Source organism: Canis lupus, chromosome 7, assembly GCF_003254725.2.
Source record: "Canis lupus dingo isolate Sandy chromosome 7, ASM325472v2, whole genome shotgun sequence".
In the NCBI taxonomy this organism is placed as follows: Eukaryota; Metazoa; Chordata; class Mammalia; order Carnivora; family Canidae; genus Canis; species Canis lupus.
Window position 1 is genome coordinate 2,445,994 of NC_064249.1, and position 58,948 is coordinate 2,504,941.

Sequence of the window (58,948 nt, forward strand, 5' to 3'; positions counted from 1 at the left end):
TTTCCCTGCCAGGCACTTCATTGTCACTCCGGTTCACTTGAACTGGTTTCATTATTTTTTACGCCCTTACGAAATGCTCTCAGCAATAACTGCAACAGTAAAAGGAGAAGAAAGGAAGTATTTGTGTAATATTAAGAGAGAGGCGTGGTGGGGACAAAGCATCTTGCATTATTCCCTGCTGCAATGGGAAGAAAAAGACTGAGTCAAGGGCATTTCTTACATTCCTCATGTATCTAGAGCTACACACCTACCACGTGAAGGTCACAGAGGACGGACACAGTGAGGTCATGGTGCGGGGCCGACTTCCTCCTCTCAACCTCCTCGGCCTCTCTCTATTCTCTTCAGATGGCTTAGTGTTAGTGCTTGGAGAATTGGGGAATAGGCTAGAAGGTGGCCGAAGGCGCATGTGGTTCCAGGTAGATGGAACTGAAGTTCCCTGGCACTCTGAACAATTTTGCAGGCTATAGTTTGGTGGAAGCATAGTAGTCGTAACGTAACAAGAATTAGCAAGAGAAATTATTTATCTTTGTTTCTGAATTCATACTTAATATTGTCATTGTTCTCATTACGGTGTTACGAGGCTGTCACTACCCGCCCCCCCACCCCAGGGTGCCAAGAACACAAAGATAAAGAGCACGCCACCTCATCCAGGTGTCCATGGATCCGTGTCCTTGGGTGGAATTCAGGGCCTTTGTGAACTTGAATAGAGAAAAGATCACATTTTCAGTCACCTCCTTCAGAGAGAGATGGTGATGGAAAGCCACAGCAGGATTAGCCACACCTGTGAAGCACACGCGTTTCCACAGTACATATCCCATCACAGCTGTTGGCGGCTCCCTTGAAATAGTGCGTCACCCTACCACTACTTCGGGATGAGCTGGTGATTTGGCCGACGGCTGCGTATGGCCCCTTCATACATCAGTAAGAAGGCCCGTGTGTTCTTTTATTTTTAACTTTAACTTTATTTTTAATTTTTTTCAGAGATTTTATTTACTTATTCATGAGAGAAACACAGAGAGGCAGAGACATAAGGATGAAGCAGGCTCCCTGCAGGGATCCCGATGTGGGACTCGATCCGGGGACCCCAGGGTCATGCCCTGGGGCGAAGGCAGATGCTCAACCACTGAGTCACCCAGACGTCCCGAATTTTTATTTATTTTTTTTAAAGATTTTATTTATTGATTTGACAGAGGGAGAGCACAAGCAGGGGGAGCAGCAGAGGGAGCTGAGCTCGGAGCCGGCCGTGGGGCTCGATCCCGCGACCCGGGCACCCCAGGGCACATGCATTCTAACAGCAGAGACATTCTGCTCCTTGGGCGACCGCAGGTCATAATACGGATTACTGCACATGCCTGTGCGTTTTGCCGGGTTCTGAGAAGGCCTCACGGGGCTGCCGCAAGTGGCCAAGGCCCCCAAATGGTAAAGAACCCCTCTAGATGCGCACCTTGGGGGGCCGGGGGCACTTAGAAGCCTAAACAGGTAAAACTCAGCACGAGATGGCGCGTGGCGGTTAGAGATCCACCCGGACCCACAGGAACCCAAGCAGGGGAGCCCCTCCGCCCCCGAGACTCCTGCCAGCCTCTGGTCCGAGCCTGGAGAGCAGGAGAGAGAAGCTGAGGCCCCGGGCAGGGGGACGCAGGGGATGCAGGGGGCACGGGGGATGCAGGGTGCACAGGGGGTGCAGGGTGCACAGGGGATGCAGGGGGCACAGGGGATGCAGGGGGCACAGGGGGCACTGGGGGTGCAGGGGGCACAGGGGATGCAGGGGGCACAGGGGGTGCAGGGGGCACAGAGGGGCCCTGCACAGGGGGTGCAGGGGGCACAGGGGGTGCAGGGGGCACAGGGGATGCAGGGTGCACAGGGGATGCAGGGTGCACAGGGGGTGTAGGGGGCACAGGGGGTGCAGGGGGCACAGAGGGGTACAGGGGGTGCAGGGGGCACAGGGGATGCAGGGTGCACAGGGGGTGCAGGGGGCACAGGGGATGCAGGGGGCACAGGGGATGCAGGCCCAAGGCCACTGGGCCTGGGGGGGGCGCCAAGGGCCCGCTTGCTGGGCCGAGGCCGGGACTGGCGAGGGGGTCCTAAACTCACTCTTTAGAGCCATTTAATTTATGGGTTCAGGGTGGACGGGGCTCGAGCTCCTTGAGCCCAGCCGTGGAGTGCACCCTGCGTGGCAGATGCACCGACGTTCGCACCTCACTTACCGTGAGCGCAGATGCGGGGTGAGTTTGACACGCGCAGACCCGTGGAAATGCCACCGTCACAGTGAACGTCTCTGTCTCCCCTTCCCCTAAAGTGTCCTGGGCTCCCCCCACCCCGGGTGCTCCAGCGCCCCGCCGATCCCCTGCAGGTAGAGGCATTTGCTCTTCTAGGAAGAGAGTCCTACAGTGTCCTCCTTTGGGTCCAGCCTCTTTTATTCAGCAGAAGGCTCTCCTTGAGAGGCATCCACGCCCCCACACACCAGTAGTCCATGCCTTTTTACTGCCGAGTGGTGTTTATCATAAAAGCGTGAAAAGGGGGGAAAAGGGGGAACCCAAGCCTTGTTTTCATAATACAGAGTTTAAAGAGGGAGCGAGATTTCTAAGGCTTATCAAATGGGAATACGGGTTAAAAATTGAGAAATGCTGCTCTGGAGTGTGGTCAGAGTGCATTCCAGCCCAGGATTCTTCTTACCGTCGATGTTAAACTTGAGCACATTTGGAAATATTTTAGACCTGAAAGCAAGCTTCGGGACATCAAAACCGAGCACCACGGCTGGGCGGCCCTTTGCAACCACAGGCTTTCTGATGAAAAGATTTGTGGAGCCCGCCTAATGAAGTGTTCAGAAAGCATTCTGTGTGTCATCTGTTTTCCTGACGTCCTCCTCATTGGGTAGATAAGGGACAAGAACTATTTTCCCGTGTTGCATAAATAGGAAATGAGGTATAGTGAGTTTGAGAGAATTATTACTCGAAATAGAAGTGAGTCAGGGGCAGATTGAGGACTGCTCACGACCTCGCCTGATCCCCTAATCCGAGCCTTGCTGGCAGGCTGGGCCCTAGGTTTTAAAGAAAATACAACGTTTTCACTTTCACTTTTGTTCTTGTGTGGGTTGTGATCGAATCTTTACATTGGAGGAGTGAAGGGGGTGTTTTTCTCTCTCTTTTTTTTTTCTTTCTTTTTGAGACTTTTCCCCTTTCTGCGTGGTAGATGCCAACCTCTGTGTTGACTCCATTCAGTTGGATTCCACAACCAGGTGCCTGTTTTGTGCAAGGCTCCTTCCCAGGCACCCAGGAGGCATCACGCTGGAGAAGCCCTGGAGGTGCCTCTAGAGCCCGTAGGATGAAAGGACCAAGTGAGAGTTGAATGGCCTTTCTTACCGTCTTTTGGCTCATGGAAAATTTGAGAATCTGGTGAAAGTTCTGAGTCCTCTCTCTCTCTGTCTTTAAAAAAAAAAATGCATGTATGTGCACACACACACACACACACACACACAGAGTTTTGCAATGATTTTACAGTGTTTGGAGATTCCCCAGCCCCCATCCCCAAGCTTGTTGGTAGAATGACCTTAGGGTGAGTATTTTGGGCATGAAATGGAATAGTAATGCCTTGAAGGAAGCACAAAACTGTAGTCACGGACTAGAAAGAGAGATTAGAGATTAGATCCAGGTGGGTCAGAGGGGCGGAGGGGGGTGCTGGTGGGATAGGTATGTTTTGATAGACAGGCCTGTCTAGTTAGAGGTCAGGTATTAGTCTCCAGGAGGCAGTTCCAGCAGAGGGAAAAGGCCAAGAAAGGGAAGGAAGAAAAGGAAGGAAAAAAAAAAAAAGAAAGGGAAGGAAGGTAGGAAGTAGGAAAACTCAAACAATCCAACCAGCTGAGTTTGGCAGGAGGAAGATTACATGATGAAGACGACTCAGAATCATTAGAAACAATCAAAGGTAGAGGTCATGTTTTGAGTGACATTGGAAACAAGGTGAGTTTTCTCTTGCTCCTCTTCCCCTCAGTAAAATATCTCTTTTTTTTTAAGATTCTATTTATCTTTTTTTTTTTAAGATTTTTAAAATTTATTTATTCATGAGAGACACAGGGGAGAGAGAGAGAGAGAGAGAGAGAGAGAGAGAGAGAGGCAGAGACGCAGGCAGAGGGAGACGCAGGCTTCATGCAGGGAGCCCGACATGGGACTCGATCCCGGGTCTCCAGGATCACGCCCTGGGCTGAAGGCAGTGCTAAACCGCTGACCCCCCAGGGGCCCCCCAGTAAAATATCTAATTTTTTTTTAGGCATAGTTTTTGGGGTGTCAATAACACACTCTCGCTATAATGAATTAAGGAATAACAAAAATCAAATTCTCGTATAATCTTATTTTTAATTTTTTTTAAATTCTCATATAATCTGATCTCTAGTCATAGTTGGTATGTTTCGTTCTAGTTTATGAACGTCCTCACTTGTCGTCCCTGCCCCAACTCAGACCCACCACCCTTGTTATAAAATAGGTCCTATAAATTTACCAGAGTTATAAAAACTCTGTTTATGTTTATTTAAATCACAATAAACATTTTATACAAATATTGTTCTTAATTTTTTTTAAAAATTTATTTATTTATTTGAGAGAAAGAGCAAGTGAGAGAGAGAGAGGGCAGGAGCGAAGGTTCAGAGGGAGAAGCGGGGTCCCGGCTGAGCAGGGAGCGGGACAGGGCTTCATCCTGGGACCCCGGGGTCATGACCTGAGCCAAAGGCAGAGACGCTTCTCTGACTGAGCCATCCAGGTGCCCCATATTGTTCTTAATTTCTAAAAAATATTATTATTTCCTTAGGCTAGATACACAGTGGAGGAATGATCGGTCAGTGCGTACGACCTTCTTTGGAAGACGGTAGGCTTATATCACCCAGAGGCTTTCCGAATGGTACCTGCCTGTTATCTTTTTTTCTTCCGTTCATTTTTTTTTCTTTTAGTATCCTTTGCTCTTTAGCCTGTTTCTTAAACTCTGGAGCTCCCCCGATCCCCACCCCTCATGGGCCTTTTCTCCCTGAACAGTCCCTGCTTGGTACGCATTCACGACAGGCACATGTTGAATGTCCATGATGCACAAAGCATTGTGTTTAGTATTATGACACGTAGTTTTCACCATAACCCTGTCACGTAGTGATTAATATCTTCAATTTTCAGACATGGAAACCAGAAAGGAGAGCTTTCCCAAGGGCAGAGCCCCAGAGGCTCCTGGGGAAGCTCTGTGTCCATCCCCTTAAGTCTGCCCCTTTAGCTTTCGTGTCTCTACTGAGCTCCCCAGCAGCACACTCCTGGTGGACGTTTCCATTTGGGGTTCCCATGGAGGCCCCGGACTCGGTATGCCAAAGCACAGCTTCCAGGGCACCTGGGGGGCTCAGTCAGCTGAGCCCCTGGCTCTTGGATTGGGCTCAGGTCACAATCTCAGGGTCCTGGGATGGAGCCCCATGTCGGGCTCCCGGCCCAGCGGGGAGTCTGCTTCTCCCTCTGCCTCTCCCTCTGCTTCTAGCTCCATTCATGCTTGCTCGCTCGCTCTCTCTCTTAAATTTTTAAAATGTGGAGGCTTAAAAACAAAAACGAAAACTTTTTTTAAAAAAGCTCAGCTTCCAACTCTTATCTTGGAACTAGCTCGTCTACTGCACTTAGTGAGTCCCTAATCTACCCTTGACAGCTATCTCCTGCCCCAACCACCCCAGCCCGAGTCTATGCACGAATTCAGTGTCCACCACTGTAGCCCATCACGCGGAGACCACGACTCCAAGACCTTTGGTGCTTGACCTCGGTCTCCCTGTCTCCAGTGGACATCGCTGCCACCATTCCTGCTCCTGGCAAGTCGAGCAAATTTTTCATGTCGTCTCTCCACCCTAAAAACTTTCAGTGGCTCCCCTTCCCCTTCCAAATGAAATTGGAAAGTCTTAGCCTGACCCCTGCACTCGCCGGCCGCCATCCCCTCCTCCCTTCCCTCCAGCTCCACTCTTGTCTGCCTGGTTCTCAATTTTGTGCTTCAGCTCCCAATCCCGGGAACCACCTGAAGTTATAACGAATGGGATCCGGGTTCCCTCCTCTCTCCTGGACCCTACGAACTCCCAGCACCCACTTCAGTTGATCGCTCAGGATCTGGCTTCCAGGGTAGCACCCAGAGGCCTTGGATCCCTCCTCTTTCCCCACCTCCGGCAGGCCTGACTCCTACACAGAGATTATCAGATTTTATTTTCATCCTCTGATTACTATTGGGTTTTTCCATTTCCTTGACTAAAAATTTAGGGAGCAGAGCCTGAGTTATTTCATCATCTTCATATTCCCATCGACTCCGTAGACGCTCAGTAAATGTTTGCTAAATGAGCTGTGGTGTTTCCCCCCCCAAGCCTCAGTGAGCTTCCTGGGCTTCCAGGAGCTGTTTCGTTTGTCATGCAGGGCAAAGAGAATTGAGACTCTGAAGATTTGACTTTATAAGAACGTCCCACAAAAGTCCCTTAACACAAGATGCCTGGGTGGCTCAGTGGTTGAGCATCTATCCTTGGCTCAGGGCATGATCCCGGGGGATTGAGTCCCCCATCGGGCTTCCTGCAGGGGAGCTTCTCCCCTGTGCACTCTGTATAACACTAATATCAAGTGTGTGTGTCTTCTCCCTCTGTGTCTGTGTCTCTCATGAATAAATAAATAAAATCTTTAAAAAAATGTCCCCAAATGTCTAATGAATTCATTAGACGGTAGTGCTTTGGACCATACAACTATTGGCTGTTTTGGTCAGACAGCTTTTGCTAGTAAAGCTTCCCCATCCCCAATTTAGTGGCTTAAAACACTATATGGCATAAAACAACCATATGTTTAGTTCGTGATTCTGTGGTCAGGCGATTCTGGTCTGGGGAGCTCAGCTGATTTCTTCTGGGCTTGCCGCTTGTCTAGAGTCAGCCGATGGGTTAGATGGTGGCCAAGCAACCAGGAAGGCCTTGCTGATACGTCTGGCAGTTGGCCAGAGGACCTTGGTGTGCCTCCAGGTTTCTTCTCTAGCAGACTAGCTCAGGCTCATCCACACGGTGGTGTTAGGGCCCCAAATACAGCAAGAGAGTTAAGCCTCATTGGGGAAGGAAAGTCACTGCCTGCATCACGTTTTTTCCATAGGTCACAGGACCAACTAGGACACAAGGGTTGGGGAAATAGATTTTACCTTTTGGTGGGAAATGCCATATCACACTGGAAGGCTCTGGACGAAGCGGGGAGAATTTGTGGTCATTTTTGCAAACCCCTCCCTGGTCATTGAATATATGTAAATTCCACAGTAACGGATAGATACTAAGCACTGGATAAAAATCTGGATGTGTGGATAAATTGTTGGCCATACACATAATTTATACTATACTTACTTTGCAAATAGGGTCAAAGTATATCTAGGAAAAATTGAGTTCCAGTTCATCTTATTTTTGGGTACTTGATATTAGTGTTATACAGAGCGCAAGTATTGCAGAGCTATTAATAAAATGTCAACATCAATACCTCAAATGCATTTTTGGAAAAGAGAGTTATTGAAGAATATTGAATTCATTGTAGAATTGAATTAATTAGAGATGATGGCCAAATGCCTGATATTATTGGACTAGTGCCTGGTATGGATAAAAAGCTACGGAAGAGTTTGGTTTGCATTCTAAAAATATCTTGTGCATGAAGCCACTCCATATCTTTATGCCTCATTGTCATCTCCATGCAGAAAATCTACCTACTAGAATTATTTTATATTTCTGAAGTTGTTTTCTTTTTTGGTCAGGTTATAATTCTAGCTGCCTGTGGCACCCGGGTGGTTCAGTGGTTGAGCATCTCCCTCCAGCTCAGGCCGTGACCGTGGGGTCCTGGATCAAGTCCCACACCGGGCTCCTTACAGGGAGTCTGCTTCTCCCTCTGCCTGTGTCTCTGCCCCTCACTGTGTCCCTCATGAATAAATAAATAAAATCTAAAAAAAACAAAAAACAAAAAACCAACAATTCTAGCTGCCTAACATGATTATAGGCATGCCTCGTTTTATTGTCCTTTGCTTGGTTGTGTTTTGCAGATACTGTTTTTTTTACAAATTCAGGGTTCAAAACTTCAGTGGGGGAAGTAACTGCAGATGTGAAAATTAGCAAGAGAACTGGAATTAGAAGTGAAGCCAGAAGACATGACCAAATTGTTGCGATGCCATGATAAAGCTTGAACGGATGAGGAGTTGTTTCTTAAGAATGAGCAAAGAAAGTAGTTTTTTGAGATGGAATCAACTCCCGGTGAAGATGCTGTGAAGATTGTTGAAACGACAACACAGGATTTAGGATTTGCGTGAACTTAGTTGATAAAACAGCGACAGGGTTTGAGAGGATGGACTCCAATTTTGAAAGAAGTTTTACTGTGGGTGAAATGCAATCAAACAGCATCACGTGCTACGCAGAGAAATCATTCCTGAAAGGAGGAAAGAGTCTATCGATGTGCAACTTTATTGTTGCCTTATCGTGAGGTTGCCACAGTCACCCCACCTTCAGCAATGCCCACCCACGTCAGCCAGCAGCCATCCACACGGAGGCAAGACCCTCCATCAGCACAAAGGTATGACTCTCCAAAAGTCCAGCTGATGGTTATGTTAAGTGAAGTATTTTTTAATTAAGGTCATACATTTTTTTAGACGTAATGCTATTGCATATCTTATAGACCACTACATAGCGTACACACAGCTTTCGTATACACTGGAAAACAAAAAATATATATTTGACTCACTTTTATGTACAATATTTGCGTTGTTTTTATTGCTCTAGAACCAAATTGCAATATCTCTGAGGGATGCCTGTATTTTGCACATGAGCAAGCTAGATCTGGGCTAAAAAACAGTGGCAGAAATAAGGAGTAAGGTGAATGGGGCCGATTTATTCTTGCATGCAAGCGCCCACCCAACCCTGCGAACACGGACGGAGCACTACTTATTCATCAGTCATTGTAAAAGGAAGAGAATCAAACAAAATTCCCTGCCTTCAGGAGTTCAAAGTTGATGTTCGGGAGAGAGAGCCATAAGTACAGTTTCAGAGACACGTGCCAATAAAATCGTACATATTATGCAACGGAACCTAGGTTTTCAACTTTTTATTTATTTATTTTTTGGTCTCAGGAGTATAGTTTAGTGATTCATCACTTACATATAACACCAAAAACACTGGTTCTTTTTTTTTTTTTAAGATTTTATTTATTTATTCATGAGAGACAGAGAAAGAGAGAGAGAGAAAAAAAAAAACAGAGACACAGGCAGAGGGAGAAGCAGGCTCCATGCAGGGACCCCGATGTGGGACTTGATCCTGGGTCTCCAGGATCATACCCTGGGCTGAAGGTGGCCCTAAACTGCTGAGCCCCCCGGGGCTGCCCAACACTGGTTCTTTTTTTTTTTTTTTTTTTAAGATTTTTATTTATTTATTCATGAGAGACAGAGAGAGAGGCAGAGAGAGAGGCAGAGACATAGGCAGAGGGAGGGACTCGATCCTGGGACTCCAGGATCACACCCTGAGTCAAAGGCAGATGCTCAACCGCTGAGCCACCCAGGCGTCCCCCAACACTGGTTCTTAATATAGGAATGACAAAGCTAGCAAGCAACTCCAGAATTTTTATCAAGGACATCTAGCCAGGTATTATTCCTGAAGATTTTTTAAAAATATTTTATTTATTTATTTATTTATTTATTTATTTATTTATTTATTTATTTATTTATTTATTTATTTATTTAGGAGGGAGAGTGTGAGAGCTAGTGGGGGGAGCAGTGGGAGAGGGACTAGAAGTCTTCACTCTGAGCATGGAGCCTGACACGGGACTTAATCCCATGACCCTGTAGATCATGACCTGAGCCAAACCAGGAGTTGTGCACTTAACCAACTAAGCCACCTGGTGCCCCTACTCCTGAAGATTTTATTAATTTGGTCTTAGTGGGGCCATGGCATTTGCATTTTTGAAAACGCACGAGTGCTCTGGTTGGAGAGACTCATACTTAAGAAAAATGTTTTGTAAAACGTTAGTGTACAGTTTAGGTGTGATAATGTGTTTTAATTACGTTTGGAGGGAAAGAGTGGCCACATCTATTACTTCTTAGAATAGACCAGTGTCATCAGTGATTGGACCTCATTATTACAAGGTGATGCATACTCCAGAAAATGTGTAAAATGTACAATCGTGCAAAAAGAAGAAAAAAAGAAACTAGTGATATAACCCTCCCACCCAGGGACAACCACTATTAACATTTTCAAGAAGATTGTTTCAATTTTTTCCTGAAAACCTGCTACAAATGACCATACTTTTATGAACTGTGTTTTTCATTAACCTTTTCTTAAAAATTTATCTTTTTATATTTATTTTATTTTTCATTTTTTTAAAAAGATTTTTTATTTATTCATTCATGATAGACATAGAGAGAGAGAGAGAGAGGGCAGAGACACAGGCAGAGGGAAAAGCAGGCTCCACGCCGGAAGCCTGACGCGGAACTCGATCCTGGGACTCCAGGATTGTGCCCTGGGCCAAAGGCAGGTGCTAAACTGCGGAGCTACCCAGGGATCCCAGAAATTTATCTTTTAAAAAAATATTTATTAAGTTAAATAATCTCTACACCCAACATGGGTCTCGAACTTAAAACCCCAAGATCAAGAGTCGCACTCTCTTCCGACTGAGCCAGCCAGGTGCTGCTGCTTTTCTTATTTAATATATATATTGTGATCGTATTTTCCAAGCTGTTAACTAATCTTTTATGGTAGTTTAAGCAGGTCAATAGTATCTGTTGTACATACTTTACATTATTTCACTAGTTTCTCATTCTTGGTGCTGGGGATTGGCAGATGAGTAAGACACAGATATTGTCTTTTAGGAGTTCATGGTCTAGTAGAATCAGTCAGCTTATCTTGGCAAATCCAGATCAGCAGAATGTCCCTCAGTTTGGCTCTGTTCCCTTATAAGTAGACTCAGTTCATACATTTCTGTTGGGAAACTGGGCAGGTGAGCTTGGGGCCTCAGTACATCACTTCAGATGACGTCGGTGGAAGGCCTGGTCGCTTGGTTCGGAAGCATTTCATCGGGTTTCTTTACTGCAAAGGTACCTGTCCCCTTTGTGATTAATAAGTAATCTGTTGGAGGACACACAGGGTCTGTGCGAATGGCCTTTCCACCCACGGTTTTCTCCTGAGTCCATTGCGTCAGTGGTGGCTGCAGCATGGTGCCTTCCCGTCGGTCATTGTTAGGTCTACACTTACCTGCTGGTGGGCTGCGACTTCATTTACTCCAGCAAAGAGAATTCAGGAATTATCCGAACCTGCAAAATGTCACCTTATTTGGAGAAAGGGTCTTTGCCGATACAGTTTAAGTTAAGGATCTTGAGATGAGGAGATTATTCAGGTGGGCCCTAAATTTAGTGACAAGTGCCTTTGGCGGAGGGACATGGGAGGCTGGAGAGCAGAGCACACAGACCAGGAGGCAAATGTGTCCCCCGAGGCGGGGACTGGACTGAAGCTCTCACTGGGCAAGAAATGCCAAGGGATGCTGACAGCCCTGGAGTCGGAGGAGGCAGGAGCGGTTCTCTCCTGAAGCTTCTGTAGAAAGTACTGCCAGCCGACACCCTGATTCGGGGCTTCCGGCCTCCAAAACTATGATAGACTAAGTTTCTGGTTTTTAAGCCACTTGATTTGTGGCCTTGTGTCATGGCAGCTACAGGAAACTAGCACAGAGATAAAAAGGGTTGTCTTTGCCTCCCTGACGCGGTCTATCTCATTGCCCTGTTCATTTCCTCTGCACTGAGCACCTAACCTGAATGATCTTGTTTATTATTTGCATCTCTTGCTTAGGACATGTGCTTCCCAAGGGCAGGGATTTTGCTCGTTTCCCATCCTTGCTGCATCCTCAGCAGCACTTGGTATCGTCTCTGGCCAACGGTAGACACTCGAGGCGTATTTTGTCATCTCCCTACTTCCTCATCCACTTGGCTCCTATATTACCTAAAGCCAGGGTTTGTCAAAGTAGCTCAAGGGTCCAATCCAGCTGTTGCCTGGTTTTATAGGATTTCTGAACTAAGAATGATGTTTATATTTTTGAATGCAACCACTTTTTAAAAAATATTTTATTTATTTATGCATGAGAGACACACACAGAGAGAGAGAGAGAGAGAGAGAGAGGCAGAGACACAGGCAGAGGGAGAAGCAGGCTCCATGCAGGGAGCCCGACGCCGGGTCCCCAGGACCATGGCCTGGGCCGAAGGCAGGCGCTCAGCCATTGAGCCCCCCAGGTAGTCCCTATATTTTTGAATGGGTGAAAAATCAAAAGGAGAATACTTTGTGACGTGCAGAGTATATGCACTTCAGATTTCCGTGTATGAATATAAAGTCTTACTGGAACATGGTCACATCCACCCATTTACATATGATCTACGGCTGCTTCCAAACTAGGTGGTTTGGAGCCCCTGTAGACGGTAAAGCTTCACATCTCTTCTCCGTGGCCCCGCACAGGGCAAGTGTGCTCAACCCTGCCCCACAGGATGACCAGAAATCGCTCGGATACTGATAGGCTCTCAGCCTCGTGGCCCCCAATTATCCGTGAGCATCTCTAACCCTCTTTCATTCCAGCACATTTTTTTAAAAGATTTTTTTTTTTTTATATCCATTCCTGAGAGACACAGAGAGAGGCAGAGACCCAGGCAGGGGGAGAAGCAGGCTCCCTGCGGGGAGCCCCATGCGGGACTCGATCCTGGGACCCCGGGGTCATGGCCTGGGCCCAAGGCTCAGCTGCTGGGCCCCCGGCGTCCGGCTTTCTCCAACAGCTATTAACTGAGCAGGCCCTTCTGCCACCAGGTGAGGTGGGGTCCCCCGAGGTGCTGGAGGGGTGCCCGGAGCGCAGCAGGGGTGTGGCCCAGCGGCGGTGGGTGCACGGATGGCTGTTGCTCCCTCAGCTCTGCAAGCGGCTCTCCGTGCAGGTGGCAGGTGGCAGGTGGCAGGTGGCGGCTGTCACAGGGGCACAGGCAGGCGGGAGGCCTGGACGGGCCCGTCCCCATCGCAGTCGCTGGGCCCTCTCGGCCAGACCCGCCTGTGGCTTGGCGCAGCCCCGGAGCTCGGGGTCCGCCCTGGCTTCCCCTGTCCTCGAGGTGTGAAGCGCCCCCAGTGTGTCCCCAGGGCCCCCTCCATGGAGCGGGGAGCTGCCCAGTGGGGGGCCCGTGGGAGCCAGGTAGCCCCATCAGTGTCGGGAAAGGGCCCCGAGCTCGCCCGAGCGCTGTTGGTTTTAACCTTGGAGATGCCGGTGCCGGCCCTGTCGTCCCAGTTCACAGATGACATCGGGGCTTGGGAGCCGCAGTGGCACCCCAGGCCTTCTCTGCCGGCCCGGGACAGGCTGCTGGCTCACGCGGCCGGGGGGACCGCGGGGCCCTCCCTCCTCTGCAGCCGCACCTGGGGGCTCCGTGGGGTCGGCCTGCTCGGCCTCCGCCGAGGGACCGGGACCCTCCCTCACACCAGAAGGCGGACAAGGACACCAAGGCTGGCCAAACGGGCTTTCCGCCGCTGTGGGGGCAGCAGCCTCTGCAAAGTCCCGCCGCCTTGGTGAACCGGGGCTCTTGCCCCAAGCCACGGCCGTCCGGGCCCCGCGGGCCCTGCCTGTAGCAGGACTGGCCAGACCAGCTAGGCCGACGCGTCTGTGGAATGTTAACCAGGTGACCCGGAGAAGGAGCCAGGAAGCTCCGGGGCACGGGTTAAAGGAGGGGGGATCGCTGGGGGATTCAGGGGTTCACACCTGCCTTGGGCCCAGGTCATGACCCCAGGGTCCCGGGATGGAGCCCCCTGTTGGGCTCCCTGCAGGGAGCCTGCTTCTCCCTCTGCCTGGGTCTCTGCCTCTCTCTATCTCTCTCTATGTCTATCATGAATAAATAAATAAAATCTTAAAAAAAAAAAAAAAGGAAGGAGAGCAGGGAACTGATGGCAGCTCTGTGACTCCAGGGGCGGAGAGTGGCCGGGCACAACTGGCCGTGGGCCGCAAGCAAGGGACCACCGGGTGCCACAGGGGCTCCGGGGAACTCGCTTGGGTCACGATCCCTTAGGCCTTGTCTTTTCTCCTTCCAGTTTAGTTTAAACCATCTCAAGACTTCGGCGACCACGGAAGAGTCTGAGTCTCTTGTCCCTTTACTGTCCCTTTACTGCTGCTTCTAAACCAGGAAGGAAAACAGATGATACCATGTATCCCAAGGCTGGCAGCTTTGTTCGGGGTGTTGGGATTCCTAAGACAGGCTCCCCGGGGCTCGGCAAGTGAGCATCTGCCTTGGGCCCAGGCCGTGACCCCGGGGTCCTGGGATTGAGTCCCGCGTCGGGCTCCCTGCATGGAGCCTGCTTCTCCCTCTGCCTGTGTCTCTGCTTCTCTCTCTGTGTCTCTCAGGAATAAATAAATAAACTCTTAAAAAAAAAACAGACATTCATAAGACAAAATTAGATTAAATGGTTTTTGAGAGCCTTACAGTTATCCAACAGCGATATCTCAGTTAAAATTAATATTAACCATTCTCAGGCGTTAATATTTTTTTACATATTTCAGTTTGCCCAAAATTTCATGTATTTCCTAGACACCGAGCATGACCTCGGAATAGAAAACGTGCTTAGTTTCAAATGCCATATGCCATACACATCTGTGTGACTGAGACGTAGGATTCGGAGCCTTCGGGGTCTGGTAAAGTCAATGTGGAAATATGTGGCATTTTCTTGTCGTTTTCAGGAAATAAGGTGTCATTGTTAGGATAGTTTCCTGTCATAAAAAAAGAATTCTGTGATTTGGTTTTAAAATAGCAGCCTTAGATGTTGTTTTTGACTCAGAAATCTATAGGAAATCTAAAATTGAATGTTTGTGTGTATGTGCGTGTGTCAGAGAATTTTCCATCTCTTCCACAGGCAAGAAGCGAGATGTTTCTATCCCAGGTCATGCACAATTGTCACGACGTAAGTATTTACAGTGCTCACATATGAAGGCGACTGACATTGAAAGCGGGGAAAGCTCTGGGGTCATTTTGGCGATGGGCTGGGTGCACAGAGAGCCATCCCCCCCTCCCTGCCCTCTTCCCACCCTCCGCGTCTCCAGAGCAGGTCACCCGGCTGCCCGACTGGCCTATGGTTGTCCTCTGTGGCTGTCAGATCGGTTTGGTTTTGGTCTTTTCTTTTTTTTTTTTTTTACCTGAAGCTTTGGCCTGGAGCTCTTTACAAGCTTCCACTTAAAAAGTGAGCTGGAAAAAAAATAAATAAATAATAAAAAGTGAGCTGGCCCATTTTCTGGCTGGGTGGAACAATGACTTATTTTTATGAGCACAACGTAGTTTGTCCTTAGTTCCTTTACATCAAGTGTCAGGAAAAGAGTCTTTTCAGTGACATGAGAGCAGTTAAATATTGAAGACTAAAAAAACCTAATTAGAGACTTGTTGGAAAAAACAAAAAGAGAAAGCCAGCTGGGGAGGAAGTGCTGCTGCCTGCGGGGGAGGCAGGGCCGGAGGCGGGTGCGCTGGAGGGGCCTGGTGCTCCCCCAGGGAGGCTGCTGGGGGACCCGGCGTCCTAGGCTCTCCCGGCCCAGTCATCCATCTCCTCTCGCTCCTTTGTACAAGTTGTGGCACAGGATCCATGACAAGATGCGTCAGGCTAACCATTGTATTTTTTCTAGATTATTCTGTAAGTTATTTTTATGTAAATATTCTCTACAGCCACCGTGGGACCGGGATTGAGGCCCCGGGGACCAATAGTCACATGGTCCAGGCGCCTTTCAACTTAACTATTTTTTATTTATTTTATTTTATTTATTTTATTTATTTTATTTTATTTTATTATTTTATTTTACTTTATTGTTTTAAAAGATTTATTTATTTATTTGAGAGCGAGTGCTCGCACCGAGCTGGGAGCCCGAGGGCCCATCCCACTGACCCTGGCTGCAAGGCCTGAGCCAGCACCCAGAGTCGCTGCCCCCCCCCCCCAGCACCCAGATGCCCCCTGCAACCAGGGGTGCAGCTCAGCGGCGGTCAGTAGCCTCGCGGGGCCGCGCCTCCACCGTCATGCTGTCGTTCCAGAGCAGATCGTCACCCCAAAGGCACCCCAGGCCCTGTGTCTCCTTCCCGCAGGCCCTGGCTCCCTGCTTTCTGGGCGTCGGTGGCCCCCAGGCTCGGCCTGGGCCCCCAGGTTCCCTCCCCGGCGGCGGCCTACACAAGGGCCGCAGCCCAGCCGGGTCCCCAGCTGCCTGTTAGGGGACCTTTGAATGGTTTCCACCTTTGGGCTGTTGTGCGTCACGCTGTTATGAATGTGCAGGTACAGGTTATTAATTGGAAAGACCTGTTTTCGATTCTTTGGGGTCCATGCCTAGGGGCGAGATCACTGGGTCATGTGGTGATCGGAGATTAACTTATAGGGAAATTGCCGCACTCTTTTTCCCGCCCCTTCCAAGTGCTTTTCTGCGATTTAGTCTGGGCAATCAATTCACCCCAAAATTGATAGCCCAGACTTACCTATTGTACAGTTTAAAGAATGCCTATATTTCGAGGATAAATATCAAAAGTCCGATATTTTTCTTCATTGGACAAAGTTGCTTCAGAATACTTTGCTAAATGAGCAAGCGAGCAAGCACAAGCCACTTATATCTATTTACTTCCTGCCAGAGTTGGCTTTTTCCTGAAGCATTCAGCCTTTTACAAAATTCAGCGTCTCTTAAGAGGATGGTTATAAATAGATTAGACTGTCACTGTCCACTTTGGCTTTATACTTTTTTTTTTTCTGGGTCAAATGGAAGCTCCCTAATCTCTTTTGTGATTTGGTGAAATGTAGAGTAATCCAAGGGCAAATCCGAGTTAGCGACTCTTTTTTTTTTTTTTAATGTTTACTTTTGCTTAAAATTTCATGGTTGCCCAGAGCAGGATAAAAAAAAGAAGTAAAATGATTACTGAGAATGCTGATAATTGCCCAACCTCCCATTGGCTGCTGACTGTCGCGTGCCGCATACTGGGAGCCCAACAGGGGACGGAGCGGCGGGCGGCCTTGGACACAGCGGCTCCACGGGAGGGTCCCAGCCCACGGCCCGGCCCTCAGGGGCTCCCGGGTGGCCCAGCCGCCCCCGAATACTTACCCATCGGTACGGCACAGGTATCAACCAGCCTGCACAGAGGACGTGGACCATAATATGACGTAGGAGGTTCTGGAAGCCCTCTGTGGGTCAAGCCCGAGGTCGTGGTTGCTGGAACTTGGGAGCGGCTCAGGGACTGGTGCTGGCAGTGGCCCGGGAGGGGGTTGGTGTAGTGACTATTTACCAGCTGAGATAAGAGCATTTCACTATTTCAATAGCCAGTAAGGCTGCGCCGCTCACCAAGGATTCTGTTCCTAGAGGCTATGATGACCTTCCTTCCTCCCACCGTCCTTCACTAGAAATCTCCGTCTTACCCTCCTGTCCTCCCACAAAAAGCGGTCCCCGCTTCTCCCACGGGCCAAGGCCTCGTTCTGCCTCCGACCTCAGCTTCTGGCAGCGGAGAGAGAACCGTCCCACCTCGATCGGTCTCCGAAGGTCACCGTCCTGACCAGCGATTTCTTGTACTTTGAGGAGTTCCCTGCCTGGTCTGTTTTGCTCGGTGCGGCCTCAGTCTTTTTTGTCGTTGTTGTTTCCTAAACTCTCAGTCGTGCTTGGCATTTGTCTCATCCAATAACCATCGATGCTTTTTCAATGCCTGGAAATAACCACGCACACCCCATCCCCACCAGGAAAAACCACCCCCCACAACCTTAGCGTGGTGTTCCAGGCCCCAATCGCATTTCCAGCTTCTTTTTCTTTTTTCTTAAAGATTTTATTTATTTATTCCTGAGAGACACAGGCAGAGGGAGAAGCAGGCCCCATGCAGGGAGCCTGATGCCGGACTCGATCCCGGGACTCCAGGATCACATCCTGGGCGGAAGGCGGCGCTAAACCGCTGAGCCCCCCGGGCTGCCTCCAGCTTCTTTTTCAATGACAACTTCTTCTTCTTCTTTTTTTTTTTTAATTAATTAATTTTTTTTCAATGACAACTTCTTTTACATACCCTTCTTCCCATCTAGAGAAACATGTTTTCTAACCCCAAATATATGTTTTCAATCCCTGTCTCCATTTCCTGATTCCCTCCAGGTCATCATTTATTAAAATCCCCTCGTGCCTGCTCTTCTTTCCGGGTTGCATCCTTTCCTCTTTTGTGGAAACTGAAGAAGAGGGATGGGACCTCCACGGAGCAGCCGGCCTTTGCTCGGGGTTGGTGTGGGCACCTCAGGGACCGCCGCTCAGCTCAAGGCGCCGGCACCCGCAGCTGCGTGGGAGCAGGGCCAAGGGACCAGGGCATGGGCCGGTGCACCCCGACAGGCCCCACTTGCACCCTGGGCTCACTGTTTGGACTTTTCTGCTGCTGGGGAAACCCATTCCCTGTTTTTGCTTCATTTGTCACTTCTGAGAACAGGGCGGCACGTCTTCCAGGCCCAGGTGGGCCACCAGGTCCTTTGCTGTCTTTGGCTCTAATACCTGCCTGTCCCCCTGCCTCCTGCCCCCCACCCCCATCCCCCCGCTCTTTATTTGTGTTGTTCGACTCAGCCTTGGGGTGCTGTTTGCGAGCATGCCCTGTCCCCCTAGAGAGTGAGGCCCTCGGAGGACAGACCCCGGGAGGCTCAAGACCAGACCATGTGGCGTCCATGGGGGGAGTGGGTGGTGAGGCACTGAGTACCGGCTGCTCTTTTGTGACATTAGGCGGCGGGCAAGAGAGAAAGGAGAGGCTGGCAGCAGAGGGGGCAGGGCACCAGGCTCTGGAGGCCTCAGGGAAGCTCAGGGAAGCTCAAGAAGGAAGAAATGCAGCCGTGGGAATGAGCATTCATGGCTCTAAGTGAAAGGAGCCAGAGGAGAGGGTGGAGGAGGGCGTCAAAGTGGGGGGTGGGGGGGTGTGCTACCTGCCAGAAGGCGGGCACTGACCAGCAGGAGGGCTGGGGTGAAGAATGAGAAGGAAGGACATTTATGCAGAGACAACACAAGAATGTGTTAAGATGTGGTGACATTTAATGCAGAGAGAAACTTTATGATTTTAATCTCAGCAAAGCAGCACATCACCAGTTTACTGGATGTGGTGTTCAAATGTTTTCATTTAAGGTGACTTTCCTTAAAACTGCCCGAGGCTTCAACAGCCTCGTCTTTATTTCCCCCATAAGGGAGCCTCACGGCTTCCTAGCTTCCTAGAGGGTGTCCTTGTCCACACCCTCTTCCCACAGCGATCTGTGCTCTCCCCATCGTCCCCCACGCAAAGTGCCAACCCTCTCTCCTCACCGCAGCTCTGGAAACAGTGCTAACGCTTCCCAGAAGTTCTAGAACAAAATTTCAAGTTCTTAGCTTAGCACATAAGACCTTATAGTCTTCGTAGCCTAGCACCTGGGGATGTACGAGACCCGTAGGCCCTCCCTACCTGTTCAGACCATCTTCAAACACTTCTTACCTGCCCGTCCCATCCCCTTGTCCCTGACTCAACATTTTACACTTACGCAATGCTGAAGTCACTTGGTATTTTCTGTCAAAACCTGTGTTTTTTCAGCCTTCCAGACCTTTCTATGTAGTGCTTCAGCTTAATTCAGTCACACTGGTAGAGGACCAAAGAGGGGCCTGGTGCTGTAGCGGGGCCACAGTAAGCTGACCGCAGTTGGTTTACCAGGCCAACTCCTCTGCCGAACATCCTCTCAGGCCACTCTTCACTGGGAAGCTTTTCTGGAACCTTCTCAAGGGGAGCCAAGGTGCACTGATTATACAGTAAAATCATATCATGTGTGACTATAACTTAATTTACTTGTGTAATTCAACACGGCATTTTTCCTACAGCAAGGACTGAAAATGTGCGCTATCTCAACTGGTAGTCAGCTACAAATACGTTACATACTCTTTCTCTCCCTCTCTCTCTTTTTTTTTAAGGAAACTTTACCCCCTACATGGACTCAAACTCACAACCCCAAGATCAAGAGTCGCGTGGTCTATTTACTGAGGCAGCTAGGTGCCCCCAATATCAAAAATATTTTGGACATTACCGTATATGCTGATATTATTGTGTAGGGTTATATGTATCAACCTTGCGTGCCATGAGCAATTCAAGGGATTTCCCAGGGAACAATTCTGAGTATACTTGAGTTTCACCTTCTCGCTGACTTTAGATCTTCCGCCTTCCTAAGATTAAGTTAAGGTATGAGATGAACGTTGCATAAGTTATACTTGAAATGTCTTAAGGAGCCATTGCATTGGCTTTTGCTCCAGCGCTTTAGTTGAACATGAGATGAAGCAGTTGGCTTGTGTTCGGGGCCTGGAGTGTCTTGAAACACTAGACTCTGGCTGGTGTTCACCATTGCAGAGGCATTTACGGAATGAGATGTCCAAGGAAACCACGGAGTAACAACGTTCACTACAGGCCAGGCCCTCGTTTTATGGAAGGGCCTGGGCTATTTATACTGTTTTATTTCTCTCTAAAAAAAAAAAAAAACAAAAAACAAACAAACAAAAAAAAACCTTAATGAACGAGTATATCTGAATTCACTGAAGTCAAACATGGATATGATGTGACCCCGCTGTACTGCTCTGAGTTCATGGGAGATTCTGGCCTAGGAATGTGTTTGGGGGAATAATCTGTGTGTAGGTAGCAGTTGAAGTTATATGTCTGGATGTGTTTACCAAGGGGAACTTACAAGAGGTAGGAGAAGGCAGCCAAGGGCAGAGCCTAGGTGAATGCTGATGTTTATGAGGCAGGAGGAGGGGTGTCCAAAAAGGAATCTAGAAAGGGATGAGACTAGAAAGTGAGTTGGAGGCCAAAGGAAGGAGTTTGAAGAAACAGAGAGTGGAGAGAAATATCTGATGCGATAGAAGAGGGCACTTCCCTATCTTCATCAAATCAGAGAAGGCTAGAGGGTGTCCTTTGGATTTAACCACGTCTCCAAAGTGGCCTCTGCTACCACACAGTTGAGAGGCTCCATGAGGGTAGAGGTCAGCTCACAGGGCGGGGATGTGGGCATGGGACACTCGCATTTTCAGTAATGTTGGCGTGGAGGGTTGGGGGCAAGTGTGGAAGTGTGCTGGAGAGGGCTAAGAGAATGTTTTCGAATTTAACAGAATGGAAATTCTTGAGTCTGTTTTTATGCTGAAAGAAGAGGCAGTTGAAAAGAGGAGATTAGAGATAAAAGGGCATGGCCGGAGGATTTGGGAGGGGATGCTCTTGAAGGCCAGATCCAATATTTGACCTTGGACAAGAGGATGGGGGAGGAAGAGGAAAAGCAAGCTTTCTGCAAGCCAGGAGTGTGCCTGATTTGTGTCCTTGCCCCATGTGCATGGTGCCTGGCACACAGCAAAGCTTGGAGGGAAGGTAAGAAGATGCAGATAACGCTGGGCTGGAGGGCTGGGGGTCTGGGGGGGCAGGGGGATTGAGAACTGAGAGTTCTGGCCCTTGCCTGGTTTCCAAGAAAAGGAGGAGGGAAGGTGCCTGGGTGGTTCAGATGGTTAAGCGGCTGCCTTCGGTTTAGGTCATGATCCCAGGGTCTTGGGATTGAGCCCCGCGTTGAGCTTTCTCTCTCTCTCTTTCTCAAAAGAATACATGAAATCTTTAAAAAAAAAATGTTTAATAAAAAAAGAGGAGGAGGCAAGGCCATCTGTTCGACGGTGTCAGGGGAAGTGATAGGATTTGGAAAGGAAGCTATAGGTTGGGAGAACCTGCTGAACAGGTGGAAGAGGAAAAGGAGAAGCCAGCCTGGTGCAGAGGCCCGCTGAGGTCAGGGACCGTGAAATTAGAGGGCAGATCTGTGGGATTGTGAAGTTTCCTCCAGCACGTGCGGCCGCCCATGGGTAGGAGCCGAGAAGGCTGGGCCCATCCGGGGGAGTCATCTAGGTGTCAAGAGGGCAAGGAACTCCTCTCAGTTTTCTAGCATTGGCTTTCCATTTCTCCACCCGGAAGGTCAGCCCCCGCGCGGCCCCCAGACACAGAGGGGCAGTTAGTAACCCTGTGCTAACCGTGGCCCACTGACCCCCAGTTCCTGAGCCCTGGGCTCCCGGGCTTCTGTCCTGCCCCGTTCCACTTGGCCCCTCCTCTGCTCCGCCTGGTCTTGGGGTCCTGAGCCCCCTAGCGCCGCACAGGTGGGCCTTTGCTCTGATCCTGTTTCTAAGTTTCTGTTCCAGCATCCTCAGCCCTTCTGAGATGTGGGGCCCTGTCTCGTATGTGTATGGATGTTGATACTATTTATCATTTATTTGTTTTTTTTTTTCCCAGATGATAAATATGTTATCTGCTCATTGCAGAAAATTTGGAAAATACAGGAGTGACTACAAAATCACCCATCATCTTACCTCCCTGGGGATAACTACGGTTAACATCTAGAACCTTTCCAGTCTGCCATTTGCAGCAATATAAATGGAGCTGGTGTGTATTATTCTGAGCGAGCTAAGTCAGAGACAAACACCATAGTATTTCACGCATATGTGGAATTCCAGAAACAGAACAGGAGAACATAGGAGGGGGGGGGAGAAAAGAGAGGGAGACAAACCGTAAGTGACTCTGAACTGTAGAGAGCAAACTGAGGGTTGTCAGAGGGAGATGAGCAGAGGATGGGCCTGGTAGGTGGTGGGAATTAAGGAGACACTTGTTGGGATGAGCCCTGGAGGTTTCATGTAAGTGCTGAATCACTAAATGTACTCCTAAAATCAATACTACCCTCTAAGTTAACTAGAATTTAAATAAAAACTTGAGGGCAGCCCAGGTGGCTCAGTGGTTTAGCGCCGCCTTCAGCCCAGGGCATGATCCTGGAGACCCGGGATCGAGTCCCACGTCGGGCTCCCTGCATGGAGCCTGCTTCTCCCTCTGCCTGTGTCTCTGTGTCTCTCATGAATAAATAAATAAAATATTTTAAAAAGCTTTTTATCTAAAAATAAATAAATAAAATAAAAAATAAAAACTTGAAACAAACAAAAAAGAAAAAAGAGAATTTTTCCAGTCTGTGAATTTTTTGTATAAAGTAAGATATTATTCTTTATGTAACTCTGTCTTTAATATTAAACTGTGATATTTTTCCGTGCCATTAGCCATCTGTTTAACCATCTGTTGAAAGCACAGTTAGAGGCATCACTGTCTTTTACGGCCGGATAGCAATGTCTTTTATCATATTGTCTTCTCTGCTTTGCTCCAGTCTATCCTCTCCCGGTGGGTTGGCATCACCCCCTGAAGTGTAATCTGGGCTGCGGGACCTTCCGTGCCTGGGCCTCCTGGTGCCAGTCGTGCTTCCTCCCTTGCTGCGGATTGGTAGGAACTAGATTTGTCTAGAACACCCCTCTCTCCCAACCCCTCCCTCCTCGGGCCCACACTGAGATGCTTCTGAGCCTGCGGCAGCCACCCTCTCCTCTCTTTGCCTCCACAGTTTGTCTTCCCCCTTCCTGTGTGTCCCGCTAAACGTGAGAGCACCTTCTGGTGTCCTGGCCCAGGACCTCTGACGACAGAACAGTAGCTTAAGCTGGAAAAAAATAAAAAAATAAAAAAATAAAACAGGTGTTTTATTTTGAACTGACCCTGATTAATTCCACATTTAAAAAAGTGCGCTTTTGTCCTGATTCTAGAAATAATCGCTCATTATGAAATAATTGGAAAGTACAGAAGACCCTAAGGAGGAGAAGAAAGAAACAATTCCACTACCCAGAGATAATCATTGTTGGGTGTGCTTCCTTCCTGTGTATAATATATGCATGTGGGCTTGCACATATATGTACACATAGGAGTTGATATATAATTGGAGAAGAATATATATTTATACTATATAGATTTACATATATTTAAATTCAGTATATACATATATTTACATATATACATATATGTACTTAATAGATACACATTGTATGTACATATATTACATATTTATACATACTATATACTTATATAGTATATAAACACATATACATCTATATATATAGATTCTATGTATATATTTAAATATGTACTATCTACATGTATTTACATATATGATACATATAATTACATATATGTACACATAATATGTATGTGCATATATTAGATGTTTACATATATATTATGTATGTACATATAGTATATACATATAATATGTTACATATATTGAAATAAACAGAAATATATATATTATATATTCTAATTTTTTGCTTTTATAATTTTTGCCTCTTCATCCTTCTTGAAAAACTGCCTTTGAGTTGACAAGTGGGGTTGCCAGAGAAGAATGGGGGCTCTCTACATCAAACATCTACATTAGTAGGTTTTTGGCCTTTGTTCGCTTCTGGGTATTTATGTAGATTGTATTTGGTTGGGCATAATGAGGCTGGTAGTTACATGAATATTTTTACTTTTAAAAGTTCATCAAGGGTGCCTGGGTGGCTCAGTCAGTTAAATCTGCCTTTGGCTCAGGTCATGATCCCACCATCCTGGGATCCAGTCCCACGTCTGCTCTCTTTCCCTCTACCCTTCTCCCCACAACTCGTGTTCTCTCTTGTTCACTCTGCTCTCTCTCTCTCTCAAATAAATTTTCAAAAATCTTTTAAAAAAAGAGTTCATCAGACTTAAAAATTCATCAAGTGTATTTATGACTTGTGACTTTCCTATATATATAAATTGAAAACACTATTCTTTAAAATATTGTGTTTTACTGGAACAAGTCAACATGTACTCTAATAATATAGATTACTTTTAATGTTATACATGCTGTTATTAAATTGCTTTAAAATTTTATTATTAAAAAAATAAAATAAAATTTTATTATTGTTATGTTCTTTTCCATTTTCTTTATTTTCAGTTAATCCTATTGGAGCATAAAATACTGATTGCAGTCTGTTTTAAATACAATTATTAGATGACCACTATAATTTCTGATATGAATGTTTGAAAATCAAATATTAAAGTTTTTTCCTAGATTTTTTGAAGTATTTATTGACTATTGAAAATTTACATATTCAAGATGAACATTTGGGTTTTTTCTTAATGTGTTTTTGGTGGTAAAACATAATGGTTAAGTGAATTCATTTTCTAATAACCTACAGCATAAATAATTTGCTATTTGTGCTCTGTTGAGGTAAACATCACAACAGAAATACCAAATATTTAATCATTATCTGTAATTGTGCTGGAATTGGGGTTTTTATCAGCCAAGATCCTTTCCCCATTTCTGTGACATCAGTGCTCCATTCTTACTGTTGTGGATGCTGCATGAAAATATTATCACAAATTTAGTGGCTCAAAACACACGTCTCACGATTTCTGCGGGTTAAGAGTTCAAGCACAGCTTAGCTGGATTCTCCAAAAGGCTACAAAGTGGTGACCGGGGCTCGGACTCATCTGAGACTTGACTGGGAAAAGCATCTCTTTTCAAATTAGCATGACTGGTGGCAGGACTCAGTTCCTTGCGGGCTATTGATAGTTGTTCGAGGCTAGCCCCATTTCCTCTGAGCCACTGGGTGGCTCAGTGGTTGAGCAGCTGCCTTCAGCTCAGGGTGTGATCCTGGGTCCTTGGATCGAGTCCCACATCAGGCTCCCGGCGTGGAGCCTCCTTCTCCCCCTGTCTGTGTCTCTGCCTCTCTCTCTGTGTCTCTCATGAATAAATAAAATCTTTAGAACAAAACAAAGTTCTTGCAGGTTGCTGGATGCAAAGTCTGATTTTCTTGCCAGTTGTTGTTTGGAAACCAGCCTCAGTTTCTAGAGGTCTGTGATATTGTGATTTATGATAACAAATAAATATTGGCCTTAATCCCTGTTCCTGGCACAGAGTTTCTGTCTCCATTGAAATTTCCTAAGTGATGAAAGACTTAAAGACGTCTATTGTTATGTGACGAGGTGACTTTTTTACTGCACCTAAGGATCGAGGCTGGTTGCCAGGGGACTCAACTGTGCGATTAGATGGTTAGAACCTTCAGTGCCACCCTCTGACCTCCCAGGAGAGAAGACTGGAGGTTGAATCCATCAATTGCCAATGGCCAATGGTTTAATTCATCATGGCTATTTAATGAAACCTCTACAAAACATCAGAAGGATGGGGTTCAGATCAGAGAACTTCCCGGTTGGTATGTGGAGATTTGGGAAAGTGGCATGCTGGGAGAGAGCATGGAGGCTCCACCCCCTTCCCCATAGTCTCTTCCACGTGGCTGTTCCTAAATTACATCCTTTTATAATGAATCTAGTAAGTAAAATGTTCTCTGAGTTCCGTGAGCCACTCTAGCATATTAATTAAGCCCAAGGAGGGGGTCATTAAAACCTCCAATCTATAGCTTGTTGGTGACAAGTGACAACCTGGACTTGCGATTGGTGTCAGAAGTGGGGGTAAGGGGCAATCTTGTAGGACTGAACCCCTAACCTGTGGGATAAGCCACTGTCTCCAGATGGACAATGTTGGAATTGAATTGAATTGAATTGAATTGAATTGAATTGAATTGAATTGTAGGACACCCAGCTGGTGTGTCCTACACTGTATTCGGGGTCAGAATCCTAAGGTTCTGTGGCACACAGGGCCTCAGCCTGGCAGTTAGCTTGATCCAGCCATCAAGGGAAAGAAAAGACTTCAGCAAGATGGGCGCTACAATCTTATTGGCCATAATTATGTATGTCCTGTCACCTTTGCCCTGTTCTATTGGCTAGAAGCAAGTCACAAGGTGTGCTTATTCTCAAAGGGAAGGGATTATGCATGACACCAGAGCACAGGCTCACGGTGACCACCAGCAGAGTCTATCTGCCGTAGAGGGAATGGTCAGCTCCTCTTGCCAGGTTTCACATGAAGCCACTCTACTCTCTGAACTTGGCGGAGCCAATCTCTCACATTCCATTTCCCGGCTACAGTGATTGGATCAAGGTTGGGCACTCAACCCGGGTCAAGCCAGTTGGGGCCCATGTGACGAAAGCATGTGGTAAACGGAATGTTGAACCATCAGTAAAGCTGACCCACCCTCCCACCAGACAGGGAGGGGGGGTCCTGGGAAGGAAGCCAATTCAGAGACAATGGAGCTGAGAGATAACTGTGCACTCTGGTTGGCCCAGGACAGCCCCAATTCAGACCCGTTGTCCCAGTATAATTATTACTAGCACCCACTTTTGCTCTGTAGAGTGTCAGGTTTGAGAGTAAATTATGTGATTACCCTAGCTTTGAAATATCTTTCGGATTCACTTGGAAAGCCTTGGGGAAGGCCATCTCCAAGGACAGCCTGTCGTCCCCTGAAACCGAAGCTCAGAGGGACAGCTGAGTCATTATACATGGCTATCATGTGCCATGTATAATTATTAAGATTCTGTGTGTAAAAAAAGCAGGGATTTTGACTGACTATGCACTGAATTTTATTAAAAAAAAAAAAAGAATTATAAGCATTGATCTGGCATTTAGCTGCTCCTACCATGGGCACCGTACCTCATGTTCTTGGAATGGAAATAGCCGACATTTTCAATACTGATGAAGTTGCTGCTTCAGTCAAGAACTCTAGGTCTGCTAGTTAATGAGAGGGGGGTTGGGGGGGGATTTGAATTCAAGGCCCTATTCAGAAGCAACAGACCAGAGGGAAGCTGTGAATGCCAAGTGGAGAGCAAGCGTAGATGCAAAGCCACCGGACATGGAATCCTGAGGGTGGTGTGCAGATATTTTGGGTGCCCTTCAGATTCTTCCTTCCTCTCCTTCAGAACTTGGACTGAAAACTGCGAGAGGGGAGGAGAAATGAGGTGTGGTGTGGTTCAGTGTCTTATGAGCACCCGCTCTGGGGACAAATTACCTGGGTTTGAATATTGACTCTGACGATTGACAGTTGTGTGTGGTTGGACGAGTGTTACTGTGCCTCAGTTTCATCATCCCGGAGTAGCTGTATTATACTAACCATGAGGAACATTATTTTCTTTTTTTGAGAGACAGTGTGTGTGTGCTGGGGGGGGAGGAGTGGGAGGGACAGAGGGAGAGGGAGAGAGAGAATCTCAAGCAGGCCCCATGCCCAGGGAGGAGCCTGATGTGGGGCTTGATGCCAGGATCGTGATGTGAGCCGAAATCAAGAGGCCGACGCTGAACTGACTGGGCCCCCCAGGTGCCCCCAACCTGTGAGGATTAGATGAGCTGATGCATGTGACGTGACTAGCAGGGCCTTGAACACGATGCGCTCTTAGGCAAGATTAGCTTCCACGAATGACATTTGTTGGGCTCCTGTGTCTCACGCATTTTAGATATGTGACCGAATTTCAGGCTATGTCCTTCATTTTATAATAGAGGAAACTGAGGCTCGGAGGTGATACACCCTGCCCTGTCGGGCAGTGAGGGGTAGGAGCACTCATGTCCACATAAGCCTGGTGGCCCGGGACGCCGTATTTGACGCATTCGGCCCCCTGCACCCGGCTGCCTCGTGCGTGCCACCCCGGCATCCCCGGAGTCTAGAACCCTGCCTGGCACGCCGGTGGCCCCGGAGTGTGTGTCGGCTGGCTGTGTGACTGCCCTGTGTCTCCCCACCGTGACGGCTCCTTTGTTCTGCTTGCTGGGCAGGGGAGCACCCGCCCGTGTTGTACTCTCCTCCGCTCCTCGGAGCAACGCTCCTGTCTCCAAGCTGTTGTTGGTGCGTAGCCAATCCCGCGGCCACGCGGCGAATTTTCCGATGGCCCAGGTTGCCTGGTTCGCACAAGTGCGGGAACTCAGCTCCAGCTTGTCACAGCCCGCTAGCACTTGGTGGAAGGATTGCCCTGAATGTCCATTGATGGAGTTCCTGACTTTGGTAATTAATTAATTAATTAATTAATTAATTAATTAAGATTTTATGTATTTATTCATGAGAGACACACACAGAAAGAGGCAGAGACACAGGCAGAGGGAAAAGCAGGCTCCCTGTGGGAATCCCGGTGCGGGACTCTATCCCGGGACCCCGGGGTCATGCCCTGAGCTGAAGGCAGGCGCTCAACCACTGAGCCACCCCGGGATCCCTGTTTTTGTTTTTGTTTTTCTTAAAGATTTTGATATCAAATGCAGCCTTGGCTAGCTGATCCTTCTTAAGTAAGATCAAATGTAGGAAACTCTTCTTCCATGGGCAGCTCAGCCCAAACCGAGGGATGCGGCATGCTTAAACTGCTGTCGCTATTTTTGATTTTGGAAGCTGCGTGGCTTAAGGGGAAGAGCACTGGACTTGGGGTTTGTGTCACTTACCTCTTTGGGCCTCCTTGCTTATAAGCCGGAATGGTAATGCACGCCCCCACCCAACTCAAAGCTTGGAAAAGTCAGAAGAGACAGCATGTCTTGGGGGCATTATCACTGGAGTACCAGTAAAAAAAGGACCAGCTGTAGGGTTTATGAGGTGAAAAACAGGGGTTGGTACAGAGCCAGAGTTACCAATGCTAACATACAGAGTTTCAAAAGACTATGTACAATAAAATTATAGATTTTTCAAATCTATCTATCTATCTATCTATCTATCTATCTATCTATCTACCTACCTACCTATCTAGACAGAGAGTGTATGCAAACAGGGGGAGGGGCAGAGGGAGAAGGTGAGAGAGAATCTCAAGTAGATTCTGGGCTGAGTGGTTGCACACAGAGCTCGACCCCACAATCTCGTGATCATGACCCAAGCCAAAATCAAGAATCAGATGCTTAGAGCAGCCCAGGTAGCTCAGCGGTTTAGCATCTGCCTTTGGCTCAGGGCCTGATCCTGGAGTCCCAGGGTTGAGTCCCAGGTCAGGCTCCCTGCATGGGGCCTGCTTCTCCCTCTGCCTGTGTCTCTGCCTCTCTCTGTCTCTCTCATGAATAAATAAATAAAATCTTAAAAAAAAAATCAGATGCTTAACCAACTGAGCTGCCCAGGTGCCCCCCCAAAATTATAGTTTTGTTATCTCTGGGTGATTGAGATTCTGGGTAATGTTGTCTTCTTGGTTTTGCCTCTGTGCATTTCCTAGTTTTGCCATTATGAACTTCTTTCCTCTATTTTTGGCTTGGTTGGGTTGTTTTAAAGAATCATTAAAGATGCCCAATAAAACGGTTGTAACTCAGACTTGGATATTGAGTTGATACTTGAGGGTTATAATCGCAAGTATCTGATGTCGCACAATCGCCTTATCTGAGCGACAGTGTAGCGACAGTAATATATGTTAACACGATGATTATCATTGAGTTTGTTAGAGGCTGCGCTTCCTGTCGCACTCTGATAGGTGGTTCAGTCACTTCACCAGCCTGTCTCCTGGTGTGGCTCGTGGTGGGACATTAAGCCTGTGGGAAATTTCAGTCCTGTGAGCTCTACACCTCTCTAGACTCGTAAGTTTGTACCAAGACAGATGATTATAATAAAATAAATTTGTGGGGCGCCCAGCTGGTTCAGTCAGAACAGCATGTAACTCTTGATCTGGGGGCTGTGAGTTCAAGCCCCACATTGGATACTTTTAAGTAATCTCTACTACTTAAAAATAAAATCTTTAGGGATGCTGGGTGGCTCAGTCAGTTAAGCATCTGCCTTTGGCTCGGGTCATGACCCCGGAGTCCTGGGATCGATCGAGTTCCATGTAGGGCTCTGTGCTCGCTGCTCATTGGGGAGTCTGCTTTTCCCCTCTCTCCCTCTGCTGCTCCCTCAGCTTGTGCTCTCTGGCTTGCTCTCTCTCTCTGTCAACCAAATCAATAAAACATATTTTTTTAAAGATATGTTTTTTAAAAGATTTTTTAAAGATTTTAAATCTTTTTAAAAGATTTTAAAAAAAGATTTTTTAAAAGATTTATTTATTTATTCATGAGAGACACACAGAGAGAGAAAGAGGCAGAAACACAGGCAGAAGGAGAAGCAGACCTCATCCCATGCAGGGAGCCCGATGTGGGACTCGATCCTGGGTCTCTAGGATCACGTCCCAGGCTGAAAGCAGGCACTAAACCGCTGAGCTACCCGGGCTGCCCTTAATAAAAAAATTAAAAAAAAATAAAATCTCTGAAAAATAAAATCTTTAAAAAAATTTAAAAATAAAACAATCTATAAATTCACCTTTGGCATTGATAAATACATTACGCAGAACTACAACAGATTCAGGAGGAAAACAACGTGACCTGTGACCTTTTGGTCTCCACACCTCTAGGGAATCCATCGTGCTCTTCTAAATTTGGCCTTCTCCGTTTATGCTTGTGATTTAAAAGATGTTTCACTTCAAAATTTTTGAAGAGTAACACATGGTCATGGTTGCTATTGCTTCTTTTAAACTGGTGGTTATGGGGATCCCTGGGGGGCTCAGCGGTTTAGTGTCTGCCTCTGGCCCAGGGCGTGACCCCGGGGTCCTGGGATCGAGTCCCACGTCGTGCTCCCTGTGTGGAGCCTGCTTCTCCCTCTGCCTGTGTCTCTGCCTCTCTCCCTGTGTCTTTCATGGATAAATAAATAAAATCTTAAAAAAATTTTTTTTAAATGTACAAGTCTCATATGCCTTACTTAGGAGTTCTCCACCAGCAGCAGTTCTGCCCTCGACAGGAGACACCGGGCGGTGTCTGTTGGTCACAACTCTGTGTGCGTGTGTGTGTGCGCCCGGAGCAGGAATGCTGCTCAGCATCCTATAACGCAGCCCACAACCAAGAATTAATTGTCTAGCCCAAAATGTCAACAATGCCGACGTTGAGAAACTTTGGTTTGAATGTATCCAGGGGAATATAAATATCAGGTGATTTTATACTTACTAGCCTCCACCTAAAAAACATGTAAACTCTTATGTAGCATTGTTCTTTTTTCCTTCTCAAAATTGCATTTCCATTCTCTTTGCTCCAAAGAATTTTATCCTAATGAAATACCGTTATTTTTGAGAGCCTTACCACTACCATACAATTTTCTGCTACAAGACTGGATATGGGAATTGAAAATTCTTTTCAAACATCCTATGACTATAGGGTTCTAAAGATTAACATTTTCCTTCCTGAATATTGAGGTAGCATTAGAAATTGATGGAACGCCAATAAATAAATCACATTTCATAGGTGAGTTTTAGAAATAGAAAACTTTCGGTTTAAATGCATCTCTTCAAGGGATGATTCGGGGAGGAAATTTCAGGGGCCTGATAAAGTTTTTGGTGACATGGAGGATCCCCCCTCCCCCAGGGGGCAGGGTGAGAGGCTAGGATGGGAGAGGGGTGGCCTTTGAAGTGAGATTGGAGAGTTGCAGGTGTGATTGGTGGTGGAAAATTATCATGGACATGATCTGCTCTCAGGCGGATGAATTTTAGGAAAGAAAACATATGGACACTGAGGATTTTGAAATAGGTTTCCTTAAAATGATCTATGCCCACACATCCTCTGGAAAGTCTTCCTACAAACACAGAGGCGTTTGTACATGGCTTAGATTTAACTCACTCTAGCTCTCCAAGCGACTTAGCAACTCTTTTAATGATTCGGACCATTTTTGCACACAGCTGATGCATGTTAAAGGAAGCTAAGCCGGTGTATATTATAGATACTTTATAAGTCAAGCAAGTACAATTTCTCACCGGGGGCACAATTATAGTGGAGGTGGTATGGCCCCGTGGCTGAGAGCGCCAGTTCTAGAATCAGACCCAATGTTCGTTACTCTTCTCCATCATCACCTGGAGGCAAATTTTTACCAGGTCTGGTGCCCAGCTTTCTCATCTGTAAAGTGGAATTAAAAATAGATTTCTCATCGGATTGTTGTGAGATTTAGGTGAGGTCACACTTCTAAGCACTTAATACAGTGCCCTATAGATAGGAAGCACTGGGTAAATAACAGGTTTTGTTGTCTTTAGATATTATGGCATTCGCCTCAAGGAATGAGCTCTACAAAGGCAATGGGATCATGAGTTCAGTCTTACTTCTTAGATCATGGAGCTTCTGTGCACAAGTTATTGTGCCCGACTGCCGGATCCTATGGACAGCAGGAGACCTTTGAGGTCCCGACTGATCATGGGTCCTGCAAGCCTGAGGCCCTGGAGCTGCAGCCAGTCTGCCCACAGCAGCAGTGTGACTCGCCTTCAGACTCACAACGACAAACATAAGCTCTCTAGGAACACCGACTGGAAGCGCTCGACCCCTGAATACCTGAAGTTACTCTTAATATTCTCAGGACACTGTCTGGGAGTTGTAGGATGTAGATGGACGCCGCCCAAAGTCCCCTACAGGGTCACGTCCCAGAAAACCTATGTATAAGGCATGACCCCAAGTAACAATACCCAAGTACCTTAATCCCTATATCGACAACTGTTCTATTGGGTTACATAGTTTTAATCCCAGAGGAGTTGTCTCTTGACATTAAACTGTCCAAACAGTATTTATAACTGTGGCTGCCCTGCAAGATCACTTAACCCTGCACAGCCGTTTAAAAATAGTTAATGACAGAACCGGCATGACTTGCCCCTTATGAATGATCACATAAGTTCGACCTGGACTGTCATGGTTTATGGAGGAAGGCAGTTTGTCCATAGCCGGCTTCAACCACAGCAGGTAATTTGAAATGAAATGAGACAGTTTCTACAAGCAGATTGATTTGGGAATCTTGCCTGTTCTTCCCTTTGACCCTTGACAAGTTGACACTACAAAGATTGTGACTTTAAAAAATGATTGGGTGCAAATACATTTAGGTCGATGATTTACTGCGTGCCGAAGCAAGGACAGTGCATTCCGGGTGTAGCTGTGAGGAAAGGTAATTGTCAACTTTAACAACTCATGTTTTATGTTTCTGTGTCTTATTAATTATCCTACCAGCAAATCTACTAATAACCCTTAATCAAGCGCTTTAGGCTCCTGGTGACAGACCAGGTGCCCAATTGCAAGATGAAGAGATACAGTGTTTATGATGAACTTATTAAAAGTACTGACCTGGTTTGTTATTTTGGTCTGAAAAGCACAGCTTGCACACAAGAATAAGAAATCGAGCTCTCTCTCATGGGTTTCACGTCCCTCTTTCCTTCTCTCTTGTCTTTTTCGTAAATGTGGTTCAGGATAATGCAGGAGGAAACGCTGTGATTAAAATGCTGAGGGGTGTCATTTTTGATCATCAGAGTTACCAGAAATATCAGAAAAGAAAAACCCCAGCTACGCATTACGAAATGCTTTTTCCGCCTGGTCCTTTGTAATCACCTTAGGTTTTCCCATCGAATAGCTTCTGAGAACTTAAACACATATTTTCCATATTATTTAATTATTTTAGATTTTTGTATTTTATTTTTCCCCCCATTTTTTATTTAAATTCTAGTTAGTTAACATACAGCATAATATTGGTCGCAGGAGTAGAACTTGGTGATTCAGCGCTTACATAGCCCTCCTTCATCCTCATCCTCCACGTAGCCCATCCCTCACCCCCTTCCATTTCCACATTATTTTAACTCTATTTTTCTGATGCAGTTTTTTTTTTTTCTCTCAGATGGGATGTTCTGTTGTGAATATATCACACACAGAACTGAAATACCAATTGTTTTTCCAAAACGGCAGTTAAAAACGACGGGCAGGAAGATTATTTTTAAAAGGTGGTTATTTCAGTTCACAATTACACACTATTTATGCCTACATTATTTTAAATGAACTTGGCAATGGAGCTATTGATTTATTAACGTTTGGATTTGTGTCGAGGCACCCACGCTTCTTAGCAATTTGCCATAGAACTTAGGCTCTTCCCTGCAGCTTTTGTGTTTCTCCCTATTCTAACCACTTTGTTTGAAATATAATTTTGAAGATGCTAGTAAAAAGTATAACAAATTCCCTATTGGTCTCTGTTTAAATTATTTACTACCCTTTTGAGCCATATCTTCATTGAACTATGTTAAAAGTATTTTGCCGGAATGTTTCTTTATGTTGTCCATCGGGTTTAATAGACGTGCCATTTAATAAGCTCTCCACCTGTAAGGATAGACTATTTGACCTCTGTGCCCTGCCACTGGTAGACATAGTATAAGATTGCTTTGTGAAATAAAGCTGTCGGTAACATCAACAAAATAAAAAATGATCGTATTCCAATACTCTCTGCTGAGTACTATGACAGCGCTGAAATATGGAATAAAATTGAAAGTAGATTAGTTTTGGGTCTTAAGTCATGTTTTGACAAGAAATAAGAGAGGAGAACATATCTTTGAACTTTTAGTTTTAAAGTTTTTTAATGAAAATATTTATCATTTTGTAAGGTTCCTTCTTTCTTTATCACATCTAGGCTGTATAGCCTTAAAACAATCCGTTCTCTTATTGTGAGGGATATAAATACTGTTCTATCTTTATATTAAATACCATAAAGGAGCCTCGCAGGGTGCGAGACGGCTCGGCACTTGTGAGTTAAGGAATGTCATGCTAATAAAAAAGCGTATTGAGGAGGTTGGAAAAACCAGTCATTAATAAGCTACATATTTTGAAGGTATGTAAAGCATGTAAATACTGTAGACAAGCCAGCTGCTTTTGCTGTATTTTTTATTCACCTTTTGGAATGGTTTGAATCTGAAGAGGAAGAATAAATATGTCAGGGTGCTGAAAGCCTTGCTGGAGATTGCTTTCCACCTAAAGGAATTTGAAAATTGAGGCGACCTGCTCGATTGTGAAATCCTGCCTTTCAGCTCCGCAGTTATGTATTAATTAGATGAAATCACAACTAACAGGCCGTGGTGCTGGTCCTCGGAGGGTGTGGGCCCGGTACAGCAGCCCTCCCCTCCCGGAGTTTGCAAACATCCTGTGTCGCCAGACCTGAGATTGTGAAGCTCTTAAAAGCACAGGCCTCGGGGCCTCCGTTGCGGACACGGGGCCGCAGAGAGCGCAGGTGAGCAGGGCTCCCTGTCCATCTCCGAATAAGCCTCCTTCTTTTCACGCTCGTGCCCCCTGGAGCCCCAGGTGCAAGGCCTCTGTGGTTGGACGGCCCTGCCTCCTCTCGTGCACTTGTGCATATAGACACCACTTATATAGGGGCGCTGCCAACTGCCCCCCAAGTGGGGGGCCTGCTAGACACTGCTTCGTTTCAAAAAGATCTCAATGAACTTTTGCTTCCCCTTGACAAATGTGATTTACGTGACAGCGCGGGCCTGCAGCTGGTCAGACTCTTCTGGGACTCGGTTTTTAGTCGTGGCAAGTCCTCTATCATCAGAAATTTTCAGAGTGAATTGAAAAAGTAAAGAGTATATGGGCTAAAAGTTCTGAAGAAGTTTTCACAAGGCTTCAAACCATCTCTCCTGAGATACTTTAAAGCTGCAACGAGGAAAAAAAAAATTAAGATTTTATTTATTTATCCATGAGAGACACAGAGAGAGGCAGAGACACAGGCGGATGGAGAAGCAGGCTCCATGCAGGGAGCCCAACATGGGACTCGATCCCAGGACCCCGGGGTCACGACCTGGGCCCAAGGCAGACGCTCGACCCCTGAGCCACCCAGGTGCTCCCCCACCCAAAATATTTTTAACTTAGATGAATATGAATGAATATGAATAAGTGTTTCTTAGTAGGTGTCTATGCCGCGTCTCATGGAGGTCCCGTAATGTCACCCTTACTTTGTACCACGACGTGGTTTTAACCTTGACTTGGCCAAATAATATCTTTAAACAGGACAGTGAAATACTGTGGTCATCACAGTGGTGTCATTTGTCACCATCGGCCCGAGCTCAATTCCGGAGAACGAATGTTGTTAAGTAATAGCTATACAGGCATCAGCAATCCCAACCACACGTCCACGTGTGTTTGACTCGTGGGTTTTCCGTCAGAGGTCAAGATCCAAGAGGCGCCCTGAACATCCTAGAAGGGGTTCGAGGGTGTGCCACAGGTGTCCAGAGGGCTGGCTAGCCACACCCCGGGAAACATGTCCTTGGCTGGAGGAGGTCACCAGAAAGAGCACAAGGCTCGGAGAGAAGGCGACTGTAGGTAACAACGATCAGAGGTGAGAAAGAAGAGGTGACGTAAGAGGAGAGGTAACAAAAATTAGAAGTGAGATCAATTTTAGTGATCTAGAGGATTAGGGGAGAAGGGAAGGATGGATAGAAAATCAGCAATAGAGACAGCACATGGTAGGAAAGGGATGTGGAAGTCATTCCACGGTGCGGAGCTACCTTTTGGAACAGGTGAGGGGACAGTTTCCACAGTGGCATTCTCTCTTAGGAAGAAGCCTGTCCTCGAGTGTCAGCCTGGGGTTCAGATAGTAACTCTGCCAGAGAACAGCTGTGCTACCTTTAGCAAAGATGTGAACCTTCTTAGCATTACGTTTTTCATCTGTCAGATAAAGAGAAGACTGACGTGCCTGCACTTGTGGGCAAATTAAGTGAAATAACCTACTTGCAGGTGCCTAGCATGGTGGCTGGCACACGGCAACTGCCCAGTTAGATGGGTGACCTCCTCTTCTGTCTTCTCAATTCTGAAATAAGGATGTCAACCTCTTGGGATGCCTGGGGGGCTCAGTGGTTGGGTGTCTGCCTTCGGTTCAGGGAGTGACCCCGGGGTCCAAGGATCGAGTCCTGCACCGGGCTCCCCACAGGGAGCCTGCTTCTCCCCTTGCCTGTGTCTCTGCCTCTGTGTGTGTGTGTCCCTCATGAATAAATAAATAACATCTTAAAGAAAAAAAAAAAAAAAAAGGATGTCAACCTCTTTTTCCCTTCACAGTTCATGAACCGGATGAGGTCCATCCCATTTTTGTGAATGGAAGTGTTCTAGAAGTTTATTCACCTTCAGTAAACCAAAAATCCTTGTTCCAATTTCAGTTACTCTTGTTATCTGGTTTAAGAAACCTGGACTAGACCGCAGTAGCCAAGCCATGGGAAGAGCCCAGAGGTCCATCAACGGATGAATAACGTAGAAATGGTGTCTGTATACACAATAGAATGTTCTTCAGCCAAAAAAGCAATCTTGTCACTTGCAACGACATGGATGGAACTAGAGGGTATTTTGCTAAGCGAAACAAGTCAGTCAGAGAAAGACAAAAACCATATGATCTCGCTCATATGTGGAATTTAAGAAACAAAACAGATGAACCTGGGGAAAGGAGGGAAAAAATAGATGAAATCAGAAAGGGAAACAAACCATAAGAGACCCTTAACCATAGGAAACAAACTGAGGGTCCCTGGAGGGGAGTGGAGTGGGGGGATATGGTAGCTGGGTGATGGGCATTAAGGAGGGTGCGTGATGTAGTGGGCACTGGGTGTTATGTGCAACTGATGAATCACTATACTCTACCTCTGAAACTAATAATACACTATATGTCAATGAATTGATTTTAAATTAAAAAAAAAAAAAGAAATCCAGACTAGAGTCTTAATGTCGTGACCTTTAGAAGTGATGTGTGTCCTGGTTTTGTAACATTATTAACCTTGTCATGACCTCCAAGGGCAGAAACGGCCAACAAGTTTAAAGTTCTAGTAAGGAAAGGCAAATGGCACTGATGGAAATAAAAGGAGAAATAAATTTTCAAAATGGTAGACAAGGATTTTGTTGGAAAAGAGTTTGTTGTTTATCTCAAGGTCAATAAGAAGAATTTAAATGTCTTCAGTGGGGAGACGGTGGCATGAATTGAGTTTCACATAATCCTCTTGCTGCAACATGGAAGATGAGTTTGAGGAAGGACCCAATGTGGATGTGGGGCCATCGCGGGGCCCCAGGTAAGATACGAGGCAGCTCTAACCAGGGTGTGACGGCGGATGTGGGGTGAAGTGAGCAGACTCTGCGGATACTTAGGAAGTGACATCCACAAAGCTTGGTAATGGATTAGAAAAGAGAAGAGGAATGACCCCCCCCACACACACCCTTGGTTTTGGTTTTTGGAGCTGCGTGATGGGGGGCGGGCATCCTCTGTGATAGGAACACTGGCGGAAGACAGTGGTGGTTTCATTCTGGGCAAACTGAGTTTGGAGTCTTTGTAGCATCATTTTTAGTGATGCAAACAATAAAGTCAAAATGTAAATATCTTTGGATGAAATTTTACAAGAAGGGAGGCCACCCATGTTCAACGTGGCAACAACTGTTCTCTTATTTTTTTAAATTTATATAGTCAGAGATATATAGAGAGAAGCAGAGACATAGGCTCCCCTCCCTGCGGGGAGCCCGTCGTGGGACTCGATCCCAGGACCCCGGGATCACGCCCTGAGCCGAAGGCAGATGCTCAACCGCTGAGCCCCCCAGGCGCCCCTGAAGCTGCGTTTAACATGAGCGCGCTCACTTTATTCCTTGTAGAGTGCCACTTTATGTTTATGAACAAATGCATTTAAAAACCATCTTTTGGAACAAAGCCTGTCACTCAAGAGAGGACTACTCTGCTATGAGTATAATTGCCTCTAAAGTGTCTACTTGTAGACGGACTTGTATAAGCCATCATTAATTCTCTGTATAATTAATGTATAAAATGCAGAGTTTCTATTAATGGAAAAGAAACTCAAGCATCACACGGATAATATCAATAGCATGCATTTGTAATCACATACTGTAGATAACTGTAAAAGCTACATTTTATTACATTAATAAGACGTAAAAACTCCTGAAGCAGCCCCGGAATGGGTAGCAGCAACCCTATTAGGGCTCATTGCTTCATCAGTTAGGAGTCTGTCAAATTGCTGTGAGCTGGTTAGTAACACTCGCAGCGCACCGGGCAACCTTTTCGCCCCCATAAAATAATGACCATTTATTTTTCAAGATGCAAAGAAAAAATTGCATGTTGGCGGAATGGCATGCTATATGAGTGACAACGCAAAGATAAAGACCAAACCCAGTGAGGGACGCCTGAGTGGCTCAGCGGTTGGGCGTCTGCCTTCGGCCTGGGGTGTGATCCTGGAGACCCGGGATCGAGTCCTGCATCGGGCTCCCCGCAGGAGCCTGCTTCTCCCTCTGCCTGTGTCTCTGCCTCTTTCTCTCTGTGTCTCTCATGAATAAATAAATAAAATCTAAAAAAAAAAAAAAAAAAAAAGATCAAACTCAGTGAGAACAAGGATTGGAATGGGAGAGCTTCTTGTTCCTCTCAGTGGACTGAGCCACCAGGTCGGTCGTTCTGGGTGTCTCCCCCTGCAGAGACCAGGGAACTCCTAGGGGCGTGCTAGCTGCACGGAGGGACGGTGTCCAGGGTCCAGGTGTTCCTGGGTTAATACCTCGGTCGCACCGACTGGTAAAAAAACCAGGGTGTTGGACCGACTGGCCCAATCGATATCTCTTTAGGTGTCTGCCAATCACTCCATTAGGGGGCAAGCCGGGTGGATTAGTTCAAGCAGCTTCTCAGATGCTCTGAGGACTGGGCCTGTCTCTCCTTCGTCGGTAGGAAATGGGGGGAATGGCTTCATTTCGAGAAGGGGTCGGGGAGGCCTCGGGGTCGGGGATCTGTCCAACTCAGAGGCAGCTCTCTCCCCCGTGCGACTCGTGCTGCAGAAATATTCATAGAAACACAGCGGGACATTTCTAGAAACTAAATGAATAACCAGACGACATGCACCAGATCACATCATCTGACCCAATACTCAGCTGGGGGAGGATTTACAGTATCAGCCCTGGAGGGGTCAAAGGCGCAATGTTTCTGCTGGCTAGAGCCGCCCCAATTCCCAGCGGGTCCTTCCCATTGATTAGCTTTGAAACGGAATCCAAACATTCTGGGGCTGCAGGGAAAAGTCTGTTTTATTTTTGTCTTTTCCACACTACCTACCCATTGTGAACTCAAAGCCAGTGGACGTCAGAACTTTTCGCCCGCATCTTGCGTTCTCACATCCTCTCAGAGCGCCCACCTTCTCCCAGTTTACAGGATCTTGGTCGTGGCACCAAAAGAACGAGGCTGCTCCGCTCGGCCTAGAAAGGGCCAGATGCGGGGACGGGCGTGTCCAGATCCACCCCGGATCCGGGGCGCCCAGAGCTGTCGCAGAGGGTTTCGCGTAGGTGCTGTGTCCAGGGCCGAGTGTCTCGGGACTTTGTCATGTTGTCCACAGGGCCTGGGAGTCCCCGGGAGTCCCCCTCTCTGCACGCAAGGAGACACCAACAGTCTTCAACCTGAAGACTGCGGGGAGCAGAGTTGTCCCTTCCTCTCTCTGTGATGTATTTCGTCATAAGGCCAAGAGGTGGCAGCAGGAGCGCCGGCCTGCAGCTGTCCCATTTTCCTGACCAGCTGGAACTTTCCAGGGTAAAATATGATGACGTCAAAGCCCCATCAGTAAGCTTGCTTTGGTTGGGTTAGAAGGTGGGGATGTGTCCCATCAAACCACCTGAAAATATTCCTGGAGGAGCAAGAGGACCGAGAGACAATGAGCAGGCCGGGAAGCCAAGGTCACGCACCGCTGGAAGACTTGTTAAAGTTCCCTCCCGGAAAGGCACACGGGGACCGTGAGTGACTCCAAAGCACATATTTTACATTGAATCTAATCTCCCGGCCTGTGCTCAGTACGTTATTTGGCTACACAGTGTCATTGTTCACACCTATACAAACTGCCTTAAGAAATTCCTGGGGCGCCTGGATGGCTCAGTCCGTGGAGCATGACACTCTTGGTCTTGGGGTCGTGAGTTCGAGCCCCCTGTTGGGTGTAGAGATTACTTTAAAAATAAATAAAAATTGGGGGAAAAAATAAATTACTTATCCTGAACAGGAAAATAGTTTCTTCGAACAGACGACACCAAAAGATCACTTTCAGTTCTTCTCCTCCTTGGGGGTGTTGAAAATAACAGCAAAAGGGGAAGTTGTCTGACACATGCAGATTCAGAAGATTTTTATTTTGATAATTAAGTATCACTTTCATTTTCTGTAAAAGTATGAGAAGCACGATCTTTGCTACAAATTCTTAACCAGATGCGCGCTGGATAATTTCTCTACTTTGAACATAGCTAGTCAGTTAAACTACCAGCATTTTAAGGAGCAGATCCTGGGTATTAATATGGCTGATTACAATGAAATTTCTCAGGATAGACCCATGTGTTTAATGGTATATGTTATGTGATCCTAGTAATTCTTAGTGATGAGATTAAGCTTGTGCTTCTATCTTAAACAAGTCAAGCATGAGACCTTAAAAAGCAATCATTTGGTGGACTTAGATGAAATCTATTTTGCCTATCATTTCTATTCCCTTGGAAAGTTTCCATAAAATCCATAATTATTAGGTAACAGAGAGCAGATACGCTTAGTTCCAGGCTGTTCTGTGTGAGAAAAGATGATAGAAAGGGCCCGGTGGCATTTGACAAATATCAACAGAAGTAATGCAAATTTTGTGGGTGGAATAGAATTTAAGAGCTATTTGCCAGACTGTTTGGGTTCATTTTTCACAGTCCAGTTTAAACTGTGAGGCTTCCTTGAAATAGAAAATAATCTCCTGGGGTAAAACAGGAACCAAGTGTTCATAGTATAAGCCCAGCTTCTCTCGGATAATAAGTAACTTTGAAAGGGCCATTAGTTGGTCAATTAATTAATCAATTGATTAGTGTTTATGGAGCATCTATTTTTTTTTGCCTAGTTTTCCCCTAAGTGTTACGAAGACTATGAGACAAATGTAATGCATAATTTCTTAGTTATATTCATGTTTTCTCTTGTGCCTTAGCATGTGAAAGTGGGGGAGGAAAGTGCTCCTCGGGACCTAGGGCTGGGTAGGGGTATATAAGGCACTTCCGTAAGTGTTTTAATGTAAATGCCTCCCTTCCACTTCCTGAAGAATATCGGATTGAGAAGGACTAGTATGCTCCCCACTTCCTATTAGCCCAGATGCTTGACACACCTGGCGTTCCTTTTATTTGTTAAAAAGACTTATTTATCTATTTGAGAGAGAGAGAGAGAGTTCACCAAGGGGAGAGGGTGGAGGGAGAGGGAGTCTTAAGCCGACTCAGCGCTGGGTGTGCAGCCCGCAGCTGGCTCCAGGGGCCCCTCTGTCTCAGGACCCTGAGATCTGGAACTGAGTGGAAACCAAGAGGCAGGTGCTTGGTCTACACCACTCAGGTGCTCCCGGAGTTCCTTTTATGAAATGTTTTCACCAAATACAAATTGGTCCAGATGAGCCACAGTTTGAGTGGCCCCTTAGGCTGCTGGTTTGACTGTCTTGTTCTCAAGGATGATGCTTGCTTGTGTGTTTTTGTCTGATAGCCCTACCGTAAGGGACAGGAAAGGCCCCAAAGGCTTGTCAACCACGCAGATCTTCAGGTAGCAGAGGTCTTCTTGGGATGCATGGTTATTTTGAGGGGGGCCAAAGTTGGGGCTCAAACAGTAGAACAGGTTTGGACTGGGTGGCCCTTTCTCCTGAGCATTGCAAGGAGTCTATATTATGGGAACTATTTTTAAATATTCCCAGTGCGTTGGGACTGATGGAGAGGCTGACTCGACAAATACGGAATCCACCACACTTTGGATTATAGTTCCCAAGGGATAAAAGGGATATTTCTGGAACCTTCTTCTGTGTAGTTTCAGGGTTCTCACACAGCCTCTAATCACCTACGTATTTAAGGCATGATTATTTTTTTTAACACAGTGGATTTATGAAATTCACAAATAGCAATTAAGGTCAGATTCCTCTGCAAAAAAGATTCTTATGTTGCAGCTTGACTTATCTCAGTGTTATCTGACCTATAATTATTCCATATATTAGATGGTCTCAATCAGTAATTCCCAAAGCGTAATCCTAGAAAGAAACCTTTCTGCAGCATATTAATAAGCCTTGTTTAGAAAAGGGTTCCACATGCAAATAAGTTTGAGAAATGCTGGGCTAAGCCGAGTTCAGCAGGTTTCTTGACCGCAAGACAATGTGATTTGTAAAGCTAGGATGGGGAGAACGCGTGGCATTCCCCAAACGCACTGGTCAACTTCATTTCCAGGGAGGGTCTTGCAGGACCCGTGTTCTAAGAACTGCACTTTGGAGAACCCTTATTTGTAGATCTGTTTCTGTTTGAAAATACTTTATCGGAGGAAAAGTGGACAAGCTTTTTTTTTTTTTTAATAGATTTTATTTATTTATTCATGAGAGACACAGAGAGGCAGAGACACAGGCAGAGGGAGAAGCAGGCTTTCTGTGGGGAGCCCGATGCAGTCTCAATCCGGGACCCCGGGGTCACGCCCTGAGCCCAAGGCAGACGCTCAACCACTGAGCCCCCCGAAGCCCCCTAGAAAATTGGACAAGTTTTATGAAGGAAAAGTAGACATAGGAAAGGCAAAAGACTGCAAAGGGGTTTACTCTGAAGTTTGTTTTTTGAGAAATAAGCTAAGACCAAAAAGGCAACAGGCAGGTCTGTGGTAATGAATGAACACATTATAAGAAAATACATTTTACAATAATTTTTAAAAAGTGCGTTGAGGATTACAAATTGGGGCAGCTACAGTAATGCCATTCTCGGGCACAATTTAGTGTAAGGATCTCATTAAGATTCATGTTCTGAAAATGTTTTATTTCTGAAACAGGCTTGGGCCTTTTATGTATAATTTAACGCCGGAAACCATAACAACAATAATAATGTATGGATAAGAAGAGTTTATCCTCTTGAACGAACAAATTAGGTCATCGCCAAGCAGTTTTATTTAACGGGAATCCCCCCGAGGTACTTTCATAGTGAGAAGTGGCTCTTCTCCTGCTCAAGCAGGATGCTGATGAGGACATCCTCCTCTGCCTCCCACCTGGGGAGTGGACCACGAGTGGGCGATGAGACCCAGGGACCTGCTAACCCCCCCCCACCCCAACCGCCACCTGCTGGTGTTGGCATGCACCACCCAACCCAGTGTCCACCGGCGGTGGCAGCAGCGACCCCTTGTTCCAAGCCAGACCAGGTCTCCAAGCTCTGGGTTCTGCAGCCTGTGCGGGTATCGGAGGCCCCCCCAGCTCTCTGCTGTGCCACTCGGCCAGGTAAGGGGGTGGGGACCTCCCGCAGGCCTCTGATTTATCAGGGGCCTTTTAATAAGCGTCCATAGTAAGATCACCGGTCTAAAAGCATGAACGCTGGGTATGCCTGAATGTAGGAATTCTTTCCAGGAGGGTAATAATACAAAGGACTGAAGTTCTCATTTTGACTCCCTATGGGTGGTGGGTGTCTGGTCTGAGAAAAATCGGCCTGGTGCGGACGGCTGGAGGCCTGGCTCCGGAAGGACCTTGGAGGCCCTTCAGGGAGACCCACCTCTAACACCTTTGTCTATCTTTGGAGCCTGGGCCTGGAACAAGGTGTGTGTGTGTGTGTGTGTGTGGAGGGGGTTGTTGGTGACGGTTTTTGTTTTGTGTTTAGATTTTATGTATTTATTCATGCGATACCCAGAGAGAGGCAGAGACCCGGGCAGAGGGAGCCCGATGCGGGACTCGATCCCCGGACCCCGGCATCACCTCCCCAGCCGAAAGCCGAGGAGGGAAATCCGGACTCGAGCTTCTTTGGAGCGGCGCTAACCCTTCTCGCTGGCACCATCATCAGCGATGGCGATTCTTTAAAAAAAAAAAAAAAAAAAGTTCATGAATAAAAGTCGCACCGAAAACAGCAGCGCCGCATGCATTCCTGCAGCGGGAACCGGTTCTTCCAGGCCAGCGGCTTTGCTCATTTTCGGTTTTCCTTTTGCACGAGCTCGCACCCCCCCACCCCCCCACCCCCGCCCCCGGGGCAGCTGCGGGGCTGAGCGCGCGGGGACCCTGCAGCCCCGGGACCCGCCGCGCCCCCGCGCCTCCCGGCTCCCTGCAGGGCGCGCGCCCGGGGACCTGCGGACCTGCGGCCGGGAGTGCGCGGAGGGCGCGGGGAGGGCTCGGGGCGGGGCCGCGGGGAGGGCGCGGGGGGTGCGCAGGGAGGGCGCGGGGGGAAGGGCGCGGGGGGTGCGCAGGGAGGGCGCGGGGGCGTGACGGGGCGCGGGGGATGCGCGGGGAGGGCGCGGGGGCGTGACGGGGCGCGGGGGATGCGCGGGGGGGGCGCGGGGGCGGGGCGCGGAGGGGGGGCGCGGGGGTTCCCGCGGCCCTTTGCAGACCTTCCCGCGGGGGGCGGTCCCCTCCCGAGGCGGCCCCCCGTCGGTCCCCGTGCGCTTTTTATTGAGGACGCATCGCGCTGTCATTTTGGGTCTCAAATAGTTTCCCGAGGAAGGGTTTGGGGGACGCGGTGGTCGGTGGCAAGGACACGCCGCCTCGGGGCTCGTCCTGCGGGCCCCCCGCCTTCTCCGGCGTCTGCACCCCCACCCCGACTGCGGGGCGCCCGGGGAGCCGGGCCCAGAGCCCGAGCCGTGGTTCCAGCCGCTGCGGCTCCGGCTCTCCTGCCCCGGGCCTGCAGGGCGAGGGCGGAGGGAACGCACGTCCCGGGGCCTGCCCCCTGCCCCCTCCCCGCTCCCCCCCTGCAGACCTGCCCAAGGACCGTGCGGGGGGCGGGGGGGGCGCCTCGAGGCTCGGTCCCGCTCCGCCTGGGCCAGGCCGTTAACTGCCGGGTGCCTCAGTTTCCCCCCACGTAAAATGAAGATAGTAGGGTGGCGACGAGGGTGGAGGAGGATGCCTGGGGAGCCCTCCCCGGAGGCATAGCACCTCCCGAGGGCAAGGGCATTGCCTGTTGTTGTTACCTCCTGCAGAGACCCAGACCGAGCAGTTTTCGATTCCGGATTCGGATGCTGATGGTTCCAGAAGAGAACTGTTGGATTTCTGCCTTTTTTTTTTTTTTTTTTTTGGATTTCTGTCTTACTGTTCTGCTCACACCTCGGTTTCTTTCTTTCTTTCTTTCTTTCTTTTCTTTTCTTCTCTTTTCTTTTCTTTTCTTTTCTTTCTCTTTCTTTCCTTCGATTTCATTTATTTATTCATGAGAGACCGACAGAGAGAGAGAGGCAGGGACCCAGCCAAAGGCAGACACGCAACCACCCAGCCATCCAGGTGCCCCCGCACCTCGGGTTCTTTTCCCTTAATATTTACCTTTACGTAAGCACTGACGCTCTTTCACATCTTTTTCTTACTGGGTCCCAGATATTGCTCTATAATGTCCTTCTGTCTCTCTCTTTTTTAAAAAATTTTTTTAAAGGTTTTATTTATTTATTCATGAGAGAGACACACACAGAGAGAGAAGCAGAGACCCAGGCAGAGGGAGAAGCAGGCTCCCTGCAGGGAGCCCGACATGGGACCCGATCCCGGGACTCCAGGATCACACCCTGGGTGGAAGGCGGCACCAAACCGCTGAGCCACCCAGGGATCTCCTTTCTGTCTCTTTTTTAATGAGGGAGACACTGAAAGGCTGACTTCTATTGTGTTCACTCACCATCATAGTGAGCCAGGTGCTGTGTGTCTGTATGTGTGTGTGTGTGTGTGTGTGTGTGTGGAGGGGGGCAGCTCGCAGGGATCCAGACACCAGAAAGAAACTGTGTCTGTCCTCAGGGAACTGCGAAAGTGGAAAGACAAGGAATAAGTATTAGAAATCCCAGGCAGGGGGTGCTCGGGTGGCTCAGTCCATTAAGCCTCCTATTCTTGATTTCCGCTCAGGTCACTGATCTTGGGTTGTGAGGTCACGCCCCCTGTACGGCTTTGTGCTGGGTGTGGAGCCTGCTTAAGATTCTCTCTCTCCCTTTCCCTCCGCTCCTACTCTTCTCTAAAAATTTTGAGAAAATTGGAAAAGAAAGAAAGAAAGAAAGAAAGAAGAAAGAAAGAAGAAAGAAAGAGAGGAAGGAAGAAAGAGAAAAGAAATCCAAGGCACAGTGGGGTGAGTGCAGGTGGGGAGCTGGCCAGGTAGGCTGTTCTGGGAGATGTCAGAAATGTGGTGGGGTCTGGAATGCACAGACTCCCTGGGAATGCGGCTGGGCGAGAGAGACCTGGGAGGGAAGGGAACAGCAGCCCGAGCAAGTCTGCGGAGGGGGGACAGGGAGCGGATGGTTTGGGAAGCATGTTTTCCTTTCAGAGCTGGTTTCAAGCCTCCTGTTGAGGAACCATAGAGGATGGAGCCCCGCCTGATGCTGAGTAAAGGGCGCTGGTGGTGGGGTGACCGTGAACAGGGTGAGGTTTCCCAAGGTCTGGTGAGCATCAAGAGTGGTTTTATTAATGTTTAGGTGGGCGCCTGGGTGCTCGGTGGTTGACTGTCTGCCTTCGGCTCAGGGCATGACCCCGGGGTTCCGGGATCGAGTCCCCATCAGGCTCCCCGCATGGAGCCTGCTTCTCCCTCTGCCTGTGTCTCTGCCTCTCTCTCTCTGGGTCTCTCATGAATAAATAAGTAAAATCTTTAAAAAAATGTTTTGGTAAAGTGTGAGAGGTGAAAGGTAAGGAGATTGTGGCTGCCTGGGCTCTGGGTGGGGGACTGAGGTTGCAAAGGGCACCCAGGGGACGGCTAGGGTGCTGCTCCCCCTGGATTGTGGCCGAGTGGGGTGATGATAAAGGGATGAGACAGGGAGAAAGGGAAGAGGGACTTGTGTTTTCATTGCCTCTGGGCTTCCTGTTCCCTGGAAACTACTTTCTCATAGAATTGCTATCAGAGAATGTGTCCAGGTTCTAAAGTGAACTCCTAAAGTCCATGTAATCCACGGTGTTTCCCATCGCATCATAGCACATAAAGCCCGTTAATCCACAGCGTGTCAGAGCATACCACAGTACAATTGGTATGAATTACCAAGATCGTGTCTCAGAATTTAATGTCTGTGGGAAAATTCATTGCAAATTCCGAGTAATGGGCTAGGACCATTATGGTCAGCTGGGGACTGTCTGCTGTGAAACAGTTACACGGTGTGCCCAGGGAATGTTTACCTGGGGAACACCTGTTCTGTTGCAAATGGCCAGGTATCATTTGAGTTGGCAAATGAGAAAGGAAATTTCTTTCTAGTAGCTTATGTTCTATGCTTTTTATGGTTTAGAATTTAAAAGACAAAGCAAATATTGTTCTTCTGTTACGTTGGCAGATAGTAAATTGTTACCCTTATAACTGAAGAGAGAATATACTTCATTGTCAGCATCTGTTTCAGTGGCAGTTGCTGATCGTCGGCCCTTTTAAACTGGTCCTGGGATGGTTTTTCCGTCCTGGGATTTTTTAGAATCAATGAGTAGTACAGCTCTGAGAGGTCACTCTTAGACATTTGTCTGGATAGGAACTGCAAAGAGCTCCATCATGGAGTATCTTAAAAAGTGAGTCCTTGGGACACCCGGGTGGCTCAGTGGTTGAGCATCTGCCTTCGACTCAGGGTATGATCCTGGAGTCGCAGGATCGAGTCCCACATGGGGCTCCCTGCATGGAGCCTGCTTCTCCCTCTGCCTGTGTCTCTGCCTCTCTCTGTCTCTCTGTCTTGAATAAATAAATAAATCTTTTTTTTTTAAAAAGGCGAGTCCTTTTGAATAGATACAGCAAGTTATTTCTTACATTATCATCACCTTTGTGGTTGTCATTATAACCAGCAGTAACATTGAGCCCAACATTTATGAAATGCTTACTGTATGCCCAGGACACCGTCTGAGAACCTCTACCTTAGGGTACCTATTACCATTTTGTAGCAAAAACTAGTTTCTGCCAAACAATGCCTGAGAGAACCGCATTAGCCATCATCTAAGATTGTTTTTGTTTTGTCAGTCAACAAATGTGGACCAAATTCTGTGCCAGACACTGCGTAATCAGTTCTGATTAAAATCAATCCCTGGAGGCCCCTGGGTGGCTCAGTCAGTTAAGCTTCTACCTTGGGCTCAGGTCATGATCCCAGGGTCCTGGGATTGAGCCCCACATCTGAGCAGGGAGCCTGCTTCTCCCTCTCCCTCTGCTGCTCCCCCTGCTCGTGCTCTCTCACACGCGCGCGCTCTCTGTCAAATAAATACAATCTTAAAAAAAAAAATAAAATAAAATGAATCCCTGTTGTCCTAGACCTTAACATTGAAAAGGTACATAATTAAGCTAATAATTTAGTGAATCATTCCAGGTACCCAAAGGGCTGTACAGGGGTCGTGCAGAGTACAGCTGCATATGGTAAGGGATTTGTTCTGAGGGGAGAGCGGGCAAGGAAGGTTCTTCCAGACATGATGGACAAGGCAGGAGTTAGCCAGGTGAAAAGACGGAGCATGAGCTCCCTGAGGGAGTAGAGTGTATAGAGGTCGAGGGGTGGGTGAGAGCATGATGTTTGAAGAACTGAGAGGGGACAGATACAGTTGGAGGTGAGAAGTTACTGAGAAGCTGCTGGAGGTGATAGGAGGCTGGAGAGATGATAAACGTCAGACTCCCTGAAGGAGCTGGATCTCAGTACTGAGGGCGTGGGGAAGCCATTGCAAATTTTGGAGCCAGGAATAATCAGATCTGCATTGTCTGATCAGATTTGTATTGTAAAGATTGTCACTTTGGCAGTGGAGAATGGACTGGAGGGGTCAAGAATAAAGGGGTAGATGTGTCCAGGTGAGATATAAGGGGGTCTGGACTAGGGTGGTGACACTGGGATCAAAAGGAGCTAAGATTCACTACATACCGTGTTACACCAATTCTGAAATGTGTATGTGCATACAGGTCATATTTCATCTCTGAAATTGTGATAAGGTTTAGATTTGGTGAAAGTTTCTCTTCTTAGAGGTACACAAGACAAGGGTGCATCCAATAATCAATGGCTTCCCACGTTGGATGAAATATGGTGTGCAGGAGATAAAACCTGCTGGGTTTGGTGGTGTCATGGAGCTCAAGGGGCCAGGGGTGTGAGCAGCCAGTTGAAAGGTGGGGTTGCAATTCCAGGAGAAAGGGCTTTAGGGGAATGGTTTTATTCTTCAGATTGTCTTTTTTTTTTTTAATTTGGCAAAATCCAAATGAGAAAAGCCATTAGTTAATATATACCAGGAGTCGAGTTCACGATTTTAAAGACTATGAAGTAGGAGGATGTCTAGGTTTTAATTGTCAATACTAATTCTTGATATTAAATTGCTTTTGTTAATATTATTAAATGCTGTTTTACTAATTGCTAATATTAAATCGGTTTCGTGTCTAGACCTACCATTTCCCAACTTGATTTCTCTTGATCTCCCTTTAAGGCAGTTTATTTACATTTCCTGCTGTAGTTAGTTAGCATTCCTTTCTATCAGTTTTGCTATCTGTCTCTTGAGGACAAGATAATTTGTACATGACAGACCACGTCGTGTACACCAAATATTTGTTGTGTTGGTGTCTTTATGGCTCAGTTGTTCTGGAATGTCCTTTCACTGCCTCTTAGCAAAGCAACCACATTCAGTATAATATTCGTAAGGAATAAGGACTCATAGCAGGTAAACCTTGAGCAGATTTAGCTGTCTTCCAGTTTCTCCAGCTTGGAGGACGTTTTTAGCTGAAAAACAACTGCAGGTAATAGGTGTTAGTAAACTGACTAGGGAGTTTAGAAATTCTGGAGGCCCTGTCCTCGACTTGCCTATGGCAAAATTTTAAACATTGATGGCTAATGTCTTCTCTGCCTTGTACATGGACCTGATTGTACAGCATTAGACCGTACCTCTGACCAAACAGTTTTAATTTAATGGTTAGAAATTAAATGTCTAATATTGTTGTTTTGAAGATGATCATATGTATTCACTTTTTTTTTAATCTATTTTTTTTAAATGCATGTGGCATTTTGGACAATTTCCAAGTGCTTTCCTTAGCTATGGGACTGGCCTTACAGTAGACCTTGGAGGTTAATCTATAACCACTGTGGACATCTGTGAAAGGACATTCTTCTGATCTGTGGCTCCCGTTTGGGGAGACTCATCGGATGAGTCTCTTACATTGTTATTTACTTGTGGGGACTGGAACTTTGGAACTACAGCTGCATGTTGCCTGGTCTTATCCTGCTCAGGGGGGCAAAGCAATCTATCTCAGGGGGGCAAAGCAATCTATGGGAAAGGGGATCTATGGCAAGGGGAGCTATACTTGGAGGTCCATCTGAGTGAACAGAGTTCATTTGTCTCACTTGGCTGCAAATAGAGTGAGTGGTGTCTGACTTTGCTAATTCAGGGCATGGTTCAGGCTCTCTGGCTATTGGTGGAGTGGGGCAGAGGGAGAGGAAGAGAATCTCAAGCTCCACCGTGGAGCTTGACGTGCAGCTCGATCTCACAACCCTGAGATCATGATCTGAGCCGAAGTCAAGAGTAGGACGCTGAACCAACTGAGCCACCCGGCTGCCCTGAGAGACCAGGGACATTACAGAGTAAAGCAGTATGAACTGCTGAGAGTGGTCAAAGCAGGCAACACGCCTCCTCTGATATGGCTCTTTGGCCCATGTCTATTGATAATAATTCAGCAAATCCTGTCTTTGTTCAGATGCACACCACTATGTGTTCTTAAGGGGAATAACCAAGATTAATTTATTTAGAACACAAGGAGTCATTTTATAAGTCAGATGATAATGTTTATTTCTTGAAACCCTGCAAAGGCTGATCAGATCAGTCCCTAGATGCTAGATACAGGGGGGGGGGGCGGGGCGGGGGGGATTACACGTCACATTGCATGTCACTCTTTTTATCTATAGCTTTAAAACAGAATATTATTGTGCTGGCAATTTCATACACTGTGATAGGCAGAGTGCCTAGGGAATAAGCCTTCCTGTGATTTCTACTCCGGCACTTGCTTTTAGGATCTAGGAGAATGGGAGCTTTTGGCCTCTGATACATTATCAAGCTTTCTGAGTGTGATCATTAATAATAAACATCTTGGGCTTTTATTGGATAATTTAAAAATATATAAGTACTTGAACACTGAATCTTTATCTTGGCTGTTTCTTGAGAATATTTATCTCATTGTTGGTGATTCATGTTTATTATTAACTAAGTAATAAAAAATTAAAAGCATTTTATAAAAATGAATAAATTATTTTTAATGAATGTCTAAAAGGGATTGATGCTTGCAGTAGACAAAGAATTATGGCTTGATATGGTGTACAGGTGGGAAAAAACGGCCCCAGGATGAAAGGAGAGAGGCTGCCAGGGGTTCTGCTCTAGTTTCTTGGTGACATTACCAAGATGATCCTCCCCTTGACACTGGTCTAGCCTCTGGTTCCGTCAATTGCAAAACAGCCGTGGAGCAACTCTGGTGGCTACGTAAAGCATTTGCTAGTTTAGGGAGGCAGATCCAAGAACCTTCACAAGGGACGCCGGGCGTGACCCCGGGGTCCTGGAGAGGGGCGAGTGTATGCACTCTGCCACAAATACGGTACCTTGAGTGCGTAGACAAGGAGGCCCTGCAGGTACATATAGCCTCTCATGCTTAGTGTGGTGGACAGGCTCAGATTTTGTGCTAAGAAGCCCTTTCCCATGCACGGGCCCAGCTCCCATCAGGTGACACACAGAGCTCAGGCTGCGTTTCAGCTCCTACTTTCCTCCTGCCCAACTTACTTTGCAGCTTTAGAGATGGTTTTGAGCAGGGGGAGGGACAGAAAAGGAGGGAGAAAGAGAGTCCCAGGCAGACTCTGCACTGAGCACTCAGGCTGATGCTGGCTCGCTCCCCGTGACCCTGAGGTCATGACCTGAGCTGACACCAAGAGCCAGATGCCCACATGACAAAGCCACCCAGGTGCCCCTGGAATCACGTCCTTGATATTAAAGGTATGTAAAGTTGTTTTATTTTATTTTTTTAAAGCATAGTCTTTTTTTTTTTTTAAGATTTTATTTATTTATTCATGAGAGACACAGAGAGAGAGAGAGAGAGAGGCAGAGACACAGACAGAGGGGAGAAGCAGGCTCCATGCAGGGAGCCGGACGTGGGACTCAATCCCAGGTCTCCAGGATCAGGCCCTGGGCTGAAGGCGGCACTAAACCACTGAGCTACCCAGGGATCCCCCCTGTAAAGTTGTTTTAAAGCAGACACCAGCGTGGTTTAATGCAGGTCCCTTGCTGCTAGGATTAAACCTACATTTCTTAACTTGATGATATGCAAGTACCTTTTTTCTTTGGTCTTCTGTTCTTAGGGTTTTCCTCAGCTAGTCCTTCCTGGGGTGCATGCCACCCTCTCACCAAAATGCGCAACCTGAGGTTCTCTACACCCTGTGGTTTATGTTCAAACAGTGAAAAGTGTATCAATACCATGCCATGCTTTCCTTTTTTTTTTTTTTTTTTAAGATTTTCTTCATTTTGAGAGAAACAGATAGACAAACAGAGAAAGCACAAGCAGGGATGAGGCACAGGGAGAGGGAGAAGCAGACTCCCTGCTGAGCTGGGAGCCTGACGTGGGGCTCGACCCCAGGACCCTGAGATCATGACCCGAGCCAAAGGCCGACGCTTAACCATCTGAGCCACCCAGGCGCCCCTCCATGCCCTCCTTTCTGAATGGCCCAGTGCCAGTACTACTTTCTCTCCAAAACGTCTTATGCCTTCAACCCGCTGTGATTTCCCTCCTCTGCATTCAGGTAGTTTATGGTGTGTATAATATATTAAAATTATTTATATTTCTTTTTTTTAATGCTCAATGAGGATAATGATTTTTTCTTGCCCACTTTCTATTTCCCACAGTGCCATGTTCTTTAAATATCATAGAATTCAATGTGCTAAGAAAATGTATCCTTCAAGGGGTGGGGGTCATCTTCTCTTTGCCTGCAATGTCCCAAGCCACTAGCTTCCTCCAGAAAAGCAAATTCTTACTCAGCTTTTTCTGTTCTCATATTTTCCCAAATATGAAGCCCACAATATCAGCCAGCTTTGCCTATGTTTTGCTGCCATAACAATTCCAAAAATCCTAATGGCTTACAAGAACAAAAAAATTTTAGGGCATCTAATTCAGAATTCTATTTGAATCTGTGTCTTCTGAATTGCAATCCTAATTGCCCAAGTAAATGTTGGTTTGCTTTAAAAAAAAAAAAAAGAAAGAAAGAAAAGGCTTAGTTTTTCCTCATATTATGTGCATGTTTTCTTCTATTTGCTCCACGTAACTTCTTCATTTGGGAAATTTAATTGAAGGACAGAGGGCCTTAACTTTCCTGAACAAACTTCAAGAGACGTAGCTGCCGCTGCAAGTAATAACTCACTTGCTTTTTCACGCATTCATTTAATAACCGTTTATGGAACATTCCACCGTAAGTCAATCATTGTGCTAGGTGCTAGGAATTCAAACATGGGTAAGGTACAGTGCCTTCCTTCAAGGAGCTCAGAGTCTAGAGGAAGGAAAGGACAAAGAAATGAATAGTGATGGTATATGAGTAAGGTTTTGGCTTGGTGGTGAGCAACAGAGGCACATACGAGTGATTTAAGGCAAGTTGAATTCTTTTTCTTGGGTAGTCTTGGCTGGTAGAGCAACGTGACTCCGTGACATCCTCACGACCCAGGCTTCTCCAAATTCCCTGCTCTGCATGCCTAGGTGTGGCCTCTATCCTCCTGCTGCAAGATGGGCCTGGGGTTGCAGCAGGATGAAGGAAGGGACAAAACAGAAGGGAGAAGAGTGTTGTTTGATTTTGTTTTCGGGTTTCTGTTTATATTCCATTGGCCAGAGGGTAAGCACATAGCCACGACTCATGGGAATATGGGGAGGGAAGGGGCATATCTTTTTCATACACTTTTATATATAAAAATAAAATTTGGTAGCAAACCTTTTTGTCCATAAGACAAACCTATTGTTAAGCGTTAGCAAGTTCCTCATTTTCTAGCAAAGAAAACTTGAAACAGAGAACAGCTGCCCAGTTACTGAATGGTCAACTTAAAATGAGAAATACTAGTATTTTTCATTACACCATGTCATTTCTCTGTTTTTTAAAACATATTTTATTTAAATTCAATTTGCCAACATATAGTATAACCCCCAGTGCTCATCCCATCACGTGCCCTCCTCAGTGCCCGTCACCCAGTCACCCCATCCTCCCACCCACCTCCCCGTCCGCAGCCCTTTGTTTCCCAGGGTTAGGAGTCTCTCATGGTTTGTCTCCCTCTTTAATTTTTCCCACCTTTCCCTTATGGTCCCTTTCACTATTTCTTATATTCCACATATGAGTGAGACCATGTGATGATTGTCCTTCTCTGACTGACTTATTTCACTCAGCAGAATACCATCCAGGTCCATCCACATCAACGTAAATGGTGGGTAGTCATCCTCTCTGAAGGCTGAGGAATATTCCGCTGTATATACAGACCACATCTTGATCCATTCATCTGTGGAAGGACATCGTGGCTCCTCCCACAGTTTGGCTGTTGTGGACATTGCTGCTGTGAACACTGGGGAGCAGGTATTTCACTGCATCTGCCTCTTTGGGGTAAATACCCAGTAATGCAATTGCTGGGTCATGGGATAGCTCTATTTTTAACTTCATAAGAACCTCCACACTGTTTTCCAGAGTGGCTGCACCACCTTCCTCGGCCCATTTTTAAATTAACATCTTAGTTTTCTTTCTTTTTGTTTTTAAAACCATCTTAACCATTTTTTTAAAAAAAGATTTTATTTATTTATTCATGAGAGACAGAGAGAGAGAGGGGCAGAGACACAGGCAGAGGGAGAAGCAGGCTCCATGCATGGAGCCTGACATGGGACTCGATCCCAGGTCCCCAGGATCACGCACACCCTGGGCTGAAGGTGGCGCTAAACCACTGAGCCATCTTAACCATTTTTAAGTGTACAATTTTAGTGGCATTTAATTTGTTCACATTGTTGCATTTCTTTTCCTTTTAATCAACTGGTAAAATTGCTTTATATATAAAGCACTCTAAAAAATATTTGGCTCAGTCGGCAAAGCGTTCAGCTCTTGGTTTCAGCTCAGGTCGGGGGCTGTGAGATGGAGCTCCGCTCAGGGGGGATCTGCTTGAGATTCTCTCCCCTAATTCTCTCAGTCCCTCCCTCTAACTGCTCTCTCTTTCTCTTAAAAAAAAAAAAAAAAGAGAGAGAGAGAGAGAGAAAATTATGGTATGTATTTTCCTGGTCTTTCTTTTTGGCACCCGGAAGTTGAAAACTTTTATTGTATTCAGTTAATTTCCTTTGTGATTCTTAGATTTAGAAAGGATTCCCCACTTGAGATTAGGTAAATTTTCATGCACTTTTTTCTCTAAAATTTTTGTTTCATTTTAAAATTTCCTTTTATTTTTAAATTTCACTATTCAAATGATTTATTTTGGCGTGCAGTGAGAGTCTAAGTAGATTTCTTTCTTGGCATAGAGTAGGTGCCCACTCGGTCCTGTGCAAGAACAAATGGGTTAGAGAAGGATGCATTTCCCAATGAGGGCATTTTGGACATTTGTAGGGGCATTTTTTGGTTCTCCTGATGATGGGGGCAGGGACTGCTGGCATTTGGTGGGCAGGGTATGAGGATACTACACATATTGGCCTTTGTGGGACAGTTTCAGAGTCTACTGTCCTTTTGAACATCCCACTGGATTGAACACATTATAAGTATAAACCAATAGTACTTTAGTATGTAATAATACTGAAAAGTCTCACAAAATTATGACAATGGCCAGTAATATAATATCGTTTTATTATGCAGAGGGATGGTTACGTGAAATAAAGACATTTTCTTCTTTCCACCCTCAGCTTTATTGAGGTATAATTGACAAATACAATCATAAGATATTTATTTATTTATTTATTTATTTATTTATTTATTTATTTTGAAGATTTTATTTATCCATGAGAGATGCAGAGAGAGGCAGAGACACAGGCAGAGGGAGAAGCAGGCTCCCCACGGGGAACCCGATGCGGGACTCGATCCCGGGACCCCAGGATCATGCCCTGAGCCAAAGACAGATGCCCAACCACTAAGCCCCCCAGGTGCCCCCAATCGTAAGATATTTAAAGTGTACAGTGTGGCGATTTGATATACATGTACATTGTGAAAACATCCCCCCTGGAGTCAATGAACACACTCATCACCCCACAAATTTACTTTTTTGTGTGAATAAAGACACTTTCTCAGTATCGTTGAATAATACAATGTGCGCATCCTGCTTGTTCAATGCAGTCTAGCGTTTCTAACTGCATCATTAGTTGTGAGAGTTTCTTTCTTTCTAAAAGATTTTCTTTCTTTATTTGACAGAGAGAGAGAGAGAGAGCACAAGCAGGGGGAGAGGCAGGCAGAGGAAGAGGGAGAAGCAGGTTCCCCGATGAGCAGGGATCCTGACTCGGGGTGCCATCCCAGGACCCCACGATCACGCCCCGAGCCAAAGGCAGACACTTAACCCGCTGAGCCATCCAGACGTGCCTGTGAGATTTCTTTTTATTTTTTATTTATTTTTATTTTTATTATTTTTGTGTGTGTGTGAGATTTCTTTATAAGCAAGGACGCTGACTGCAAATGTGCAGCAGAGGATTGTGATTCCTTTAAACGTTCTTACAACCAAATGATTAAATTCGTGGAGACACGTGAATTTCAGGGATTGTATTAGACTTTATTAATAACTTGTTTTAAAGTATTTCATTTTGGGCAGCCCAGGTGGCTCAGCGGTTTAGCCCCGCCTTCAGCCCAGGGCCTGATCCTAGAGACCTGGAATCGAGTCCCACGTCAGGCTCCCTGCATGGAGCCTGCTTCTCCCTCTGCCTGTGTCTCTGCCTCTCTCTCTCTCTCTGTGTCTCTCATGAATAAATAAATACAATCTTTAAAAAAATAAACTAAACTATTTCACTTTATTGCCATGCTGTATGTTACATTTCCAGGGGGAGGGGCATTGTCCAATGGTAAGAAACCTATATTGTGAAAAATTTCATAATGAAATTATGAATATCGAAGTTTCTTCTCCTTCTCCTTCTCCTTCTCCTTCTCCTTCTCCTTCTCCTTCTCCTTCTCGTCCTCCTCCTCCTCCTCCTCCTCCTCCTCCTCCTCCTCCTCCTCCTCCTCCTCCTCCTTCTTCTTCTTCTTCTTCTTCTTCTTCTTCTTCTTCTTCTTCTTCTTCTTCTTTATAATTTCAGTGTTTCCCTGATATAGTGCCTGGGCGTCTCTCACACCACCTTTCTGCGGGCTCTCACATCCATCTTCCCTTTTCCATGCCACTCTCCACGCGGAGGATCCCTAAGCTCTAACCACTGCATGTAAGCCTTGATATGTGGTGGGATTTCACGAAAGGACACATGCCTGCTACGATGCCTCGTCACTTCCTTGCCTCGTGTCATAACAGAAGTGATCACTTGGGTCCTGCACCTATAAACTAGGTCCTATTCATTTGCGAGAAGATCGTTACCAACTCCTTTTTCCTACTTGGGTGGTTTGAGATTTGTCTTGGCAGGTTTTTTCTCCTCTATTTGAGACCATCTCTCTCTTCCTCTTAGCATATACAGATTTAAGTTTGTCTGTTACCATGTGTTCAAACACTAGATTTTATTCTAGTGTCACCTTAT

At 46.6% G+C, this 58,948-nt stretch overlaps 2 long non-coding RNA genes across 3 annotated transcripts; one reads left to right on the forward strand and one right to left on the reverse strand.

Annotated features, from left to right (window-relative positions):
- Positions 1-8,033: 8,033 nt before the first annotated feature.
- Positions 8,034-23,759, forward strand: LOC112667125 (uncharacterized). 2 transcript variants are annotated; one of them, XR_003141059.3, is made up of 5 exons: positions 8,034-8,552; positions 14,876-14,923; positions 22,237-22,386; positions 23,150-23,262; positions 23,378-23,759. It is a non-coding gene; the product is annotated as an uncharacterized LOC112667125 (long non-coding RNA). The 2 variants fall into 2 exon arrangements; XR_007411749.1 differs by having other exon boundaries at positions 23,150-23,759.
- A 20,429-nt stretch (positions 23,760-44,188) lies between these two features.
- On the reverse strand, positions 44,189-46,628 carry LOC118355297 (uncharacterized). The gene is made up of 2 exons (XR_004817499.2): positions 46,323-46,628; positions 44,189-45,219 (listed from the first exon to the last, which is right to left on the reverse strand). It is a non-coding gene; the product is annotated as an uncharacterized LOC118355297 (long non-coding RNA).
- Between the last annotated feature and the right edge of the window lie 12,320 nt (positions 46,629-58,948).